At 42.5% G+C, this 72,089-nt stretch overlaps 2 protein-coding genes across 4 annotated transcripts; both read right to left on the bottom strand.

Annotated features, from left to right (window-relative positions):
• Positions 1-11,727: 11,727 nt before the first annotated feature.
• Positions 11,728-14,616, bottom strand: IL22 (interleukin 22). Its single transcript, XM_074984043.1, has 5 exons — positions 14,416-14,616; positions 13,753-13,818; positions 13,514-13,657; positions 13,150-13,215; positions 11,728-11,901 (listed from the first exon to the last, which is right to left on the bottom strand). Exons 1-5 carry the CDS (start codon positions 14,614-14,616, stop codon positions 11,773-11,775), a joined length of 606 nt encoding a protein of 201 aa, XP_074840144.1. The 3' UTR covers positions 11,728-11,772.
• Positions 14,617-25,829: 11,213 nt separating this feature from the next.
• Positions 25,830-60,871, bottom strand: MDM1 (Mdm1 nuclear protein). Of its 3 annotated transcripts, none has more exons than XM_075013319.1 (15): positions 60,803-60,871; positions 58,536-58,650; positions 53,841-54,214; positions 53,275-53,409; positions 51,429-51,608; positions 48,701-48,840; positions 46,830-46,929; positions 41,141-41,179; positions 40,583-40,758; positions 38,869-39,153; positions 37,395-37,462; positions 37,162-37,286; positions 32,543-32,795; positions 30,487-30,555; positions 25,830-27,011 (listed from the first exon to the last, which is right to left on the bottom strand). In XM_075013319.1, the coding sequence occupies exons 1-15, from the start codon at positions 60,818-60,820 to the stop codon at positions 26,902-26,904; spliced, it is 2,187 nt and encodes a 728-aa protein (XP_074869420.1). In that variant the 5' UTR covers positions 60,821-60,871; the 3' UTR covers positions 25,830-26,901. The 3 variants fall into 3 exon arrangements, with proteins under 3 accessions (XP_074869420.1, XP_074869427.1, XP_074869436.1); XM_075013326.1 differs by having other exon boundaries at positions 32,546-32,795; XM_075013335.1 differs by lacking the exon at positions 41,141-41,179.
• Positions 60,872-72,089: the final 11,218 nt, after the last annotated feature.

Genomic DNA, 72,089 nt, shown 5'->3' with positions numbered 1-72,089 from the left:
TCACATCCCTATAACCACACAGCAAAGATAGGGAGATAATTTATAAATCTGCAACTTTTCCCTTATCTTGGTTTAGATAATGACTATATATAATAAACCTTACAAGTCACAGGCAAAATATCAGATGACTTCTCTGCTTTTTAAAACTATGGAGGGGTGAATTACAAAAAAAAAACCCTTCATTAAAAGACTCTTTACTGGCTTTTCTCACATCAAATGCAGATTTTAAAACTGCTATTCATTTTCAGTATTACTAGGTCACCAAAATGAGCGGATGTTTGCAGAGAATGTCCTGTGACTAATTTTAAAATTGAAGTGGAAAATTTAAGAAATATCTAAAGGGGAAACATGAATTCACACTGTTGCTGCTAAGATGTTCTTAAAGTAAAATCAATAACAGCATGTAAAGCCTTTCACCAGCCGACACTTACACAAGTATGCAGTCCTACTGAAGTCAGTGGTCCTATTCATCCCCATACAGCTTAGCATCTGTGCCCATGCCTGCAGAAGCAAGACCTAAGTGACTGATTTTATTTAGGCTATACACTAGAGGGCTTACGGCCATACAGCTGTGCTGATGTAACTGCAGTTACGCCTCTGTACAGTCTCTTAGGTAGCCACCCTATGCCGGAGGGAAAGAGCTCTCCTGTCAACATAAGTAATCCACCTTCAAAGAGCAGCATCAGCAGTCACTGTGTCTGTGGGAGAAGCTCTCCTGATGAGTAGCACTGTGCACACTAGTGCTTACGCCTGCTTAACTTATGTCACTTGGAAGGGTGGAATGTTCACACCCGAAAGCAACATAAATTTTGCTAAAATAGGTTCTAGTGTAGACATATCCTCAGACTCACAGTTGAAGGGTCCAAAAGTCATTAGTCTATGACCAATGCATCACTGTATGATACAAAATGAATGGGCCATCTCAGACTGTTTCCTTCTAAGCAGGTCTCCACAGAGCAGGAGCTCCCTCACACCTCTAGCTGCCCCACCTGGGACATGTGCAAGTAAGCTTTGTGCTCCACCTGGATTTCAAGCGTACCACCTGCATGCACATGAACGATTACTACAGCGCCGTTGAGTTGCACAGCCGTGTTTTGTTTTGTTTTTTTACCACCATCTCAGCGCTACCACACCTAGTAAAATGTTGCATGGCACTTGCGTGAATGTTAAAGATAAACATCTTTATATTGTGTGGCAGACCGAAAGCAGTGGGCTGTAGGAGCCTTACAGAGGACAGATATACAGGAGGTGGGTAAATAGGTTTCTGTTCTTTGCATAAACAAGTACTAGAGGCTCATTGAGAGCTGGTCTGCAGCAGCAGACTAATTAGACACCTGCAGCCAATTAAGGCCGACAGATTCACCATTAAAAGGGTCCCCTGAGGTAAAGGAGGGAGCAGGAGATACAGTCTCCCACAACATTATTTCCCATAAGTTAAGGAAATATAGACTGGATCCTTGGACTATAAGATGGATAGAAAGCTGGCTTGACAGTTGGGCCTAACGGGTAGTGGTCAATGGCTCAGTATCTGGATGGCCGTCGGTTTCAAGCGAAGTGCCGCAAGGCTCAGTTCTGGGGTCGGTGTTGTTCAATATCTTTATGAATGTCCTAGATGAGGGACTGGATTGCACCCTCAGCAAGTTTGCAGATGACACAAAGATAGGAGGAGAGGCAGAGGCGTTGGAGGGTAGAGATTGGATCCAGAGTGACCTGGATAAATTGGAGCATTGGGCCAAAAGAAATCTGATGTGGTTCAGCAAGGAGAAGCGTAGAGTCCTGCACTTGGGAGGGAAGAATCCCAAGCATTGTTATAGGCTGGAGACCGACTGGCTAAGCAGCAGTACAACAGAAAAAGACATAGGGGTTATGGTGAATGAAAGGCTGGATATGAGTAAACAGTGTGCCCTTGTAGCCAAGAAGGCTAATTGCATAGTAGGGTGCATTAGGAGGAGCATTTCAAGCAGATCTAAAGAAGTAGTTATTCCCCTCTATTCGGCACTGGTGAGGCCACATCTGGAATATTGTGTCCAGTTTTGGGCCCCCCAGTATGAAAAGGATGTGGATGTGTTGGAGCAGGTTCAGCGGAGGGCAACAAAAATGATTAAGGGGCTGGAGCACAAGACCTATGAGGAGAAGCTCAGGGATTTGAGCTTGTTTAGTTTACAAAGAGAACACTGAGGGGTGATTTAATAGCAGCCTTCAATTTCCCGAAGGGGAGCTCTAAAGAGGATGGAGTGAGGCTGCATTAGTGGTGTCAGATGCAGAACAAGGAGTAATGATCTGATGTTGAAGAGGCAGAGGTGTAGGTTGGATATTAGGAAAAACGACTTCACCAGGAGGGTGGTGAAGTACTGGACTGCGTTGCCTAAAGAGGTGGTGGAGTCTCCATTCCTAGAGGTTTTTAAGTACCTGCTTGACAAGGTCCTGTGTGGGATGAGTTAGTTGGGGTTGATCCTGCTTGAAGCAGGGGACTAGACTAGATGACCTCCTGAGGTGACTTCCAGCCCCAGGATTCTATGATAAGGAGATGAGGAATAAACCAGGAAGTGATGCTAGAGAAGTGAGGTTTGGAGAAAAGTGGAGAGTGGGTCAGGTACCAGGGAAAAGGCACAAGAGGGAAGCAGTGGGAGAAGTGGACCAAGGAATGGCTGCTGTAATTGGGCAGAGGAAAGTACCCATCTACTGCTGCTATTTAGGGTCCCTGGACTAGAGCTCAGAATAGCGGGCAGACTTGGCCTCCACCCACCCTTCCCCTGGAGAGCTGACCAGCAGAAGGATGCAGAGCCAGGACCATTTGATTGGTTGTGCCCTGTGCTAGTGACTTGCTTATGGTGAGAGTGGCTCAGTAGCCGAGATCCTTGCCTTTGGGAAGGCCTGAGGCAGTGGAACTGTCATCCTGAGCTGCCAGAAAACACAGGATGGAAAGGACACAAAAGGAGCCCTGCCACAATTGTTGCACTTAATAAATGTTGCACTGAGTAAAGCAACGATTCTTCACTGGGAAAGAGCCACATGCTATGTGGGAATCCTCCGAGTTAGTCATTTTTGAGTTATCAGTGTGCAAAATGAAGCTGAGAAAGTACAATTACCTGACTCAGGGATTCACCACTTGGGATTAGCACCATGGTCTCTTTCTCTCAGACACAGAGAGAGGCCTGCCATTTTTTTTTCTCTTGTACTGTGAAGGAGTTCGCATTGTAGAAAGGTTTGAAAACCACTGACTTAGCTCCAGAATAACAGAAGAGATTTTACTCAGACTTGTAGAAAAATTCACCCAAGATGAAGGATGGAGAGTTTGAAAGTTAGGAACAAATGTCAAATGGGTGTTAATGGATGTCTGACTATAACCTTAACATTAGTGAAGTCTATAATCACTCTAGTTCCCCAGGGAACTGTCAGTGATGAGCGGTTTTTTGGAATACGGTTCCCATAATGCAGCACTGACTCTTCACATCAATTTTTACAAATGTATTAAAACATTAATAATATTGCAGTATAGGTCAGTCAGTAGGAATACAGATTAAGAACCTGAACTTGCAACCTTTGAAATCTGTGGGAATTTTGTCACTAATTTCAATGGGATGAGGAATGGGCTCTTGAGGACCTGGGTAGTTTGCGACAACTTATATATATCAATGAGCAAACAAAACCAAAGCCAGAAACCTCAAGAATGGACTTATTACAAAAAAAAACCTAATTTTCCTAATTCATCAAAAATACATAAGCGAGCTCCCTGCACGTTTTCAAGACTGGATAAGGTGTGTGCCCTTGCAGATAGGGAATTACTCCGTGTTAGAGAACTGAGATGAAATGATAGGTTTTTAATCAGTGCACCTTTGCAGTTCTCAGAAAACAACATCATCTTGCATTCAGTCATTGTGAAACTGGGGCTCAGATTTCTGCCAGTATTTAATCCTGCACCTTAAATTATGATGTTATGAATCTTCAGCATGTCTGGCTCATAAAAACCTTGCAACGCTTGCTAGAACAGTGCTATTTGAATGTGTGTTCTCACTTGCAAGTACAATGTAAACAAGAAGTGGGCAGCATTATCTCCTGCAAATGTAAACAAACTTGTTTGTTTCCAGATCTGAAGAAGTGGGTCTCAAAGCTTACCGCCTAATATATTATTTTGCTGGTCTTCAAAGTGCTACAGGGCCGCTTGTTTGTGTTGTGAAGATGCAGACTAACACAGCTACCTCCCTGTGATTGTTTGTCTGAGTGACTGGCTAAACGAGAAGTAGGCTGAATGGACATTGTAGACGCTAAAGTTTGACGTTTTATTTTGAATGCGGATTTTTTACATGCTTCTACATTTGTAAGTACAGCTTTTGTGATAAAGTGATTCCATGACAATACTTGTTATAGAGGATTTTAAAAATACCAACTCTTTTGGTTGTTGCCATACAAGCATTTGTAATAAGAATAAATAAAACAAGAGTACTGTATGCTGTATTGTGTGTTGTAATTGAAATCAATATATTTAAAATGTAGCAAATAACCAAATACATTTAAATAAATGGTATTCTATTCTTTAATAGTTCAGTTAATCACATGATTAATCACATTTAGTTATAATCACTTGATACCTCTATCAAAACAAAAAAGCAGTCCAGTAGAATTTAAAGACTAACAAAATAATTTATTAGGTGATGAGCTTTCATGGGACAGACCCACTTCTTCAGATCATAGCCTGTGCTGATATGGCTGTAATCTGAAGAAGTGGATCTGTCCCACAAAAGCTTATCACCTAATAAATTATTCTGTTAGACTTTAAAGTGCTACTGAGCTATTTTTTTGTTTTGATAGTATATAGACTAGCACAGCTATCTTTCTGTCACTTGATAGCTCTAGTTTTTATTGAAAGAAATTGACTAAAATAGAGTAGATAATGGCAGTAACACAGCATCTTTTCTACAGAGTAAGCAGATTTTTATTTGTCTCTACTAAAGGTAGTGCAAAAGTTCTAAATGCATATTTCTGATCTGATACCTCATGGTTTAGGATCGGGAATATCTTGCTGTGTTATTTCCTGATTGTTCTAGGGGTCACCAAATGAAATTCGTCTGAAGAAGGTGAAATATACAGGAGGCTTCCAAGGCACTGCTAAGAGACCCAAACCCAGGCAAATTGCTTAAAACCAGTATCAGAGAGATAGCTTTGTGAGTCTGTATCTTCAAGAACAATAAGTCCTGTGGCACCTTATAGACTAACAGATATTTTGGCGCATGAGCGTTCGTGGGCAAACACCCGCTTCATCAGATGCATTTGATGAAGTGGGTCTTTGCCCACGAAAGCTTATGCTCCAAAATATCTGTTAGTCTATAAGGTGCCACAAGACTTCTCGTTGTGTTTAAAACCAGGCCACTTACAGCCCAGACTGGGGTTTTCTCTTCAGTGAGGCAAACCAAAGCAGCCACAAATCACACGTTTGCTGCCTTCCTAGCCAGCAAGGGGTTACACCAGCAAATCCCACAGACCCTCTCGCAGCTTTTTGCCCAAACCAGTATCCCTCCTAACTCAGGTGAGAGGTTATGTAAACCAATTTTGTCAAATCCACACAGATTCTTCCAGCCCCCGAAGGGACCAGCTACATTCCCAGGTCAATATACACTTAGATCTTAGGTAAACAGCACACTGTGCCAATCCTTTAGACTCTAAGGCTGTGTCTACATGGGCACAAATCTTCAAAATAGCCATATTTCAAAGATTACTAATGAGGCGCTGAATTGAATATTCAGCACCTCATTAGCATTAGGACGCTTCCAGTCACAGCACTTTTGAAAGCGCGTGGCTCGGCGTGGCTACAAGGGGTTCCTTTTCTAAAGGACCCCGCACCTTTCGAAATCCCCTTATTCCAATCAGTGATCAGGATAAGGGGATTTTGAAACGTGCGGGGTCCTTTCGAAAAGGACCCCTGTGTAGCCACGCCGAGCCATGCACTTTCGAAAGCAGCGCTTTTGAAGCGCCATGACCAGAAGCGTCCTAATGCTAATGAGGCACTGAATATTCAATTCAGAGCCTCATTAGTAATCTTCGAAATGGCCATTATCATGGCTATTTCGAAGATTTGTGCCCATGTAGACACAGCCTAAAGGTTTATTAAGAAAGAAAGAAAGAATAGGTGAGAGAAAGATTGTTTTAAGTGGTTAAATTACATACTTCAATAAAAGCATTTGATGTAGGCTACAGCTGAGGGTAAAAGCTGCTATCTTGAAAGTCTCTGAAAGTACATCCATATAGGCTTAGTTCATAGCCTATATGATGCAAACTGCTCCCAAGATAGAGACTGAGAGCAGTGGTCTCAGGACTGAAGGGCTAAGGACAACTTCCAGAGTTCTTGTTATAGACTTGCCATGTGGAGGAAAAACCTCTGTTTTTTCACATAGGCAATGGGGTGTTACATGACCAGGTCATCTTTCCTTCCCCTTTTGGGGCACTCTTCCATTGACTGTTTCCCAGATTACATACCTCAGTCAAATTCTTGAACTGTAAACTGAAGTCAGAGTCTCTCTTTAACCCCTCTTCCTGGCTACGAGATGACCACACTTTCCATTGTGAATCCCGGCACTTAAACATTTTAAATGCAGGTACAGAGCCAATATTTATAAAACATAGTATTGACAAGTAAGCAGCATAAACAGATTCAGTGAATTGCCATCTTTCCTTAGATACTTCACTCGGCCCCCTTGGCACAAGATTTGGTGTAAATTTAATACAGCGGTTACAGAAATGGTTTTATACTTATTAGCTGTGTCTACACGTGCACGCTACTTCGAAGTAGTGGCACTAACTTCAAAATAGCGCCCGTCGCGGCTACACGCGTCGGGCGCTATTTCGAAGTTAACTTCGACGTTAGGCGGCGAGACGTCGAAGTCGCTAACCTCATGAGGAGATCGGAATAGCGCCCTACTTCGACGTTCAACATCGAAGTAGGGACCGTGTAGCCGATCCGCGTCCCGCAACGTCGAAATTGCCGGGTCCTCCATGGCGGCCATCAGCTGGGGGGTTGAGAGATGCTCTCTCTCCAGCCCCTGCGGGGCTCTATGGTCACCGTGGGCAGCAGCCCTTAGCCCAGGGCTTCTGGCTGCTGCTGCGGCAGCTGGGGATCCATGCTGCAGGCACAGGGTCTGCAACCAGTTGTCAGCTCTGTGTATCTTGTGTTGTTTAGTGCAACTGTGTCTGGGAGGGGCCCTTTAAGGGAGCGGCTTGCTGTTGAGTCCGCCCTGTGACCCTGTCTGCAGCTGTGCCTGGCACCCTTATTTCGATGTGTGCTACTTTGGTGTGTAGACGTACCCTCGCAGCGCCTATTTCGATGTGGTGCCGTGCAACGTCGAAGTTGAACATCGACGTTGCCAGCCCTGGAGGACGTGTAGACGTTATTCATCGAAATAGCCTATTTCGATGTTGCTACATCGAAATAAGCTATTTCGATGTTGGCTTCACGTCTAGACGTAGCCATTGTGAAAATACAGGAACATCATACAGGCTTAAAATAAACAAAGGGAAGTTTTTCTCCACACTGCACACAGTAGGCCTGTGGAACTCCTTGCCAAAGGACGTTGTGAGGATCAAGACTTTAACAGGGTTCAAAAAAGAACGAGATGTCCATCAATGGCTACTAGCTTTGTTGGGCAGGAATGGTGTTCCTCACCTCTGTCTGGCAGAGGCTAGAAATGGATGACAGGAGAGGGATCACTTGATGATTACCTGTTCTGTTCACTCCCTCTGGGGCACCTGGTCTTGGTCACTGTTGGAAGACAGGATACTGGGCTAGGTGGACCTTTGGTCTGACTCAGTATGGCTGCTCCCACGTACCTATAATCTTTAAATGTGGCTTTAAGTGGAGTTTGTATATATTTTTCTTTATTTATGTAGTAATTAGAGACAGTGTTCCTTTCAGTGAATTCTTAAGTTATTATCTGCAAAAGCTCTGGAGTTTTCAGGTGCCTAAGTAGTCCCTGTAATCACAGTTAAAGTTTCCTCCCACCCCACAAAATCTGAAACAACATCCCAGTGAGTCAGGAGTAGCCAAAGGATTGCAGAAGGACTTCTGGCAAGATTCAGACATCATGGGACAACATGGTGGCGCCAACAGCCACCATGGGCCCAGCGGAACAGTGGGAGGGGGGCCTGGCTCCCCAGTCTTGGAAGGGGTGAGGCCAACGGTGGAAGGGGCGGGACTTAGAACAGTCAACCCTGGCTGCCCCCATGCCACGCTCCCTCAAAGCTGTGCACAGAGCAGCACCACAGCACTCTGCAGCATTTCAAAGGGCCCAGAGCCCTGACAGCGACAGCAGCCAGAGCCCCAGGCCCCTTTGAAATGCCAGGCCTGGGGCAACTGCCCGTTTTGCGCCCCCACTGGTAGGCCTTTGACAGCACAAGATCTACCACCACATGCCAAGCGCCAGGCACTGCCAGACAGAGCAACAGCACAGAAATAAAGGTGGCAGTACATCACATACCATGCTACTCTCACTCCTATGCTGCTGCTGGCAATGGTGTGCCCTTCAGAGCTGGGTGCTCAGCCAGCACCCACCAATATGAGGCCACCCTACCAATGCATAATTTCTGCTGGAGATGAGTTCGGGCATTTCTCTCTGTATGAATTAAACACTAGGCAAGACAGCAGGGCCCAGATGTGATAGGGGAAAAGCCTGGGGAGTCTGTGGGGGTCAGGAGTGTTGGAAGGGCTTGGAACCAAACAACAGGGTACCGTTTTCCTGAAGGCCAGCCCTGCTTCTCTGCTGGCGTTTCAGCTCCTTAGGCTATAGAGTCGTTGGGAGAACTTCATCCCCCAACCTGGCTTTGGATCCAGGGGATCTGTGTCTTTTGTGTCTGGTGAAGGCCAGTGAGGAAGTACTGGGTCCCTGAAGTGTGGAGATTGTTAAAGCGTCTTATAAAGAGGGCAGCCTGCCTGCTGCTTGTCCAGTCCAAAAGAGCTCAAATGTGGTGGATGCTGCAACGACAGCTGTTTGAGAGGCTGTCTGCAGAAGGCCAAGGAGATGCCCCCCCGCCCACCCCCACAGTGATGCAGAGGATGAGTGGCTGGCCAACCAAGTTCCCATGAGATGACCTTCAGTTTTGTGGGGCTTAAAATAATTGTGTTTATTTCATGATTAATTACAGAAGAGTGCCTAGAGCCTGTGATAGGCATCTTTATTATTTTAAAGGTATATAAATAAATATTAGAATTAAGAGCAAAATTAGGTCCAAAGATTGAGCTCTACCTGAGTCACTCACAAAGGGTCATCTGCAAGCAACACAGAATGTTCCATGTCCTCCGGGGCATCCTGTCAGCTGAGGCAGTGAGCACCCAATCTCAGGAGCCTGGTTACCTCTCACTTCAACTAGTGTCCACAAGGAATAACCAAGACAGACAACAGCCATGGATCCCCTGGCAAGTGGGCATTCCTGGAGGGGGCATTCCTGGAGATATTCCTGAAAGAGGCAGGGCCTCTGGAGGAAGGAGCGGGGCTGGGGGCAGCCAGCCCTCACTGCCAGCCAGACTACAGTGCACCCCCCCAACTCGCAGCCTACAGCACTGTCTAGAGCAGCAGCTCCCGACCTTTTCAGCCCATGTTGACACTTCAGGAAGACTTGGTGACCCAAGGCAACACAAAAATGGGGAAAGGAGGAAGGGGGAGGAGCTGTGCCATAACTAGCTAATTTTGTGCCTAAGGCAAGAATATAAAATTGAGCCCCTCTGGTATATATATATATATATATTCATAGTAGTTATTTCGTAGAAAAAAGAAAAATGCATTAATAATAATAAAATAATAACACTGTGTTTATTATAGTTAATTATTATTTTATTGTTATGCCTGATCTGAGTTTTGATGGGGGAAAGACCCTCATGCCCAAACTGCTCCCCCCAGGTTTTCCAGCTTAAATCCCATACTCAGAGGCTGGAGGGGCTGGAGAGAGTCATACTGAGGAGCTGGGAGGAATCACACTCAGGGATGGAGGTGTTGGGGGCTGTGGGGTCATACACAGAGGCTGGGGGGAGTCACACTTGGGCTGGGGGAGCTGGGAGAGTCACACAGAATCTGAAGGGGCTGGGTGGGGTAACACTCAGGGGCTGGAGAGAATCACACTTGGGTATGGGGGTCCAGGAGGGTGACACTTAGAGGGTGGGGGGAGTCAGACTCAGAGGCTGAAGGGTCTGGGTGAATCACACTCAAGGGCTGGGGGGAAGATAAAAACAAAAAACTGAAAACTGACAAATCAGCTACATAGAACAGAAGTGGGGGTAAAAGGGGAAAAGGGTGGAGGTGGGCAAAAATTACTTACTGCAAGAATATCAAAGGTGGAGAAGCTGTCTTTGTAATGTGTAATTGCTTCTCTATTGACAGAAAGAGCCTCTGGATATGGCATTGTTAAGGAACTGCAAATGGCTCATTTAAGAGCCACATGCAGCTCCGAGCTACTGGTGACCCTTAACAAATCTAATTGTGACCCATGTTTGGGTCCCAACCCATAGGTTGGGAATCACGATGTGGGGGACTTGTTCCAGTAGTGACTTAAAGACCCTAGGGCTCTGGCAGCTGCCCAAGGCCCCTTTGAATCACCAAGCCTTGGGGCAACTGCCCACTTTACCCTCAACCCCACATTGGTGGACCTGGGAATAACTTCACAGAAGCTAATGTCCCTTCCCCAGTGTGAATCTATTACAAAACAACAGGGAGGAATTAATCTATGGGCTACAGCCAATTGAGCTGATAAGGTGGGGCAGATGGGGATGAATTGCATGTGGCACAAGGGAGTGCAGATTTAGCTACCCCAGCGCATCAGGACTCCCCAGCATCAAGCATTCTCTGACTCTATTGCTCATTGCTGCAAAGACTATCTGGGGCTGATCTGGTCCCACCTGCCTGGCCCTGCACAAGAAACATGCAAAACGAACCCTCTGAGGCCCTGCAGTGTTCAGCTGAATTCTCACTACTCAGGGAAAAACTTGTCCCAAGGCTTCACCTTGCCTGCCCCTTAAAACTGCACCCTGGGGCCAGCAGACCGTCAGCCATGCAGCATCTTCCCATGTGTGCAGGTCTTTGAGTTAGAAAGGAAAGCCTCATGGAACTCCAGTATTTGGAAAACCAAAGTATTTATTGTAATAAATAATGATGAAAGCGATATCAAATAAACAGGTCCTTCAAATGTATCTGTATAAATATTACAGTAACAGTGTAAATTACACCATATTCCATGTAAAAGCCTCTGGAACACATCTATAAATAAAGTCACACTATTAATTTACATAAATAAATGCACTGTATAATTATTGCCTTCAATAAATTAGCATTAAATATTAAAATATAGTCAATACCATTTTTCTAAAAGCACCTGAAATATATGTTTTCTAGACAATGATCAATTTAACAAAAGGACATTAAAATTTCCTAGAAAGATTTTCAGGTTAAAGGCTTTTGGACAGAGACAGGCAGGCACCACTGCATAGCTTTCAAAAGCTCCACTTGTGTTTGTGCACATACGCCCCAATCAGCAACACATTTAAGAACTTGCTAAAATCCCATCACCTTCAAAGGGACTTAACTTCGTTTTTAAACAGTGTTTCGTGGAACTGGAACCATAAGCATTGTAATGGAGTTTTCTTTTTCAAGCTAGGCAACAATACATGCCATGTAACATGTCCAAAGTTGAAATCTGACCTGTGATATTTGGCACTGTTAAATAACTACCCGTCCTATAGGTACGTCTTCTTTTGAAACAGATGGTTTGTATCATAGCAGTGGTTTCCTGAAGGTTCTTTTAGTTTTTCTTGTTGTTTCCACCCTTGTTAGAAACAATTCTCTTCGGTGCCTCGGTGCATGCATTTTCCATGTAATCAAAGAGCAAATCCAGTTCCCCAATTGCTTTGTTCTTTCCATTCACTCCCAACTATAACAGAAAAAACAAGAGAGAAAATTCTTTAGTATGTCATTATATCACCAAGGATTTACACTGGAATAGAATATTTTCATAGAACTTGTGTTTGATTTACTCTTTCAAATAATTCTGTTAACCTCAGCAGACTTCAAGATGAAAACTACCTATTCTAACCCATGCCAATATTTGATTGTTCCCTAAAGCCTGGATTCCATGATCTTGCCTGGTTCCATTTTAAATGACTCTAGAGATGTATCAAGTGAACACAGAAGTGACACAATATACAATAGCATCATAACTGTGCTGAGGTTTGGCTTATGGTGTTTTTAATATGACTTCTGAGGAAGCTGCCCCTAACAGCTCTGAGCCATCCAGCCTATAATCTCTTTCCAATAAAAGATCATGTTATGTACTAGATAAGACATGTCACAGCTGGTAGAGGACGTTCTTAAGTTCTAAACAAATGGCAATCACTTGTCCCTAACATTAAATAATTGCACATGGCAATTATCTGTTACAGTTTACATATCATTACAAGCTCAGTTGGGGCAATATGGAATGTCAGTCCAGGTCACCATTTCAGGGGTGTACTTTCATAGTGCCATTAACAAACAAAGGCTCCAATCCTGAAAGGGCTACACACACAGAAGTTATTTCAGTTTAGTTGGGGTTGATACTGCTTGAAGCAGGGGATGCGATTTGATGACCTCCTGAGGTCCCTTCCAGCCCTAGGAGTCTATGATTCTATGCAAGTATGTAATCTCTTCACTTCAGTGGAAACATTCATTTGTAGAATCAGGGCTACAGATAGGATATGATCACTGCCACAAATCTGACACTCTCAATAAAAAAGACAAAGGAGGAAGAGAAAAGGCCCTAGCTTTCCTATAACCACTGCAGCCGTCTTTCCTTAAACAACCTCTGCACACTTCAGAAGGTTAGCTTTTCAGCTATGGTTTTTTCTGTATTCAAATGATCATTTTGGACAAGAATCAACTGTAATGTTGTTTTTGGTTTTTTTCTTATCTTTAGTCACAGCTGATAATGGGCCTGATCCAAAGTCCTTTGGAGACAGCAAAAAGACCCCAGCTGACTTCAGTGGGCTTTGGATGAAGCTCAGCAGGGATATTGGAACAACAATGAAAAATAATGACCTGACATATCACAGCCATTTCATTAATTTATTGGCCTTAAATTCAGCAAGCTATTTGTGATAGCTGTTTGGGAGGCCTGGCATTGGTCTTGTTAAAACAAACATACCTGTTTCATTTTGTCTCTCATTTCTTCCAGGTTCCTTTCTATGTGTTCTCTGTGTCCTGAGAATTTCTGAAAAACAAAAGCCATGGTTTGATTGGTGAATGTGTTAGAATGCGGTTTTTCTGTTTCACACCTTTCTATTGAGGAACTTTATTTCACAACCTTAAATTTGGGTATCTTGATCTGAGGTTTCCTTTGATTTCAGCACCCAGTGAGTGGTCACCTTGCCACAAAGCATGCTGTCAAGGTTACACTTGAGATTCGTAAGCCCCGGGACAGCAGAAGGAAGGATGGTACAAGAGGAGAGAAGGCGAGGGAGAGGTAGGATGGGAAATAGCCAGGATTTATATAAGTGTCCCATACTTACACAGCCACTTAGCTCTGTGGTCAGTGATGTTAAGAACTCGGCCACCTCATTGACATGCGGATAACGATCCCTGGGCACAGTGAGAAGTACTTTGTCTACTATGATCTCTACTACTCTCTTCATCACGTAGCAGCGATTACTCTCCTGCAGAATACAAAGTATGAGGGTCACACCATGTAATAACAAACCAATAAATGCTGCTTAGGCTGCAGGCTCTGTGCAGTCTGTGTAAGGCTCACCTGGACTTTAATGTACAGCTGCGGTCCAACGAACCTGTTATCTGTGTCTTGGTCCGAAAGCCTTGCCTGAGAGGGAGAAAGGAAGCGTCACAGGGAGATCGGGGCCTGATTTTTTTTTAATTGACAGTATTCCACAACCATACTCAGGACACTACAAGTGACACCCTGCTTTGAGTGACAACTGCTGGCTTTGGGGATTATACCTCAGTGGAGACCATAGACAGTGGGGAAGGCTGAGCCGACTGGGGAGGAGGGAGAATGAGAAGTGCAGAGGATGTTACACTCTCACAAGGAGCATACTAGTTATAGCTAGAGACATGCCCAGGCCCAATTGTGAGTGGGGCTAAGGAAAGAGAAACAAAAACTCTTGTTTCAAAATTTGTCAGCCCCAGGGAAAGCAAAAGAAGGTTAGTAGCAGGCACAGCAGTTCATAACCGGCCCATTATCTCTCCAACGACTGCTACCGGACTTGCAGTGGGTTGCCGAAGCTATGTACTTCACCCACCAGTCATATACTCTACCCGCCTCTGAGAGCATCACTGCAGCCTGAGTACATGTCCACATAGGTTAGGGAAAGGGAGACAGAAAGAAAGCGGAATACAGGAGGGGAGGCCCTTAGCAATGGAAAGGAGAAAGTGCACCATAAGTGAAAGCATATTATACCAGTCTAGCCAACGTGTAGGTGCGATTCCTGATGTAGGACTGCTGGAAGTGCATCTTTCTGAGTCTGCAGGAGTGACTGGCAGGAGCAACTCCTGCTCCTTTTGGGGACATGGGGAAGGCCAGAAGAAGGAGAGGTAGGCAGCAGCAGCAGAAAAAGATCCATGCTGAGGAGCACCTTGTCCAGTTCTGGAGGGACGTCATGGCTCAAACTCCAAAGTAGTGAGTTCAGTTGGGCAGCAGCTACAGTACTCCGCACTGAGGAGAAAGTGAGACAGCCATTATCAGAGAGAGAGAGAGAGAGAGGCTATGTAAGACAAACCAAGAAGCCAAGGAGACTTCAGATCTTACCTTTGTCGGGATTCTCATTATGCTCTGCAGGAGTCTAGGTGAATCTTATATAGACCCACCAGCACCTTCTTCCTGGGTGTTGGGTGACGAATTAAAGATGAGATCAGCAAGTCTCTGACTTTCCAGCATCCTATTCTGAGAATAACCACCACCAAAACCCACACAGAATACAACCACAAGGGCTTCGCACTCTTCCGTTTCTTATAAAAGGTAACCCCATTTCCAATGTTGGGGTAGACAGGAGATTTTCCTGCCATATTGTTGAAGTTACACGGATGTGAACCCTGCATGTTTTTTGAAAAAAAGAAATATTTATTGTAAAGTTGACAGACTCTGTGACCTCTGTCTTGACCAAAATGCACCAGCTCACTCAGCAGTTTGATTTGAGACGCTGTTCAATTTTGAAAACACTTTCTACCTTTATAATTATTTATTATTTATATTACTGTAGCTCCAAGAGGCCCCCATTGTGCTAGGTGCTGTACAAATACATAGACGCTAGCCCTACCCGCGCCCCAAGAGCTGGGGTCCATGCACCTGCCTGGAACCCCATTGACAGTGGAGGAGTTCTGCCTTAGCTCCACACAGCTCTCTTTGAAAGATCAGGATCCAAATATAGTAGGGTCTCAACATTCGCAATGGTTCCATGGTGAGAACCCTCACAAATGTTGAATATGGCAGGCGCTCCCTGCTTGGAGCCCTGAGGGAAGCAGCAACTGCCGGGGCTCTGTGCCCCGGAGCCGCAGGGAAGTGGCCGCTCCTGGCCACTCGTGAATAATTGAATTCGCAAACCTTACGTTTGCGAATGTTGAGACCCTACTTTATGATCCATATGGTAAGATTTCATTTATTGGGCCCTTCCTTGTTCCCAAATCCCCATTTTCTGAAAAAGAAACCTATTACCACAGTGAGCATCATTCATTCCCACTGAACAGCCTCACATGTGTACAATGACTTATTTAAATGAACTCCATGTTCTTCATTCTGTTCAGATAAACCAGGTGCTTCAGAGCACAAGATGTACATTTTATGCTCAAAATAATGGGGGAAGGGAGGAAAGGGAAGGAAGCTGAGGAAGGATTTAACTTTTTGTCAAATACCTTACTCTAAACCAAATGTTAGACAGATGTATTGTTATTCTTTATTAAGCTCCAACAACATGCACAAGGAACAAATATCAAGATAGCTCATGGCTCAAGGTGCTTGCCAATTAAGGCCTCAGTCCTGCAGTTAACTGTGCAGGGGATCATCCCTACAACTGGGCTCAGGACAGGCATAGGGCTGCTCCTGAATCCAGTCAGTGGGGAGCTGAGATGTGAAAGACAGACACAGGTAAGCCATGGATAGCAAAAGAGAAGTTAACTTAGTTTATATTTTATTTTTAATATAACATCATGATGGGAAGGGCACTTAATATGGGCTAATTATAGTCCTAGGCTGGGGAAAGGAAGGAGGGGATTAGAAGATGGTAGGGCTCATGCGTGTTGGGACAATTTTTAGAATGGGGGTGCTGAGAGCTGTTGAACCCAACTGGAAACCCCATATTTAATGGAAACTATTTCAAGACATGGGGTACTGCAGCATCCCCCAAAACCTTAGTTCCAGCACCTATGGGCTTAAGGACTTGGCTACCCAATAGCTAAACCCAGAAGCCACAGCAGTGGCAGAGCTCGTGGACAATACCATCCTAGAACAGTAATGGCGCATTTCTTCTTTGGTGGTACAAAATGTGGGTTTGATGGTTTTACACTACAGCCACCGTGGGGCAGTCAAGACAACAGATAGGTGCTTGGAAGCCAAATTAGCAAGGAGCAGAAAGGCAGCGTACCTGCTGCCTGGCCATACTTGGAAGAGAGGTGCGAGATGATAACATATCAACCCTTAGAGCAAGAGTCACAGTAGTGGTCCACCAGGAGTGAGTGAAATTTGCCTCCCCATCAAGGGCTCCCCTGCCAGTAATGGCGGCCCCAAGATCCCAGACTTTCAAGAGACTACAATTACCCTCCCACTAAGGGCCAAGTGGAATGTTATAACTGTGGGCAACCTGGACACATACAACAGGAATGCCCTGTGATGGAATGTGACTATATACATGCCTCTTCCATCAAACTGTTGAGAATCCAAACCAATCCACAGAACTGACTCCAAGGTAATTGATGGTCCTGATAAAAATAGAGCCAAACACGAATGAAGAATTGATAGACTGGTGGGGAGCGGAGGGAGAGGACAGATTCTACTTCAACTGGTCTTAGCCCTACCGAAAGCTCTGGATCCAGAGCAATGCACCCAGTATTCTTGAATCCATGGAGAAATCAATACATACCCAAAGGGCTTCTGTCTTCTTATAGGAAACACACCAACTAAGGCACCTTTAGGTAGGAGTGGCAAATAGCCTAACCTGGCTGTGATCCTGGGATGCAACTGGGACCCTCCTGGGAGGAGACCTGTTCCCTGCCCAGACCCTCTTAGATGCAAGAAAACCCCCCAAAGATGCCTAGGACCTGATTCTCTATCATTCAGTCTGATCTTTTTCGAATCTCAAGGTCTCATGTCTCAGAAAAACAGCAAAAGAAGTATTGGGTGGAGCACAAGCCTGAGCCTGTGCTGGAAGCAATTCCATGGAGCCTAGAGAAGACCCTTTCCAAAGAGTAGACCCTGAAGAAGGAACATCCCAACTGTCTGTAGATTATCACTCATCCACAGGCACTACAGAGCCCCTTCACAACCTAGACTGCATCCTTGATGTTGTGGCAACTCAACATGACAACCAGACACTCCAGGAATCCTTCAACCAACTAGCCACAGCCAATGGGGTAGTCACTGCTCAACAGGCATCTTATTAGTTTTCCTGCTTTGAATTATGGGATGAGGATTTTTATACAAAGTAGAGAGACTTCCCCAAACTAATCTCTAGTCCCCAAACTCACCTGTCAGAAGCTCTTATGGCTATCCCATACTCTTCCCACTGGACACCTATGTAGGGTGAAAACCCAAGAAAGATTATTGGCCCGATTTGTTTGGCTGGGGATTTTTTAAGAGGTACCCATTTTCAGTTTATCAAGACTCAGGACTGGGCCCCCAGCAACTCCCTACTTTCATTGCAACCCCCTTTGGGGTGAACTGATATAATAGACTCTCAGGGGAAAAGCACCCATGGTCACAAATTTAATTTGGTACTTGTGAACTAAGGTGCCCCATACCTAGGGTCATTCATTTACAAAGCATCGTTGATTCACACTAATGTGAGAGCCATTCCAAGTGTTTTCCTTGGGTGGCTTTCCCTCAGAGTTCATCACTGATCAAGGGATGAATTTCATGTCCTGGGAGCTCCAACAAGCTTTGGCACTATTGTACATAGTATGAAGCATTGCATGATTGCTCTGGACCTCAATCCACTTTCCCTAGACAGATGAACTGGTGAAGTGGTTCAATAAGCCCCTCAAAATATGCTAAATACATTCCTGGGAACAGATACCAAAGACAGATGCTCCTCTGTCATTTCTTTGGAACCCAAGAGGTACCATAGTCCTCCAAGGGCTTCTCCTCCTTCAGACTTTATTGTGGGAGGCACATTTGAGAAAAATTAAACTTGGTTTGGGGGTTTCAGGAAGCTCACCCCCAGCCCCATTGTCTTCTAATAGATCATTCAAAGAGGGAAACATTAGAAAGCTTGGGCCAGTTGGCCCAAACTAACCTCTCTCCCTCTAATGTCAAATATATCCAGATGTGAGAATGTAATTGCAGGGAACTCAAGTCCCCCTACTACTTCTGCATTTATACAGCAAGCTCCTGCGAAATGGTAGGGTCTGTATGACGTGCATTATGGGGGTGGGACCAATAGATTAAAAAATTAGTGCCCAGACCAGCACAAACAAAGGCAGGTGTATCACATAAATGCATTAAAACAAACAACATCCTGATGATAAGGAGGTGTTCTCCTCACTCTGGGGACGTATCTTGCTGGTGACTTACTACATCCACAGAGGGCTATGGCCGTGCCCAGTAAGCAGATATCAAATCCAAGAAGGTGTAAAACTCTTATTAGTTCAGGAAGTCCAGGAAATGTAAAGATCAAGCATAAATGAGGAGTTTCACTGTCCTGCTATAGGCTGATGGTTTTGGTACCAATGCCAGATGGAGCTGCCTGATTTTGTGTTTCTATCAGATGAACACCATTTCTGACTTTGATGCACATGTAATGCCCTAAGTCAACCATCTGCAGGATCATTTCAGTCAAGCCTGCTTTAGCACATTATCTCTAACTACTGAAAAATTCCCCTTACTCCCCAAGCCCTGAAAAAACCATCTTTTCTGCCCCAGTGGACCTCTGCCAATTTGTTATTATTCCTTTGGGTTGCATGTGATTCTGGGCACCTTTCAAATGCAGATGTTATGGTTGTTATGGCTACTCTATTGCTATTCTGTAACCTAATTAGATAATGTGGTCATTTATGCATGTCTCCAAAACTAACAGCCATCCTTCAAGCTCCACAGGAGGCCCAGCTAACAGCAAACCCAACGGTGCAAGATGGGATAATGTGAAAAGAAATATTGGGGGTATTTAGGAGAGAACAGTAATGTTCCTTGCAAAACACACCATATAAGAAGACTAAAGAGCAAGTCTAGGCCTTTCTCGGCCTAGCAAGGTACTGCAGCAAATTTGTGCCTAACTCTGCTTATTGGCCATATCTTTTACTGACTTTATTAAAAAATCAGCCCCTCAACAAGTTATGTGGTCCCTGTGTGTAATCAAGCACTTGAAGTAGTACGGATTCTCTGCAGCAAGCAGCCCTGCACATTCCTGATTTCTAAGAATTCAGTCTACACAGGGACAACCAAAGTGCTGTGCTACGCCAAATTTTCCAGGGAAGAGGAGCACCCATACCTTTACACAAGTATTAAACTCTTCAACTGGAAAACCCCGTACTCTGTCCGCAAGAAGGTACATCTGGCCTTACATGGGGCCATAAAGGCACTGAGATACGTCCTGGCAAAGGGGTGCTCCGTGGTGAGTGTTCTCACATGGCCACTCAAATGGTAGAGGGAAGGAGGAGTTATACTAAGGGAATACTATTGCCCTGGGCCAGAAGACTGTCACTTGCTGGCTTACTGACTAACCTGACCTGCTACACCAGAGAGAAGAGCTGAAAATGAATTAACTGATCCCTATAAAAGAGAGCAGCAAGAAACAGAAAGGGGGAGACTGAAACTTTGTCCAAAAGGCTGAAGGCCAGAGGGGCACCCTTCCAATGGAGTGCTACTAGAACTGCTAGTACTGCTGCTGCTGCTGCTGTTGAAAGGAATTGCTCCAGAGGCCTAATGGACAGAAGGGATGCTGTGTGATGTCTTTGTTGCTGAGACTCTGATGTAAGAGCCAGGACATTTTGGGTTACTGTAGTTACTGGTGTAAGGAATAGACTTGGCAGTTGAACTGACTGGACTGCATGGGTTTTTGAGGGAAGACTCTGCAAGGTTTTGATTTGTTTTGTTAAGAAGGCTTAAAATAAAACTAACCCCCCTATAAACTACTTCCCTGGGTTCCTGGAGTAAGCTCTGGCACAATTGCCCCATGGACTGAGCTGGCTGGAGTCAAAGCAAATGCAAAACCTGGTCGAGTGAGAGGAAGGTGCTGTAAGACAGCTAGCATGTGAAGCAGCAGGTAAGACAGTGGGAGAAGTTACCTAGGGAGAGCTTGGGTATGAGGCTCAAGTTAGTTTCCTTCTTAGACTACTCCTCAGTTGCTAATTTCTGTCCTGTAGCCAACTCCCTTTACCTAGTAAGGCTCTGGTGGTCTTTTCTGACCTTTCAAATCACCACTGACAAAAGTGTGGGGGCCAGCCAAAGAGGATTCAGACATGCTCATTGTGGAAGTATAACATTGTATAAGTATAACGTTGTATAAGGGGACATGCTGGATACATTGTATATGAGAGGGCATGCCAAAATATGTTACAAAGTATCTGAGGGAGCACACGTAGGGACAGTTAGCTTTTGAATGGAGAAGCAATTAAGATGGAGCCAGCGCGTCTAAGAAGCAGGCATCAGAATGGAAGGTGTGAAGGGCAATTAGTTAAATTAACTGGAAGCTGTTAAAGGAGATTGTTAAGGGTGGCAGGTAATTGAAGATACATGACTGGTCTCAGGGATCTCGAAGGGTGGTGACTAAACTCTTTTTCTTCTTTGTCTGTAACTTGTCTATAACTTGTTCTCCAAAAAACTGTATAAATTAAGAGACACAAGCCCCACTCGGGGGGCTCACTTCTAAATGTATTAGCAGAGCGGCTTTGCTAATAAAACAGAGTGGTCTGATAAATTGTGAGTCTGAGTCTAACTTTGACATCACATTATAGTAGTTAACTACTGACCCCTTGGCTTGGCATCTGTCTCCCCTGACCTCACCCTAGGTGTCTGTTAGGTCCATCAGCCACCCTTTCCATGAGCCTGCTCAACAAGGACCCTGAGACAAGTGTAAATGGTGATATGAGGTCCAAGTTAATGAAAAATTGGGCCCTGAATCTTCCCTTCATCCCTGCTTCTGTATAGCGATTGAAGGCTTAACCTTCATCCTTTGCTCCATCTGTCTTCTCTTGTATAGCTAATTGCAAATTTGGACATACAATTTTCATGAGCCTCTCTCTTCCATCTGTATAATAAATGCCCTTCTCATTCACATAATTCCATGGCTACACCATAAAGTGTTACTGATGAGTCCTCCAAAGAATGAATCTCCTCCTGGTTGAAAGTTTTTTTGCACAGGATTCCATAGTCATCCTCCTTTAATCTTCAGATCAGAAATCTTGGGAGCATCTAAATCAACTAAGTGGACAAAGGGAAACTCTGTTGAAACTTAAAAAACAAAAACAAAAACAAAAAAAAAGCCTTAGGTCTTAGTAAAATGTTAACAGTTTTTGAAAAGAAATCAGCCAAACTAAGAGAACGACAAGAAGTCTTGTGGCACCTTATAGACTAACATATTTTGGAGCATAAGCTTTGGTGGGCGAAGACCCGCTTCATCAGATTCATGAGTGGGGGGGTGGTTTCAGAGGGGTATTTAAAGAGTGGGGTCCCAGTAAAGCGGGAGGGCCAGAGCTGACAAGGTCTATTCAGCAATGCGGAAATGGCCCAGTATCAACAGCACTTATCAAAAGAGGGAAAAACAAGTCAGATCAGACAGGGGGATGTCAGCCTTTGTCAGAGTCTGATGGGGAGATACTAGCACCCAGAGCAGAGAAACTGCCTTTGTAAGCTACGAGCCACTCCCAGTTGTTCTTGAAGCTACTAACACGGCTACCCCTCTGACACAGCCAAAGTAAGTATATTAAAACTGCACCAGGTGAGCTTTTTCTCAGAGATTAGCCATACTCCCCATGACCGACCACCAAAGATAATCCTTGAAGTGTACCTACTTATGGAGTTTCCCTAATTCACTGGGAAACCTTTGTGGTTTCACATTCTCGACAATGACTTACTGACCCATATATCATTTTGGGGGAAGACTAGAAGTTTGCATCACTTCAGCCCCTAAAACCACAAGAGCTTCCTCACTTTTTCATCAACCCACAGGTAAACAACCAACACTGTACTTTCATGTTCAGCCATCAAGTATATCATCACGACTATTGTGTAAGAACTGGTTTGTAGCTGACTAAGCATAAGGTAGGGAGATTCAGTCCTCCCCAGTTCCTGGCCTGGTTCTTGGCACGAAGCCTGCGTACACCCACACTGCATGGACATAAGTTTCAACAATTTCCCATGGTTAGAACACGTCTAGCTTCTTTTGTACTACTGGGGCTCTTCTAAAAGTTGACTTTTCTCTGACTTTAAATTGGGAGCTGTTCTATAATTTCTAGGTAGATTAAAGAAGAGGTGCTACTCGATTGCAATAATCTAAAGTATTTCTTCTTTGAATGGGTCATGCTGTGATGCTTCTTTTTTAATAATAAACTGAATAGAGAAAGAACTATGAGCTAATTGTGGGCTAAATCTTTAAACAGCCTTGCAGGGTGGGTTTGTTAAATATTCTTAAGTCTTCTATCAAAAACACTGAGATGAACGTGGGCTCAATAGACAACAACACTGAACCAGTTCTACAAATCCGTATATGAATGCTACATGTATTTTTCTGCTAGTTATAGTCACAATTTCCATTGTAGTGATGTGAAAATACAATACTATTTGCAAGCGAATAAAATTTGAATTGGTTTATTTCAATGGTGCTACAATAGGCATGAATCTAGCCCATTATCTGGTGACAATCATCCACAGATGTATTGCTGTGCAACGGTAATGCATAAATAAGAGTAGTTAGTAAGACCTGTCGTCGTAGGAGCCATCCTTCTGCAGATGTAGAGGTTTGCAAAGAGAAACCAGAATATCTCATTGTACTTGTTTATTATTTAATGATAGATAAGTTCTAACCATTATTAGCTATTCCACCACATGGAAGACTCCTTTGATTATTACAAATTAAAATAAAATGCTAGCATGCTAATTATGAAAGACTGCTGATCTATTTAATGACCTACATATATTCAACTCTATAGAAGTTAGGTTAGGTGTACTGAAATTTCAGTATTTCCTGTTGTGTGGTGGTGGTGGTTGCTCTAACGGCAAGACAGTGACTCAGTGACTTGGCAAAGTGGAATTACTGACATAGTATGCAAAAAAAACCATTATTGATGGGAGCAGAATTTTTCAAAGCTATATTAAAATTTGAAGATCAAGGATGCCTTAACACCCTCATTGAGTTTATTCAGTTGAATAGGTCTTCTTATATAATCATCCAATGTACCTGAAACAATAGTAATTAAAAAAACTCGGGACACATACATCCGAGGAAAAGGTGCAACGGAAACATACAGAACAGTCATTTAGCCCAGAGGTGGGGAACGTCTGGTCCACGGTCTGGAACCAAATCTGCGACTTCCTGGATCCAAACCGTGAAGCTCGGGACTACTTCATGCCCCCCCACCCTGCTGAAGGCCAGATGCTGGGGGAGCCCTAAGCCTGTCCAGCTGGATTCAGCCCACAGGCTCTGACACGGTACATCATGGGTAGGAAGCGGCTTCTCTGCCATCAGTCCTCCCCATTGCCCCAGCCTGCTCCCACCACCCCCCCCACGCCCAGACCCTTACCCCGCTCCTGCACCCCCTTCTGCGCAGACTCCAACCCTCAGCTTTTTCCTGCACCCTCCCTCCTGAACTCCCCCACTGCTGCCACCAGACCACTTAGGCATCTTACCTCCCTCCCAGATCCTCCAACACCAGCCCACTCCTGCACCCTCTTTCCAACCCAGACTGCCCACCCTTAGACTGTTCCTACACGCTGCATCCCACCCAGACCCCAAACAGCCACCCACAGCCCACTCCTGCACCATCCCTCCCGCCCAAACCCCACACCTGTTCCCCAGTCACCCCCTCCCACACACTGAACCCCCCCCCATTTTTGGTCACACCCTGTGCCTGGGGCCCCAGAAGCATTAATCTGGCCTGGGGAAGCCCTGAACTTCAGTCCCCTCCTTGTCCACCCTCCTGCCCATGGTGATGGAGCATGATGGGTGTGAAGTGTCTCAGCCAGGGGCCACATCAGTAAGGGTTTTGTGGGTTGTCGGGTTGTTTTTTTTTAATCTTGTCCCCAACTGACTTTTCCATAGGTCAGTAGCCCCCCCACCCATAAAAAGGTTCCCCACCCCAACAGGACATCGTTGGTGTCCTCTTTTGTCTACACTGCCATAGACTTACATCTAACCAAGAAGTAGTTAACAAAATCTTTAGTGGACTTGTGTATTTTTATAAATATTTAATATGAAACTTCAAATAATTCTTTCATACCATACTGGTTAATCGATCAGAGTCAGAGCCAAAAAGCTTAGATGTATGCAGTATGCCTATGTCCTTAGTAGCAGTTGTCTCAAGGCAGCAAAGGAAACTTTTCCTAGCTCTCCCAAGAGCTGCCATGCCTTGCACTCTTATTGTATGCTTTTATGTTAACAGAAAGCATTTGAAATAGTGCTTTCCCCAGTAGGGCTATGTCTACACGAGCACCCCCCCACCCTCCAAAAGGGGGATGCTAATGAGACATGTTGGGATATGCGAATGAGGTACTGCATATTCATTGAAGCACCTCATTAGCATATCCCAAAATGTCCCATTAGCATCTGCCTTTTGGGAGGGAAAGGGCTAGTGTAGACATAGCCTAGATATGCTGAAGAGCAAAACATCACCTGCATGTAGGAGACTGCACTGTATTACAAAAAATCTTAAACTTACAAAGAGTCCTTAGCTTCTGATACTGAGATTCATTTCTGTTAGCGTTAGAATAATTGTATGGAATCAGGATGCTAATTTAGGGCACTTCTATTGAAATACTTCCTGCAAGAAACATTAGCCTGTGAAAATCAACACAAATGTCAGAGCAACTGAAATCCCAATTAAGACTTTCCTATATTAGTCATTTGTATTTTAGTGGAATTATTTTGTTCCAGTCTAACTCTGACTGACTAACTTAACAGCAAAACTTCCGTTTATGTCAGTGAATGATGGCTCGGACTCTCTGACTATATTTTATTACATGCTACAAACAGCGGAGACAGTAGAATGGCGGGCATGAAACACATCTGGGGATTTATGTAACTCACAATTTGAAGTCAAGCAACAAAATTCACACTACCAGTTTTCAAAAGAGGCCATATTATCAGATCTCCTTTCAAGTAGCTTGGTTTCCTAGTGATCATAGACAGGATTATGGAATTACAGGTCCAACACAAAGGGTGGATGGAACCATTTAACACTTTTCCTACCCAGGTTGCCCACCTATCTGTCAGGAAGTAGTAATTCCAAAGCCATGCCTTAGAAGACAATGTGGGACTGGGTCTTTATTAATAACTGAAAAAAATCCAGTGACTGTCAAGTAGCTTGGTTTTCTTGATCATCCATCTTCTTCCAACTTTAATACAAACACACTGACTATGTTGCCTGAACTCCTTCCACTGTCTGTTAGAAGTCTCTCAGTAGCCTTGAGAAAGGGCAAGCTACTGACCACGCTGGGCATAATAAGCTGAATGGAAACAAGGTAAACTTTTTTTTTAATGTTTAAATATATACAAAATTCAAGTTCTTCTTTGTACAAATATATTTTAAAAAACAGCAAATATTAACTTAATTTTTATACAAACATCTAAACAATTATTTTCACCTACTTCATGTTAACGTGCTTTTGTCAATTAAAAAGAAATAGGCCATCAGCATAAATTACAATCCATTTTAGCTGTGACCATCATTACAGTAGTTCACTCACCCAGAAATAGACAACTAGGAGTATGAAGAGGTAACCAAGGAGTACTGCGAGGTAATTCAAATCTGTGATTGAAATGAAGAATACCAGCATTTTATGGGCTTTTTCCCTAGTATCTACAACCAACATTAAAAACTGGTCTTGACAGCAGTATAGCCATCCATACTCCAGACATGGCTAACAGTGGTCACATACAGTAAGCTGTCAAAGTCGTCTAGGCAAGAAATGAGTGTTTGATTTTTTTTTAAAAATTATTTTTAACTAGAAAAATCCTGGAGTCCAAACCAAAACCTCAACACTTGTTGCATATTTCACATCACATCACATCTGCTGATATATTAAATGTGTGGGTTTTGGTAGTAGAGTCAGATACCACTAAATGACTTTGTGACAACATAGCCTGTACATATTCAGGATTCATACAGGATTATTAACAAACACCTAACATAACTAGCTCCTAACTCAGCCATGCTTGAATCAAATGTATGAGGTACAGTATTAGGTGATGGATGGTATTGTCCCATAACACTGTTTTTGGTGTACAATATTCTTGCAGTAAAACATCTTCAGAAATTATATACAAGTTGTAGAAAAATAATTATTTTCCATTTCAAAAGATGGTATGGATGAGAGATTAGAAAAGGTGGTTGTAAAACAGTAGATACTATGTACCCAGAGCTCCCACCTCTTTCAACTGAAGTGTCAAGTGCCTGACCCCTCTCTCAAGGTCAGGCCATCTTACCAGTACACAAAAGGCCAAAAATATAAAATTTGCCAAAAGATGTACACAACTGTGCAATAAAAATATATCTTTGTACAAAACAGTGACTCCTTTGGGGGAACCTACTACGACTTGCCCCAGAAATTTTCTTTCCTCTTCTGAGCTCGTTCCAGAATCTGAGATGCTAGTGAGCTAGAGGCTGCAGAGCGAGCCGAGATCTGGGACAATCTGTCATCTGTAAGTGCAAGCAAGAGGGAAAACATATCTATAACTAATGCACCAATCAGAGGTAAGTTTTAAACAACTGAAGCAGCTGTAGCTGATGTGTCAAAAGCCAAAGGCTTTAAGCCATTTATGACAATGGATGCTAGAAAATCAAATACAAACAAATTTCTACATTGCTTGCATTACTGTTGCAAGGGAAGCTAATTAGAAAACTATAAGGATATGGAGTAGGATTTTTAAATTTGGGGCTCAGTTCTTAATTAATGTAGTGGGAATTGGGCATTAATCTCTCCTTTGAAAGCTAGGTCCATTGTGCTTATCTTCACAGGCTTAAATGATCCTCCAGAAATACAGAATTGGCACAGTAACTTCTATGATTTTCCCCTTTTCCAGAATTTTAGTGTGGGTTTGGTTTGTGTGTTTTAGTAATCCCTTGGTACTGTATTGGTATGTCATGCTGCAGTAGCCCACCCCAGCAGGGAGAGGAATACAAACTGGCCAGAGGGAGCCTGCACAAGCTGGGCCAATTTAGGTGAGGAGCAGTCAGCCAATCAGGGCCAGGCTTGGCCCTGTAAGACTGCAGAGCAGAGGGGAGCTCATTCTCACCACAGCCAGCAAGGGAGAAGAAGTTGGGTCCCAGTGGGGAGAGGAGGGAAGCCAGCCAGTGGCATCTTGCACAGAGCTGTGCTGGGCAGGGTCATGGGAACTACAGGGACACACCAGCCTGATACCTGGCAGACTGTGGGCCTTGATACAAGGGCTGAGAAGACTGCCACCGTCACAGTGAAGTGGCCCAGAGAACAGCATAAACAGTCACAGGGAATGAAGAGAGATAGGACATGGCTGCCATCAGAGAGTCTCTGGGTTGGGACTCAGCAGAGTGAATGGTTCTGGGTCTCCCATATCCTCTTTGCACTGCGCCTAGCTACACTAATGCGTGGCCTATACAGACTGCAGCTTGCCTCTGAGGCAAAGGGATAGAATTTGGGGCCACAGCTGGCCAAAATGGTGGGTGTAAGGACCGAGGAATGCTGATACCGCTCCCCTCCCCCTGCTTGCCGCTCAGGAAGGGGGCAAGAACGGAGAGGTGGGCACTGTTGGAGGGCAGCATCCTGAAGCAGCAGCTGCAGTCCAGGGACTGACACAGGTCTCAAACCAGACAGTGGAGACAGCAGAACAGAGTGATGATGGGCAGGACAGCAACCAGAAGGCAGCACATAACACTCCAACAAAGTGAGCCAGTTCCTGGTCTGACCAGTAGGAGGTGCTGCAGCAGTGACTTGACAATGCTACAAGACCCCCTGGGGCTTACGGCAGCCAGTATAAATTACAGCTGTCCTCAAAAGATGCTCTCAGTTACTCCAGGGTATCAGCTGGAAGAGAGTCCAGAATTGGGAGCACAAGGGCAGCTTAAAGCTCCTTTGTACACCCACACCCCCACACCCTACCCTGAGATGCACTATGTGCTCCCTAGTTGTAGCAGAGGATCAGAGCAATTCAGTGTACAACACCACTGTTGTTGCTAAATAAAGTACTCTGCATACATTTTTGTTTGTTTCTTAATATCTAATCTTGATTTTCTTTAGTCTTATGCATTGTTACGTATAACTCTCTATTATCCAGAACAGTTGCGTATTCAGCAAACTCCCAGTCCCCAGGCTGCTGGATACGATAGAGTTTACTGTATATGTCTACATAAAGCACATGAAATTCAACAGTCCTCTGCAGCATGTCACAGCTTCACCACACCTTTTAGATAATAGCACTGTTCACCAGACTGTATCTTTGCTGCTAAAAACAATAAGTGACCAAGTATGAGCTGTCAGAAATATACTCAATCATGTCCAAATGGTGGTAGCTTGAGTGGAAAAATTTGTCAGGCATACAAGCGGACTGAAACCCAACTACACACTTACATACACAAACGCATGTAGTATTGTGCTCATAAAGGGGATTTTTTTTTGTGTGTGCAAATTAGGAACCTATTTAAGAATGTTTGGACCAAAGTCTTTCAAATATGTAAGGCAAGTTTTAGAGATGGTGTTGATGTTAAAAAAAAAATATGATTTCAAATACAGCACATTGTAAGGTATAGCACCACATTCTGTCTTGATTTTTGAAAAGTCACAGTACTATTTTTTATAATTGTCCAGATAATTGATAATTTACGACAGTTACTGATAGTGACCATCTTGCAAGAGGAATGACAAAATCTGTAATAATATTATGGATGTACCACAGTGCATCAGGTCAGAGAGGCAGTCTCCTGGCACAGATGCCCAATTTTGGAAGTTCCTTGCAGAATACATACAGCCCGTATTCAAATTCTCACGAGAACAGGATTTCTAATAGATTACAGATACACTCATCCCTCGTTACCTGAGTACTTATGAGCACTCGCTTAAAAGGAGGGACACATATACTTACCTTTGTTCACTAGACAAGTGAACTCCCCCGCCCCGCCACTAATACAAGTCTAACCCCTCTCCCCACAGCTTCAACCCACTGGAGTCTGACCCAGCCCCACAGCCCCAACCTGCTGCAGCCTGACCCTCCCCCACCAGCCCCAACCTGCCGCAGCCTGACTCCCCCGCCCCCACTGGTCCCAAACCACAGAAGACTGACCTCCCACTGGCCCCGCATCTCCAATCCACCACAGCCTGAAACCCCTGCTGCCTGCCCCGCACACCCAACCCACCGCAACCTGAACCACTCCTGCCAGCCCTGCACACCAAACCCACCACAACCTGACCTCCCCTCACCTGCTCCACAGACCCAACCTGCAGCAGCCTGAACCCCCCCGCCCATCTGCCCCACAGACCCAACTCATCACCAAGTTTTAACCCTCTCCCCCACTCATGGCCCCAAACTGCCTCCAACCTTTAACTCTCCCCAACCCCCAAGCCCAAGGTTCTCTTACCTTTCAAAAGCAGCGCCACATGCTGCCACCTCTTTGGTTCCTAGTGCCCCAACTCAGCAATCAAAGACTTTTACATGTATTTTAATGGTAATTTAGCGTCCCTCTCATGAGTTTTTGCCTATGAGCCAAAAGTTGGGAACCAATTGCACTCATATAGTGAGGGATGAGTGTACTCCTATATTCTGTCTAGTTGGATTAAAAACACCAGAGCACCCTCAGGCATAGTACTTTTGCACTTTGCTTGTAATTGAAGCTGGAGCCAGAACGCAAGAAAAGCTTGTGGAAATGAGGGGGTAGTTAAAATTGATTTTGGAACAAATGGTTATATTAGCCATCCTGAACCACAGTTAATCAGTTTCAGTTTTAACCACATTTCATAGTCTATTCCTGGTGGGTGATACTTAACTTTTCAGATTACTGGGCACAAAAAAATATTTTGCTTTCTTTTGATCGTATGCGTAAAGGTTTCGTTGGCCTACATTTGGGATGGCTGCATTATGTCCTGCATGCACCCAGCTTCTGCTGAGGTGCAGATGAAGTCAGAATTCATCTGTATGAAACATACCTTCATCATTATAGTTTTTTTCCTGCAGCGGTAACTGGAAATTGCTCTTCTTTGGGCTCGCAATATTCCCTAGAAGAAGAGGCCACAGGTTTTATTTCAATACCATTGGAAAGAGTTGTTCTGCATCAGAAGTCAATATGGGATGACACTTCATGTCAAAAACAATATAGAACAGTACTCCTAAAAATGTAACGCTCAGTTAGGATACTGCATATTTGCTAGTTACAGGACTGAGACTCCCTTACTTATCCCCATTATAACAACTCCCACTGTAATAATTTTCCTATAACATAGTACCCTGAAAAGAGTGTTGAGACGAGGATGGAGCAAGTGCATTGTGCTCCATTCTTTTCCAGGCAGCATCCTTGGAGGCTGTTACCACACTTATACAGTGAAGTAAGAGCTAATGGCTTGAACTCAAGATGGAGGTAGGATATGGGTCTAGTTCTAATCCCAGCTCAAACAGTGACTTTTTCCTACATTTAGGCAACTCACTGAACCTGTTTACCACTTGTTCCATTGTAAAATGGAACTACTGCCTTACTTCAGCCATCTCTGAAATGCAAGGACTTAAGTTCTTTTCAAGAGTAGAATCTCAAGCAGGTGGGTAAAGTCTTTTCTGAACTAGGACTTAAGCATATAAATTTTACTTTGACATCTAAGCAATTGGGAAGTTCCGTTATTTATCACGGATGCCATCACAGTATGGTTAATAGTGTCATTTAAAACTACTCCGAGCCATGGTGGCCCAAATCGCTCCTATAATAAAGGGCTCATATGGGGTATGCATACACTACACTGTACATTTTAGTAAGTGGAAACCAGACTTAATACACTTGGTGTTTTCAGCCCCATGCTTGAGTGTTCGTATTGCATGGTAAGCCTTGGTTTATAAGTGCTGGATCCATGTCTCCAAGTCCCGCCCAGCATATCCATACTGTAATATATAGACTTTCTGACTTTGGCCTTTGGCTTCAGATGCGTCCACACTACAACATGACAAGGACTGGACCCAAGCCATGGCAGGCAGGGAGACTCTGACCCACCCTATTAGTAGGATCCTAGGACCTGGGTCCTGAGTGCTTGCTGACTTGATTGAGACTGACTTGTCTCAGGCTCGCGCTCAAACCTGAGTCAGAGCATAAACTTCCTGTGCAGTGTAGACATACATATGGGGACCAAGAAACATTGCTAAGATTCCAACAGACCTTTTAAAGACACAGAAAGCTGAACGGTCCCCTTTTTACTCCCTCCTTACACAAAGGCCCTCAAAAACGTACAGCTCTCTCAAAATCCACATAGATGTCTGGTGATCCTGTAGACACCAGGAACACCCTCAGAGACCCTGGACCTCTCCACCACCCCTTTTAACATAGCTGAGATGGGACCATGACGACAGATTTTTTCCTTTGCCAATAACTCTCTCATGAACATCTCAGCCCCACAAAGAGGGGTGCTCCTCAGCACATGAAAGGGCACATAAACATCACAGGCTTAAGCTGTGTTAGCTTTTCATCTGATTCCCCCTGGAAAGCTATGGAGAAAGGGGGGGAAATAAGTGTTGTACCACTTAGCCTAATGTCCTTGCTCTTCTCCCCACAGAGAGTGCACTACAGAAGTGTTGTGTTGTTAGTGAGATGTTCAATTAGTCATCTGTGTGGGTGACCCTATCGGAAATGCACCAGGTTTTCCCCTGCTGCCTACAGAAAACATACCAAAACTGTTCACACAGAGCCAATTATTTGCGGTATCTAGTAATTCCTTACTATAATCAAGAAAGCTCTATTAGACGAATATGAGAACCTAAGCATTAAGGAAAGGCCAAATCATCCCATTGCAGGCTAACTCAAAGGGACTCAGTTAGATGGAGAATAGTACAGTTGTTCTAACAGGCTCAACCAGCCTAGTAGAAAAGAGCTTCTCTGCAATAAGCACACAGTTTTTCTTTTTTGAGGTCAAACAACTTTGGGCCCTGTATATCTGCAAAGTAGCAATTACTGCATTCTGAAACACAAATTCAGTTGATGGAAGAATCCTATTAAAAAAAAAAACACACCACCATTATGCTGGAATTCTGGATCCCTGAGACTCCCTTGAATGCGACAGGATGGAATCCAGCATGGAGGCGTAGAGTTCCTGACTGATTTCTGTACAGGAGCTATAGTTGGACGTGCTGAGGTGGGAGAAGCTCTTTCTTCAGAAGCATTGATAGTAGGCCAAGAATTCTTCCTCAGAGGCAAAGGATCCAAAGTTTTCAATCCAGCAGCTGGGGAGGTAAGTAGTGATACAGCTTCTGCTTCCCCTTCAAACTGAAATACCATAGAAAAAAAATTACTGTTAGTTTATACACACAACTGCAAATTTGTTTGAGATATATCAAACATCAAGTGCAGAGATATGTGCAGCTGTTAAGTGTTGGCTGGGTTGTCCTGGAGCTTCCAGGCCAGGTGAACAATTTAAGGCTTGGGGACAGTGCTAAAAAAGGTGTATATTACTGGGCATATTCTAAACAGCACTCAAAAAAGGCTTTACACTCATGTAAAAAGACTAGACTGCATTCTTGATTTCAGTGCAGACCTGGATCAGATATTTGGCCACATGCACATTCACATGCAATACCAGGCCAGATTCTCTCCTTAGGAAAACAAACCCCTTCCTAGCTTCCATGACTATCTCTAGGAGCAGGGAAAACATGGAGACAAATATAAACTAAAACTGAGCTAAAGCCTGGAAATCGGATTCCTAAATTTCTAATCCTACCTCTAGCAATAACTTTGTGCTCACAACCTTTGTTCTTTGATTCCCCATCTTCAAAACTGGACTATGAGTTTAATACAGGGATTAATACGCACCTACCGCAGAAGATCTTTGTGAAGGTGTATGTTTATAAATTGCTCCGTATTATTAGCACTGAAGGCGAATATGTGATTTAACTAGGCAGAAACTTTTATGACAATAAAACATACGTAACTTCGTCACAAGACCCCTAAGATATTTAAAAGTCTGTTAAAAACCAGCAACTAAAAATTTTTTGAAACACTTGGGAACCCAGGAACGTTTGTTAGTGACAGGATCCCAGGTATCCCAACCAGGAAACAGAGACAGGATCCAAAAATTATCTATGGCATTATGAAAAAATACCAAGTATTAGATATTGAGGAAAACCCCGAATAAAGGGAATAAAATATTTTGCTGTTATTGTCCCTTTAAGATCATGATGAGTTCATATTTTATTTTCCATGAGGGAAAACAGTGAAGAATATAGAAAGAGAAGGAATTATGATTACAAATAATAGGAAAGCTAAAGATATGGAATAGTTGTTGCCGTCTTGTCATTTCTGACCTCAGGCTTTTTACCAGGGCAAAAGTTGAACTTCGAGTATTTCCAAAAACTGCAAGTATCAGAGGGGTAGCTGAGTTAGACTGTATCTTCAAGAACAAGAAGTCGTCCTGTGGCACCTTATAGACTAACAGATATTTTGGAGCATAAGCTTTCGTGAGCAAAAACCCACTTCATAAGATGCATCAGCTGGGGGAGGGGGTTCCAGAGGAGGGTTTAAATATATGGACTTATGAAAAAGAGGGAATCCCAGTCAAGAGGAGGGCCAGAGCTAACAAGGTCTGTTCAGTCACAGAGGATGTGGCCCATTAGCAGCAGTTAATCTGGAGTTGTGAACATCAAGAGAGTAGAAACCAGGTCAGTTCAGTCAGGGAGGATGTGGCCCATTATCAGTAGCTAATACGGAAAAACTGCTTTCGAAACTGGCCAGCCACTCCCAGTCTCTGGTCAATCCTTGGTTGACAGTGTCAAATTTGCAAATGAACTGCAGCTCTGCAGCTTCTCTTTGGAGTCTGTTTTTGAAGGGGCTTTTTTGTTGTTGTTTTTAAATCTGCTACCCACGAAAGCTTATGCTCCAAAATATTTGTTAATCTATAAGTTGCCACAGGACTTCTTGTTGTTCACAAAAAATGAACAGTTACTATATATACTATCACACTATATATACTACAGTTACTATATATCCTATCACACCAAGGGCTTGTCTACATAAACCACCTTCCTTAGAAGGAAGGATGGTAACTAGGGTGTTGGGAGTTTACTAATGAAGTGCTGCCGTGCATAGGCAGCACTTCATTAAGCAAATTCCGCCCCCACGGCAACTTCAAAGTCCTGGCAAGCGTCTAGCCGCAGCTCACCCACTGGTACTTCGAAGTGCCAGGGCAACTTCAAAGTCCCTGTAGCCAGACAGAGTCCCCCTGCTCTACTCCATCTTGCCCCTTTTAGGTGCCTCAGAGCACAAGAGCAAAGAAACACCACAGTCTTAGAATGTTTGAAAGCACAGATGCACTTACCTCAAGCACAGTTTTGATGCTTCAAAACACAGATGTGCTGTGTCAGCACGACCCTGGACTGAAGAATACAGATAAGGGGGCTAACAGGCTAGCTGTTGACCACAGGGCCTCTAACTGCCCTTGGCTGGTACAGATAATTGATACACCCACATTTTCGTCCCAGAAGGGGAATCTCCCACCCATATGAAAAGAATGTCCTGTTTTAATGATTTAGTTATCTCTATCTTACAAGTGTAAATTAAATTGCAACTGCCTTGTGAGAACTAGCGTCACAAAGACGGACCAGCACAATTGGTACCTTTAGATAAGGAAGAATGTGCGTGACCCAAGGGGTATAAAGAAGGGCCCGGCAGACCACTCTAACTGAGCTCCAATTACCTATACCTGCCAGTCGGGTAAGGTCTTTGCCTCCCAAGGTCCCCAGGGACAGCCTCCTCATACTGTTCTTTCCAAGGGATTCAGTGAATGACGCTGGCTACGCCGGAGTCGAAGGATGCAGGGGTGAGAATTATACCTGCAATGTACTTTTGTGCACGTTTAATAGTGAGAGCTCTGTAGTCTGAGGCATCTGGTCCTCAAACGGGTAACTTTTCACTTGTAATCTAATTGGTATACCATATGTATCATCCTACTAGTAGTTAAGAAGATAGAACAATAACCTTGTAACTGTTAAGATTTTATTTCTGCTTCTAATAAACAGTAACCATTTAAGCTTTCAGCCTGTCTCCTCCTAGTTACTGTAACTCGACCAAACACAAACAAAGAACCTCAGCCGTTTGGCTATACCAGCCTGGTCAGTGGTAAGGTGCAGTAAAAGCTGAGCACTGAGTCGTGCTGCCTCCACGGACCAGACTCTTGGGGCATCCGTCAGCCTCCCTGGCTGCCCGCTGCGAAGGGACAGTTTGTCCTGGCAGTTAAAGACTTGGGTGGAATAAGCGCTGTGCACCAACCTTTGGGGCACCTGTCAGCCACATTGGCTGCCCGCTGTGAAGGGACTGTCTGTCCTAGCAGTCAAAGACTCGGGTAGATCTCTGGGGCACCTGTCAGCCACTTTGGCTGCCCGCTGCGAAAGGACTGCTGGTCCTAGCAGTTAAAGACTTGAATGTGATAAAGCTCACAGACCACTCATTACCCAGCCATCAGCTAACAGTCCCCTTACTCCTCAAAATTTAGCCCCGGCACTTCGAAATACCGGCTGGTGAGCCGTGGCTGGACGCGTGTCCGTACTTTGAAGTTTAAAACTTGGAAGTTGCCATGGGCGAGGTGGGGGCGGAATTTGCTTAATGAAGTGCTGTCTATGCATGGTAACACTTCATTAGTAAACTCCCAACACCCTAATTACCATTCTTCCTTCGAAGGAAGGTGGTAGTGTAGACAAGCCCCAAGAGAAATCTGCAGTGTAATCCTATGCATATCTAGAAATTGAGTCCACACACCTGTTTATGAAGTGAAGTGACTATGTAATGAGAGAGGTTTTGGAACACCAGGAGCTCAATCTGTTTAGCTTAACAAACAGAAAGCTAAAGGGTGAATTCATCCGCGTTAAAAAGTATTTACATGGGGTACAAAATATAATGGGCTCTAGAATAAAAAATGTATAATAAAAGGGAAGCTAGATCAACTCACATTGGCAATGAAATGTATGTTTTTAACAGTAAAGGTAGGTAACCACTGGAAAAATTTACCAAGGGTTGTAATGGATTCTCCATCACTGGTAGTTTTAAAATCAAGACTGAATGTTTCTCTAAAAGATTTGCTCTTGTTCAAACAGGATTTAAGTCAGAGAAATTCTGTGGCCTGGTATGCAGGAGGCCACACTAGATGACCACAGTGGTCCTTCCTGGCCTCAGGATCAATAACCCTTGAAGACCCATGAAAATAAGCACAGTCATAAACCCATTTGATCCTTACCTGAGGTAAAATAAAACAGAAAATCTGAAAAACAGTGATACCAACACGGCACGCTTCCCTACCCAAACCACAGAGTTTGGAGCTCTGCATGGACTTCAGGAATGACCTGGGATAAGGGTAACAGGGAGATCAAGGGTTCTTGCAGCAGGATTTCCTCTGGACTCCTCACACTTTTACCCAGAAATATATATAGGAGATAATGCAGCATTCCCTTCCCACAGTCCTTCAGTTTCCATTGTTTTACAAAAATATGCAATTACCAGCTTCTCTATCACAGGTAACATTGAAAAATTTAGACTGGAACATGTCAATCCTTAGACAGGGTTAGAACAATTGTTCTAGAGGACAAAAAAGAATGTCATATCTTTATCTTTCTACCCCACATATTGACAAATGCTTGTTTTTTCTCACCTCTTTGGATTTTCTTTCTCTTGAGGCTTCTTTAGATGCAGAATAGTGTGTTTCTAAAGACTTTTTCTCTTTCTGTTGTGGGGATGAAGACTTTGTTTTAGGTGGGGACACTAAAACCGCACCTCCTAGAGTAACAGAAGATAAAATATTTTGTTACATTAAAAATCTTTTCATAAATTCATTAATTCTTTTATTTTAATTTTTTTTTTTTTTTTTTTTTTTTTTTTTTTTACCAACAGCTGGCATAAGATCACGATGAGTTCTTTGAGCTTCACCATGATTCAGTAGGGAGGCATTTTTTCTGCAAAAATGAGGAAGGATGGTTTAGCGATTAGGGCTCTGGCATCAGTCCCTGTTCTAGCACAGACTTATTGTGTGACCTTGGGTACATCCTTTAGTCTCTCTGTCCAAGGTCATAGAATGGGCACTTCTTTACCTCAAAAAGGGTGGTAAGTGTGAGGTGAGGGTAAGCATGCTCAGGACACAGATGTTCAGATACTACAGTGATGGAAGGTCATAAAAGTATCTTCTAAGACAGAAAATATGTGATGTTCAGATACTACAGTGATGGAAGGTCATAAAAGTATCTTCTAAGACAGAAAATATGACCAAATAGACTAATGCAGTTTGCAATACATGTATAAAAGACCTAGAATTTTCTGTGATTAAAGGAATCAAGGGCAAGTGAACTGCCAAATACTATACTCAAATTGATATTTCTAAATATTTTCCTACTTTTTTTTCACCCTTCACCCAGGTGTTATCTGAACTCCAATGTCATTTCTTGACTAGGAGGGAATGTCGTGGCAGCCTTCAAGGGGATGAGGCCATAGCTTCCAGGAAAACCCATCAACCCTATTCAAGTTTGCTAAAAAAGTCAAGGGGTAAGTTTACACAGCAGCTGAGAAGGTGTTTCCCAGCATACATAGACAGACATACTAACTCTGGTCAAGAAAGCAAGCTCCAGACAGCAAGTTAAAAACAGCAGTGTGGGTGCAGCAGCATGGGTAGTGACTTGGGATAGCCCCTGGCATACAATCCGGCCTGAGCATCTGGATACATATTCTTGGCTGCCAATTCATGCAGTTACCTGCACTGCCATTTTTAATGCACTAGCGCATGTCTGTCTTCCCACATTGGGAGGCACTCTCGTCTGCAGTGTACACTCTTAAGCCCTATATTATGTACTTCATTCAAGAGTGACAGACTGGACTATGCTTTCAGTTCTACTAATCCTTCAAAATTGAGTCTGCAGCACACACATGAATTTTAACTTTCCCCATGGCTGCATGTTGTGCTACGACTTGCTTACTCTTAGGGGCCTTCTATACAACTTTTAACATATTTAATGTTGAGCATTAAATTTACTCATATTAATAAAAATAGTATTTTGTGTTTAATTTCTACAAATTACATTTAAAAATATTTTTTCAGTACTAAAATCTAATCTTCTTTGATGGAAATTATTTGCTGAGCTAAATCTGTAAAGCAGGGTCTAATTCTTCCTCCATTTTCCTCTTCACCTCTGAAGGGAACTGGTGTAAAAAACAAATCTGCTCTTATTCTCACATGTAACATGCTAATTGCTAATTATTAACATATATACTCTTGCCCAAACTAATGTCCTACCAAGTGAAATGAACTAACACGTAAAGTCCAGTTTATTTTTAAATCACCCGATAAAGCATGGAAATTTTACAAAGGTACCCTTTCATTTTGTTGTCCACAGTGAGATTCTTAGAATTTTCTTCCAATTTTGGAGTCTCTGCTGACTTTTGTTTATTTTCTTTTTCTTCATCTTCCTCTAATTCTGCTGGTTGATTTTCTACTTGTTCAGTATTGTCTTGTTCACCCCAAGCTAGACGTCTTCTGACTGGTACAGTGGGGGCATCTGACATGCTCAGCTTCTCTGTATTGTTCTGCTGTGATTGTTCTGTTGAGTCAGGTTGCTGCAGTATGTTCTGGCTTGCAGACATTTGTTTCTCAGAAACTCTGTAAAACAAAAGGAAAAAAGCAGTGTTTTGCAGCAAATATTCTCCCCATTCCCAATTTACTATGTATGTACGTGTCTCGATAAACTGCATACACTCAATTCAAGAGTCTGTCAGGAATTAAGAATTTAGTTATTAAAATAAATGTAGATTAATCAGTCATTTTAACAAAGCAAGCTTACAGTATCAGAGAGGTAGCCAAGTAGACAAGCTTACAGTAGCCTTCTAATTCCATATTTCAGCACTTATTCGATTTTCAGAACTGCTGAACACAGAGCAGATTTCACTCAATGGGAATTATTTAACAGTGAACACTTTTAAAAATTTAGCTGGTATTAGGTGCCTTTGGGCCTATATCAAAGCTCCATCATTTGAAAATCTTTGTTCTTTACACTGAAGACGTGCATATGTGCTTACATATGAAATTAAGCATACAAGGATCCATTCTGAACAAAAACAAACCAGCCAACTTTGAAAATCTAGCTTTGTATTTGACATCAGACATTATGCTGTGATAAACATTCTTAATTTTCATTTTGATTTTATTATAACTACAATTACACAAATGGTCAATTACTCTCCCTCTTCCTCTCCTCCCACCGCCATCCTGTACTGCTAATTTTAGAAAGTGGACTGTATACATAGTATTTCATGCACTGTTTTGGAACAATCAGATTTAAGGTGAGGTGACCAAAATGCTTTTGCTGCTGTTGTTGAGGAATAATTACCAATACAACATTACTAATAGAAGAGTTCTAAAAAGATTTTGTATCTGCTCAATCCATCTTTATGGTCCCCAGAGGGCAGAGACAAAAAAAAAAAAAAAAAAAAGTGATCGTGCAATAGTGTTTTCTTCATTTTAGAAAGAGAAGAGCAGTGGGATTACAGTGGGAAGTAACTGATTAAGGAATAGATGATTAATCAGCTAACAAGAGAATTCAGTCAGTCAATCAGATGCGGGGAGTGGGGTGGTGACAGAAAGAAAGAGGGAAAAGGAAAGGCAAAGTAACCCAGGATCACAGACAGAGGAGATCTTTTCCCTTCACTCCCAACCTACCTAGAGGTTAGGGTGAAACTTGGGGAAAGTCTTATACTGCAAAGATACAACTGTACATGATAAGTCAAACACCAGTGAACCTGCACAGGCGTGTGTGAGGAGAGCCTGCCATCTGAGACACAAGGTGTGGGGCATGTATCCTATCTTTTTCTTTCTGTAAATATAAAACAACTTCTTTGGGTTCTCAACAAATTTCAACAAAATTTTAGTAGGAATGTATTTGCCTTTCCATCTGCTCTAAAAACATTTATGCAAAATCTAGTAAGTATTACAGATGTTAAAGATGTGTTAAATCTCAATTTATTTAATAAAAAAAATCAATTTCTACAGCTATAGTATTGCATTCCCTTCATGTCCAGAATAAGCACCTTACCCAGCAAGATCTAGTGCTCTGATGGTGCTGCTAACAGTTTCTTCTGAACTGGAATTTGATGACACTTCCCAAAGTCTGTTGTTATCTGAGAGAATCTGATTCAGATGATAGCGAGAGAAGTGTGTTCCCTGTACTCGTTGCCTGTAAGCCTTCGCTCTCTCCCTCAGTTCTTTCACCTGCACATACAAAAGTCACAGGACACATGTTTGGTATTTTAATATTTAGTTTTTTATGAAGTGTTATTTATGCAAGCTAATGATATTCACAACTGAAAGGCATGTTACACGCAGCACAAGACCAGTCACAGCAAAAATACCATAAGGTGCAATAAAAGCAACAAAACAAAAAGTTAAGCCAAAATAGCAAATGTATTTATTTAGAAAGCATGTGTCTGAGCAGCCAAGCTAATGCACAGTTACCGATCACTTAGTCAATAAGCATGAAAGAAATTATGCAGCATCTACGAACAAATTTAGTGCTGGATTCTATTTCTTCTTCAATGTTCGGAAACCATATAATTGTTCCAAGCATTAAAACAAGAATTTAGGTGCAACCAACCTCCATATACCACATGTAATTTAGGATGTTTTGAGAATCCTAGGGGGAGGAAGTACAAAAACAGTCTTAATATTTCTTTTCCACAATATCACATTTTAACATAAATGCTTGTGACCCTTTCTAAGACTATCACAATAGCTCTATGCTGCCTCCTAGAGATTAGGAACAAAAATTTTGTGATCTCTCAGATTTTAGCTATATTTTGCGTTGCAAATCTAACAGTCAAAAAAGGCTATCAGTTTTAAATCAGTAACTTCAGAAAACTTCAAGATGGATGTTTAAGTCAATGAACCTACTCAGACATACAGAACTTAAGCATGTCAAAACATGTTTGCAGGATCAGGACCTTGGACTGTGAGTTCAATACTGCAATAGTCACCTGCTATATTTCTGTAAGGAACCTAGCACAATGGAGTACTGATTGTGCATCCGGCTTCTACATGCTGCCATAATATAAACAGCTACAGTATTCATGCTAAGATACCACCTAATGTAACATCTAGGCATGAGATGTAAAACATACATTTTAAGAATGGTAAGAATTTACTTTGGGTCTAAAAATATAAATATTTCAACTCCTTAGTTTTAGGCATTATACCTTCACAATATTATTGTTAAAAATATTTTCACAAAATTAAAGAAATGAGATTTGAGAGCTCCCCTATCACAAATAGTCTCATGCTCCACCCAAATATTCTTTGCTAATAGCTACTGCCAAAACATCTTGCTTATATTTTTATATTCTTAAGAATTAAAAAGTCCCTGAAAGCAGCATTATTGTTCTAAGGACACCAGGCTCATCGAAAAAGACGAATGGAAATGCAGTAGGATAATATAATGGCTGACAGTAGGCATGCTTTTGTATTAAATCTCAACTATTTTTTTTAATCCTTCATTCATATATTAGATTTCTCTGTCTATCTGCTAGAAAAATTCTACTAAGGGATCAAATTCTGCCTTCTGTCACACCTATATATCAAAGTAAAGAAAACCACTTAGAGGAGTGAAAGTTTACTGGGGGCTGTGCTGATAGAACCGCAGTCTTTTGTTCACTGAGCCCTTCAGTTGAAAATTAAAACAAAAATATTCTCAAGAAGTTTGTCATTTAAGACTGCAGCTCTCTTGATAATACAATTAAATTTGTAAGAATTGTTCTGTTTAAGCAGAAGAATTAAAGTTAACGATAGATGATAGCCTGAACTATAAGAGGCAGAATATAAATTTAGAGCAACAGAACTCTGCAGGGGGAGGAAAGGCATACTGAGTATGTTCTGCCTCCAGTGAATTGTGAAGAACTACAAAGAACACCCAAGCTCTTTCAATGACCTAGGAGGTAGCATTACCCCAGCAGGACACAGATCCTAGACAGTGCAACAGTGATTATGAATTACCGCAAATTAATTTTTAAAAGGATAATTCAAAGTGGTTATTTTTCAGCGGTAGACCAACAATCATTACTAATACATATTAGAACAGTTTCCTGGAAGCAATCGCTATAACTAAGGCTGTACTGAGATATTCATTATAACCCATGTTTTTGCATGTTTGGAACTCTCCTTTGGAGCTGAAATTTTTTGTGTGGTCTCAGCTCATAAGGGAACATTTCTGCAAAAATCTGAGAACAGCTTCAGCTTTCTGAATTACTAAATAGTCGGGGGGGGAGGGGGACGACGACAAAACTTTAGTCTACAAGGGTCAAGGATGTGATTAGATCCAGACTCACATACGTGTGCTTGGAAAGTGTAGTGTAGATACAGTTACACTAGCAGAACCACACTTTTGCCCAGGAGAAGCTTGCATAAGCTATGTGGGAGATTGCCAATATCCTAAACAAATCATATAGAACTGAGAAGCATTTTTGAATTAGGTTAAAGCTTATTGAATCGGGTTAGCACCTTTGGGGTATATTATATTAAAAATGCAGTCGTATATGTGTTATTGTGATGTTCCCTCTCTAGCAGGAAGGGAAATGCTAATGTACTTCCTCCATTATCAGCTCTTTAAGGTGACCCCCTCCTCAGATATACATAGATTCTCTACAGAACAAGAGATAATGAAAAGATTTCTAGATAAACACCCTGGTTTTAAACTGGCTTATTGCCTCCTTGCTGGTCCAGTAAATAGATAGAACTCTTGGTCCATGGACAGTTCTTATAACTTGGGAAGACCTGAGTCTACTGAGGCCTCATAAACCTGGGAGCTTGTTCTTAGCTAAAGCTGTGATGAATTTGTAACCATAAACAATCCCCTTGAGTAAGGGGTTGAAGACCTACTCCTACCAAAATCCATGTTAGAGTGAACTAGGGTAACTTATATGCGTGCTAGTATGCTTATTTTATTTATAATATACTTTTCTCTCTAATGTTTTTTGACTTAAGAATGAAGTAGGCTTGCATAGGAAATACTCTGTGGTACCTCAAACCTATAACAATTATTCTTCTCTGAAGAGAAAGCAAGCATGTGTCCTTGAGCAACTCATCTGTGCTGGGGATAACACAGTGAAGACAGGGAACTGAAGTACCCCGTTGATAGAGAGAGAGATGCAGATCGTCACTCCAAAAGGCAAAAACTGGGGATCTGGAAGCCTGAAAGAGGGTGCCCTTAAGAGGCAGTTGCCATGACTATACCAGTAAAATGCAGTGTTGTTATATATTCTGCATCTGCTGTAGGAGCACATTGCCAGAATAGTATCAGAGGGGTAGCCGTGTTAGTCTGGATCTGTAACAGCAATGAAGGGAAAACTTTTCTGTTAGTCTATAAGGTGCCACAGGACCCTTCACTGCTATTGCCAGAATAGAATACTGATATAGCTATATAGGAAAAACCTTCAGAATGCGAGTTTGACCAAAGGACTAGGAATAGGGATAAAACACAAGCAAATAAATACAGGAGATAAATGGCACAGTTTTGTTACAACTTTTAAACTGGAGGTAGATGTAAAACAAGACGAATAGCAGGAATGCGGGAATCAATTAGATTAGAAAACAAAGAAAGGTGAATAGGAACAGTCACAACTGATCACCTATCTAGCAATGATCAGCAGGCAATGTCTTGCAGATGTCAGAGCAGACAGCCAGTCCTAAAGAAAGATCTGAAAGTAGTAAGGTGGTGGTTGTATAAATCCTTTCATGAAACTTTTCTCCACATACACATGGTGGACTGGAGAATGCAGGATGGTGGCTGAAGGGGGAAGCTGACAGGGCTGGCAGTGAAAGCTAGTGATGTCAAAGTGAAGATGGTAGATTACAATGTGATAAGCGACAAGATCAAGTACACAGAAGAGGACCAAGTTGTTAAGAGCCATATCACTTTTGTGTCACTTGTTTTGTTTTATTGTTTTATTTTAGGAAAGGGAGACATGACTGTGTGTGTTTTTAAACTGATCATACTTTCACTTCTTAATTTTTAAATCTTAAGGATTTATACTTGTCTCACTGATTTGCAAAAATCTACTTCTCAGATGGTAGAATGCTTTTAAACTGCAAATGTATCTAAAACACATTATTCAGTTCTATTCGTTATTTGTCACAAAGAGCCTGAACTTACTTTAACTCAGGAAAAGTTAGCAATGAAGCAAGGATCAAGTCTGTAAGTTTTAACTTGTTTTAAATTAAATCCTCTAGGAGTTAATTTAGTTCTTCTTGTACCTTCTCCTGAAGGTTGGTAAATTGCCATCTTTAACTTTCTTTTCAGCCTGTAGTGCTTCAACTCGTTTTTAATTAAAAGATAAAATTAAAATGACTGCAAGCCTCCCAAGTGAAACTATTTCAGAGACAAAGGGCTATACTGTATTCTCATTTTGTGTGGACACTATTCATACACATAGGCAGTAATAAGAGCCATAGAGTTAAATCCCTCAAAACAAAATGAGAACACCCCATTTAAGATAGCGATGTTGGAACAATTTTTACAGTGGAAGTGCAGAATGCTACTGAACCAAACTGTAAACCGTGTATATGATGGAAACCAGTTCAAGTCACGGAGTGCTGCTGTACCCCTGCCATCCCTAGTTCCAGCTCTTAGAGCAGCAGTATTGTATTGTGCTCTCTATTAATTAAAAGAGAAACTGGTAGACAGAAAACAGTGTGTGTTACTTTAGAGAGATCAGTAAACAGCGTTTTAATATTAAAAAGCCCTTTAGTATTAAAAGGCCCTAGTTCTTTCAGCCATTGAACCAAACCTTTAGTTAGTATGCAGTTAGAGGGAAAAAAATCATGTTTTGGTTTTAATACTTTATCATGGAACCTCTTCATTCCCATATGGCTTCCAACTAGCTTCCCCAAGTCTATTTTCCTAGGCTGTGTCTACACTAGCAAGTTATTTCGACAAAAACAGGCTTTTTCCAAAAGAGCCCACAGAGCATCTATGCACAAAATGCACTCTTTCATTCTGAAACTGAAAGAACGCAGCACTTTTTCAGAGGCCTTCTTCCTTCCCCAGACAAGGAAGAGCGCCTTTTTTGGAGGATTCTTTCAAAAAAACGTGTGCAGATGCCCAGGTGGTCCCTTTTTCAAAACAGCAGTACTCATGGCATTGGATTTTTTCGATCCCCAACCTGTTCTTTCGAAAGAGCAGGGGCTTTGTGGACACACTCTACTAAAAGAGCGGATCAATGTTTGGGGTCACTTTTCTGTGTGTGGACGTGTGCTTTCGAAAGAAGCTTTTTTTGGAAGAGATCTTCTGGAAGAACTTCTTTTGAAAGATCGTTGTAGTGTAGACACAACCCCAGAGTAGGAATATGTTGTTCTCGCTTACTCTCTAATGAAAGGCCACACACATTTATCACCACTTTACCCCAACTAGGATCATTACTGACAGGAAAAATATTTTGTGTCTTATCAATAACAGAATCCTCATCTTTGACTTTGATAAGAATTACAGTAACTAGTTTATAAATTAGTAGGAAAAAAAGATTCCCCTCATAACCAGTGTGGATTACTTTGCAGCCACACATTCTGTCTCAAACTAGCTCCTTGGAGTTTTTGATTGTTACTGCCACAATATCTAAAATCCTTCAGGCATAAGAAGTCATCATTTGACAAAATGGAATTTCACTTTAAAAGCAAAGTATTTCCCTTTGCATTCACTGCTCAAATTAGAAATTCCTAAAACATTAACTGTACTAAGATTAGGTTTAATACATACCATAGTTCCTCCCAAGTTTGGTTTCACCATAATTATTATGAGGTTCAGCAATTCTAAAAATCTTGCAATGACATTGCCCAACAAACTATAAAAACAGTTCCCCTCATGTTATACTACATATGCATTTAGGCAAAACAAAGCAAAGTAAAATTGCTAGGTATAGCAAAGGGATGGGAATACAATTCCTTTTCACTCTCTCTGACTTAGTTTCTCTGGACAATAAACCTGCAAAAACTCCAGACACCTCTCTCACAGACCACTTGAATTACATTTCTGCTCTGGTTTGGTAACAGCTGCTTAGAACCTGCCTTCTCAGAACATCACAGGCAAAGAGGTCCTCCTGTGGGGTCACAATGCCTGCCCCAGAAACCACTCAAGGATATGGTAAGGATTTGACAGAACTGGGTGCCTTTGGGGGTTGATTCCTGTACAAAAGGGGTGAATCCTGACTTCACACAATGGGAGTTGAGGCCCCTCAGCACCTTGCTCTGTGGTGCCCTACAAGAATATTTATATGCTTAGAAAATTTTATATAGATACTCACTTGATCTGGTATGTTCTTTCTGATACGTGTCCAAGCACCATCTTTGTATAAATACTGAGCTGGGGACAAAAATTTCGATCTATATTCAGTGTTCACCTTCCTAGAACATTAAGAGAAGAGGGGGAAAAAAAAAGTAACAGATTTTTTTTTGGTTGCTCATCTGGCAGATTATGAATGTTTAAATAATCACATATTTCATAATTACATAAATATAATGTACTGTGCTCTTGCACAGAAACAGCTGTATGACAAAGACGAATTTGAAAGACAAAAGTTTAAAAATATGTGCCTCAAGTGAGGCTCATTCATATTTAGGTACCTAAAAAATAGCATGATTTTCAAAAGTGCATAGCACTTAACTAAAATTAGTTAGCTTTCACACACTCCCCCTCTTTCAAAACATACATAAATATATATAAATAAATAAATTATATATACAGAAATTAGCGCTGTCTACCTAAAAAAGTCCTGAGCATTTCAATCACCCTCTTTTAATCATGGCCCAAAATACAATTCATTTTCAGAATAAACTTGAAATAACCCAGTTATCCAACACCTCTTTGGGAATACAGACTATAAGAGGCAAAAATTAAAAAGTAAAATTAAACTTAGTACATATTAATATGGAGGAAATATTTATAGCTGACATCTCTCCTAACTTTGGACCTGAGTCTAGTTTTTCCATTCCTGAGACTGACATAAGTTGGTCCCTTGCATTCTACTTATGATGGTGCAAATGACCCCAGCTCAAGAGGTAACACTGCAGTGCATCCACACTACTCATTCCTTTTCAGGAGTATATACTGCAAAGTATAGAAAGAATCTGCATCTGACGGGTGTTAATCAATAGATGAGTGCTATGTGTTTGCATGGTGTTCACGATTTGGGTTTACTCTAGTGACTGCTTTGAATGTTTCTGTCCTGCACAAATCTCTCCCTGTCCTCCTCCCCTCAGTAGGATCATGAGGGACAGGGGCTACAGCCTTGCAACAGCAAACACCATGGCAGAGGATCACCAGCCTTCTCTCAAAAGCCACTGCCAATCTGACTCTGAGACCAAAGGCTGAAACATTAATGACCAAAGAATTAAGGAAACTAATCTCATTATTTTCAGGGTTTTTTCCCCAATGAATAGATGCATCTGTTGCATTTGTGATTTTTCTTGATTTGTAGCTTAACAAACTGATCTCTCTAGGGCTGACCATGCCTGTCTCTGGACCTTGGGAGAAGACACAGCCACCTCCACACCAGTAAAACCTCAAAAAAGACAAGTGGGTGAAGCAGAGCAATGGGGAGGCACATGGATCTACTAGAGTTTTACGGTGGCAGGGGTGCACTGTACAATTTTGATGAATGTCGGTTTTCTCTCTCTTTTTTCAAATCTCAGAAGCACAGGAGCACCTGCTTAAAAATAAGCATACAGCCTGCCAAAGCTAAGGGGCAGAAGATGAATGTAATACCCATAGAACAAACAAGTGCCTTCAAGGCCTGCACACAACCAATAACTGAGCAACCTTACAGGAGACTCAATCAGCAGTCTAAATTTTCAAAGCAGTCACTGAAAGATAAACAGCTGCAATGGGGAACTGCACTGGGAAAATTAACCGACTTCCCACTTTTACTTCCAGCACTGCAGTCATCCAGAGTGAGCTGGTGGAGGATGCTACGATGTTTTGATTTATCCACAGCAAGCACAAACACAATGCTAGCATAAAGCTGAAAAAAAAAGATGTATGTGGACATTAGGTGTCTTACAGATATAGGAGGTAATGCACTTGATTCCAATGTCAAAAAGATGAATGCCCCTGCCCACCAATATTAGGGTGCTAAATACCCTAAGTTCTAAGTTTGGTTTTCCTGTATATACATACCTAAAACTTGTATGTAAAGACAGGGGCTTTTGAGTAATATGTTGTTTATTTTTTTGTTTGGGTTGTTTCTGTTCTGTTTCTGATTTCCCTTGTTTTGATGAATCTCCCGTTGGCTTTAGGAATGTTTCTTCCCTTTCATTCTAAGGCAAAGATAATTTTAGAAATACCATATTAGCTAACAACCTAAAAAACTGCAAATTCAAATTCTATATGACACTAGCCTTTTACTTTGACATTTAAAAAGATAGACTCATAGAAATACAGGGCTGGAAGGGACCTCAAGAAGTCATCAAGTCCAGCACACTGCATTGAGGCAGGACCATGTAAACCTAAGCCAACCCTAGCAAATGTTTGTCCGATCTGTTTTAAAAACACCTCCAATGACTGTAATTCCACAACCTCCCTTGGAAGCAAGCCTATTCCAGACTGTAACTACCCTTATAGTCAGATTTTTTTCCCTAATAGCTAACTTAAATCTCACTTGCTGCAAATTAAGTCCATTATATTGTGTCCTACCTTCAGCTGACATGATCTTTTTAACACCCCTTCATATATTTGATGACTGTTCTGAGGTCCCTCCTCAGCCTCCTGTTCTCCAGACTAAACATATCCAACTTTTTAGCCTTTCTTCACAGATCAATGTTGCTAAACCTTTTGTAATTTTTATTGCTCTCTTCTGGACTATCTCCAATTTGTCCACACCTTTCTTAAAAAGTGGAACCCAAAACTGGACAGTCTCCAACTGATGCCTCACCAATGCCCAGTAAAGTGAAACAATTACCTCTTGTGGTTTAAACATGATATTCCTAACAATACATCCCAGAATTATATTAGCTTTTCTTGCTGCATTGTGTTGTTGGTTTACATTTAATTTGTGATCCACTACAGCCCCCCCAATCCATTTCTGCAATACTACTGTCTAGCCAGCTATTCAGTGAATCCTGCGGGGAACTTAATGTATGTTAGCAGTGTTCACATGGCCAGTTAGTACACACCAGCATATTGCACAATAGGGCACACGTAGATAAGCTCTCCTACACACACTTAATGCAAATGCTACAAGAATACAACATTAAGCCCATTTGTTTTGAAAAAAACTCAAAGCCAGGAAATACCAATATTCAGGATCCTACTGCAACATGCACTGAGCCAGATCATATACCCTACACATTTTATTAAATACATGTAATATAAAACTACAGGTTGGACCACCTGTGGTTCAGCACCCTCAGAATCTGACAAGTCCCAAACCAGGGAGTTTGCTGGACCAGAGGTCAATGCTGGCACCTCTGCTGCCAGCCTCCAGGCTGCACGCCTAACCACCAGGCTCCACCTGCAGATATGGCCAATCTCCAGCTCCCACCGCTGGCCCCAGTCTCCAGCCCCCAGACACCTATGCTAGTCACCAGGCTCTTGCCCCTCAACCACTGCTCCCAGCTGCTGACCTGGCTCCCTTGTCCAGAAACATCTGTGGTTTTGGTCTGACGTTTTTTTCTCCTGTGAGTGCTCCAAACCTGGAGCACACACCGAGTCCTAGACAAAGCCAGACCACAGATGTTGCCAGAATAGTGTGTCACACTAGAAATGTTCAACCTGTACACATAAGAAACCATGGGAATAAAATAGCACTAAACCTGTGCAAGGTGGCGAAGTAAATACTGCTATATAAATTTTAACTCTGCGTTTCTGACATTTAAAAATATGTCTTTAATGTTGCATTAAAGTACAGGGTATTTTATTTTTTATGATTTTGTGAGAAAGACCCTAAAAGTGATTGAGAAGAATTTTCGGATTTTTTTTTTTAATAGAAAAACCAGGATTATGCCCTTTTTTGATGTGTTCACATTTTGCATTTTTCCTGCTTGTTTTTACCTTAATGCTAAACTTTGTCAGTGTGGTTGTCTGGTTTTGCTAGAGGCCCTCAGATGTATAATGCGAGAGCACGTTGTAATTGAAGGTGCAGGTGTGCTGAATCTTTAGAAACACACTGTTCTCCAAAATATGCATTCATTGTACAACATCTAAGAGATAGCTGTCTGTGTTTTACAAAAGATAGCCTAATATTTGAACTAGAAACTGGAATCTGTCTACTGTGTGCTGTCCTAATACTTCATTTACTTATCAACTTAAATAGTTGAATAAAAATTACAATTCCTACACTGTTCATTCTTAAAGTATAACTGCAATCTGAAAATTAACAGTAAAACTGGTATCTTTATGTACAAAGTTTATTCCTTGTCCATGTTCAAATGCATAGCTCTGGACTTTTGTGATTACAAAATAATTTTTTTTTCATGTTAGACTTAAAGGACTCACATACTCATTGGAAAATGAACTCAATTCTACTCATTCTTTGGCCCTCCAGAGACTGCACAGGTGCCAAGCAGAGCATAACCTTTTTGGCAGAATCCTTATTTCTGGCCACAATACACAGAAAGGAAAGAATCTCAGACCCAAGCTAAGGATTTGGATTGGTAGTTAGCAAAACAAAACAAAAATCTTTTTAAAATCTTTTCACTTGTAAACTGAATGTACTTGACACAGAAATCAGAGACAAACATGGAGTTGATGTATTCAGCACTAGGCCACAAGTCCCTCCCAGGGTGAGCCCCTCTTTAGAGCAGAACCATACCCAATGATGTCATATGTAATAAACTATAAAACCTATCAGAAAAACCACAGAAAACAGACTGAAATACCATTCAAAGACATTGAAGTATATGAATACCTTTCTTTCCAGGGATATATTTACTGAGTCCTGTACAGGAAATTCTCTCCCTTCCAAATCTTCCCTCAATTTTGGTTCCTTCGCTGAAGGAGAAACTTTAAAACTTCTCTTATATTCAGTTTCAGGGATAATTACCGGAGACTTAAATGGGGGAATAGATTTACTTGTATTGTGAATAACCTTTGAATTAAGAAAACAATGTTAATTTGCTAATCTTCAAGTCAAGTTGTCAAAAATCAGTTACCTTAGTGATGCTTCACTATTCGTACTGAGAGCAAAGGGTGAACAAATACTACATGTGGAAAAGTTAACTATTAGATGCATAAGATAAATGGGGAACTTTCTTAGCAGGGATATAATTCAGAGACTTTTCTAAGTCCAAAACCAACTGCTCTTCCTTATTTGTGACCTTCTAATTTTTTTTTTAAACTGCTTATTTTCTGTGAATGGGGAGAAGATGGTTGACAAATCTTTGCAATTCACCTTTAGATTTGCACTCAGCACTACACATTTTTTGAAATAATACACTGTAAAACCTACATTTCAACCTGTCACCAAGTGTTGATGGACTCTTCATGATTTCAAATAAAGCTTCTATGGCACCGTAATTTGATCCAGTCCCTTTTCTGCAATTAATTCTGTATTATAAACTACAGTAAACTCTTTCATATCTGGCTTTCTGTTATCCAGAACTCTCAACTAACCAGTCATTTTAACCATAACTAAATGTTAGTTACGTTTTCCATAAGTACAGTATAGTGCAAATAAATACAGTGTAAGTTTACAGTGTACAATACTATTGTTGTTGATAAAAAGTACTCCACTTACATTTTTGTTTGTTTCTTAATATCTACTCCTGTTTTTCTTTAGAGTTATGCATTGCTAGGTATAACTCTCTATTATCCAGAGTATTTGACTATCCAGCAACCTGCTGGTCCTGGGGCTGCCAGATATGAAAGAGTTTACTGTAAGATGTACAATGTGCTTGACTGTTATAAATGGCCATACTTGATCTTCCCGCAGACTAATGAGACTTAAAAGACATGCCATATGCCATACAGATAAATTTTCCTCGGCTCTGTTATTTAGGCTTGGATTAGAACAATTATCTCAATGTCAAGATAATTTGGGGCATTCTTAACACATCTGTTCAAGGATCAGGTATCTCTACCACTGTAATATTCAGACATATTTTATCAGGTTTTTTATAGCTAGAGTTCAGAAAGTCAAGATCCAATACCTTTAATAACAGTAGAATCTCATAAAAATTAAACCTTAAACCCTGACACTGTTAACACTTTACATGTGTACATCTTTATTACTCTAAATAATGCCACTGATCTCAAATTTGTAGTAAAGGGTAGTAAATTTAAGCACACGTCAGCATTTGCAAGACAAAGGCCTTTAGACTGTATGTTTTTGGTGCAAACTGAATAAAAGAAATAGCTGTTTTCACAAGCACCAATTAGGAGAGCATCATACAAATTGTTACAGAATCTCAACAAAAAGGAGCACTCTATGAATATTTTCACAATTGAAACATTGTGGTATTACAACAGCTACCTATTACTAAACTGATCCTGCAGAGGCTACACAAGCAAAATTCCCATTGAAGTAAAAGAAACTGCAATGCAAGTTTTGCTTGCAAAAGAGGATGTAAGATCAAATCTTTTAATAAGGGGCCTTTTGTGAATTAATTCATTTTTTTATATATTAGAAAACAAAAGTGGCACTGTAAACATCATACCAGTCCACTACAACAAAATATAAAGAAATTAAGGCTACTAAAAGATTTCCTTGACTGACACTAAATCATATATTTACTTTTCAGATGCTTTAAAATTACCTGGTCAGCTGCAAGTATTGGAGAATTTTTCGGGGGCGTCTTCCACACAAACTGCCTTTGATATTCAGAATTTCTGGGGAAACTATTTGAAGGTGAAATATTCATGCCTGATTTTTTTTGAAGGACTCTGTCAAACTGGTCAATATAAAACAAATTAGAAAACTTCTATTGTTCTCTGATACTTTCTGTTGCTGTAATTTTCTTTTAACTAAGCTGTCATGACCTACATCCTTTGATAAGGCCAAGTAAACAAATGAAAGATATACTACCTCATTCTCTACAATATCTTTCAAGACTACAAATTATGAACTAAATTCTCTTGCAACTGAAAAACTTCCATAGATTTAAGAAGAATCAAAATCTGGCCCCATTCTTCCAACATAATAGTGTTTTAACATAGATTAACATCAAAATACAGCATCGTACAGAGACAAAGTTATACCAAGAAGAACAAATAGTTTAAGAATGAAAGCTGGCTTAAACTGTATTTAATTTACTGTAACAGTCACATTATTAACTTTACCCAGCGACTATAAGAAAGGGAGAAAGTCTTTCATGATCCCTACCCCATTGTGCATTTTTTCTAAGTGCTTTTTTGGAGGTTCAAATACTTCTTTTTGGTTGTCTGGAGTTGCAAGTGGCATCTTCATCCTATTATTTTCTGCAGATATGATGGCTGAGTCAATTCTAGAATCTGCAGAGTGGGACCGAATTTTTTTAGGAAGCCTGGGAGCTTCAGGTGTTTCAGTGGCTTCCAGATTTTTATCATTATTGTGGTTATGTTTGTTTGATTCTGCCAGCTCAGCTTCTTCAGCTTCTGGTACAACATCCAAAGATCCCTCCAAATCACTGTCTCCTTTCCATTCAAAGGACTTGGAAATTTGCGGGTTGAAGTAAGGCACCCTCCTCTTGGAAATGAAGTTTGGCTCTCTTGTGATTCCTACAAAACATGCATTAAGCTTAAGCACAATAAAATATGTGTATTAGGATTTTAAGACACTGGAACACAAGATTAGAATGTTAACGTACTGGAATGAAAACCACAGTATATAACAGAAGACTGTTTGTTTTTTTTTAAATATCTTTGAGCAAGGACAATTTACAAACTATGGGCCTGTGAAATGCTCAGGTCTTTTACATACATGCTAAGCACCTGTAAATTCACATCTGAGTCAGTGGGAGATGTACAGCTTGACCCTGTGTCAGGCAAAGCACACACAAGCCATATTTTGTTCCTTTTGCTACTCTGAGGCTGTGTCTAAACTAGCCCCCAATTTCAAAGGGAACATGGTAAGTAGGGTGTCAGAAGATTACTAATGAAGTGCTGCAGTGCATATGCAGCACTTCATTATGCTAATTCTCCCCCGCAGCAGCTTTGAAGTGGCATACTTTGAAGTGCCGGCTTACATGTAGCCGTAGCTAACCCACCAGTACTTCTAAGTACTGAGGAGCAAAGGGACTTTGAAGTACCGGCGGGTTAGTTGAAGCGACACACAAGCTGGCACTTCTAAGTTGCCGCGAGGGAGAATTAGTTTAATGAAGTGCTGCATATGTACCGCAGCACTTCATTAGCAATCTGCCAACACTCCACTTAACCATGCTCCCTTTGAAGTTGGGCGCTAGGGTAGACATAGTCTGAATGTAAGTCAATGGGAGTCAGTGAGCATAGCTGAGGGCAGAAATTTAACTTGCAGGCACTAAGAAGATTAATGTAGGTAGAATTATCACCTCATGATCAACCTGTACAGGCCAAGTGTGGCATGAAACTTCCTAAACTACTTATGCATGTTGAATAGGTGCACTGCTAAATAAATTCTCACTTTACAGTCACAGGAGACCAGTGACCTGTCATCATATGCATATCGACATTCCACACAGACACTTTTGCAATTTTCTTGCAATTTTTTTCCTTAAAAAAAAAAAAAAAAAAGCCTTCCAGAATAGTTTTTAAAATAACTTGCAATCTTTAATACATTAGACAATATTTTTAAAGTTTAGGAAAAATCTTATATTTACACTAGAAGGAGACGCTGACTATGTGAGTTAGTTTTAAATAACAAAAAAGAGCTGATTCATGTATAACAATCAGAACAAAATTACCATGTCATTTTAAGAGGGAGATGGGTGGGTATCCATACAGTTGTTAAATAAAGCATGACAACAGAATCCTGATGGAGTATGTTAAACTAACAAAAGAATCTATTTGGCTGAGATGAATAGTTGCAGAGTATATAAAATAGTCTATGAAGAACTAGGGTGCAGCTGGAAAGAGAATAAACCATCTTTCAAGTAGAAGGCAGCATACAAAATGTCAGATATACCAAATCTTTGTGCTACAAAACATAAATGACATAAGCAGTAACTTAACCTTTGAAGAAACACTGGGAACATACCAGAAGAAAATTTTCAGCACTCAAGCCTACCTGTTTGTCTGCACAAGTGTTATATAAGCAATTCTTAAATTGACACAATTTGTTAAGAGAAACTGTGAAAGATGAATTTCAACAGGAAGAGACAAACACTAAGGCTATGTCTACACTAGAGAGTTTTGCCGACAAAACCGATGTTTTGCCGACAAGACCTGAGGAGCCTCCTGATTTCCAAGGCGTTCTGTCAACAGTAAATTGACAGAATGCAGCACTTCTGTCAACAGCCATAGCCCACTCCCCCCGACGTATAATGCCTCTGTCAACAGAGCTCTATAAAAAGAAAAAAGCCCATCTGGACATTCTGGGGGGTCCTCTGTTAACAAACAGCGATTCCTGGACACTGAGCAGCCCTGTCTGCTATGCTTCTGGTTGGCCATTTACCGATAGAGTAACCGGACAGTCAAGCCGCTCTCTGTTAACTACACAGATCACTCTTGAGATCCACTTGGCAGTTTGTCCAAGACCTGTCAGCAGAAGTTTGTCGGATGATATCTCCCAATAAAAACTTCTGCTGACAAATCACTGTAATCTAGACATAGCCTAGCAGTGTGTGGAGACATCAATCTGTGTCTGTGAGCAGTACTGCAAGGACGTGTGTGATTACATATGACCAAAAAAGAAGTGAGCATAAAAAAAATGGAAGCAAAGGTCAGGGAGAAAACTTAAGCACAATAAAAATTAAAACAAAAGATTGCTTTTTTGCCAACCCATGATTCTGAGTCCTGTGATATCTGAGATTCAAGTTAAATCCCTAGCTCCCAGAGATTAAATGACAATCTCAGTTTAAAGTTTCTAGCCCTCACAGTTATGGGAAAAAGATTGAAAATGTGACAAGTTCACAAAGAGTCAAATCAGAAGGCAAACAAAAATTACCCAGATTTTTAATTGAGATTTCAGTCAATTTTGTAACTTTGGAGTAAAGATTTTTTTTTTGTTGAATGTTTGGCGTTAACAATAGTGGAGTCAAACACAAAGAAATGCTGGCAGCTTGCTTGAAGTTAATCTCAGAGTCTTGCTGTTGCTGGCCACCTGACGACCATTTTGGTTTGAGAGAACAAAAGAGAACCAGCAAAGACAACATAGGTCCATCCTCTTAGTTTGTGTCCTGAGAAATGCACACAAAAGATTCTGATGGCTGCTCTATTTCTAAATGCTACCTGCAAAACTCCATCTAAGGATTTTCATAAAGCGGGTAGATGGCCTTTTTAAACACAAAAGTCAAAACCCCTGACTTCATTCAAAGTTAAACTGAACTCCATTTTGTGCAAAGACTCAAGCAAAAGGAATGAGAAAGTAATTTCTAAAAGTATCACTGTAATTTTTAAAATCTTCATTTTGGAAATAATTTGACTAAATGTAAATATATGGACACTGCATTATAAACCATTAAAATGCAAGTACTAGTTTAAGATACAAATGTTATTAAAATGTACCATTCCTATGAAACAATGGATAGAAATATTTAATTTTGTTAACAAGGAAAGGAAAGTGCAAATGTGCAATTGTACAACAATGGCTAACAAGAACTGTAATTCATTTTGAGCTCAAGAGAAAAAAAAAATTCCCATTTCCCTAAAGTAGGTAGTTACCTATTCTCCAATTTGTTCTTTTGTCATCTTAAAAAACCTAAACTGAGATTACTTACAGTCGAATATTTTAAAAAGACCCAGGGCCAAGAAGGGTTAGAATAATTATCCAAGCCTGGGCCTTGATTGTGCATATAGCTGAACACAGTGCTCTCACTTTGGAGTGAAATATGCTCAGTGCCCCCTGTGATACTCTGGATCCAAGAGAAATTGACCCTTTGGTCTTGATAGAGAAGGTACATGAAATCTCACAGTAGCTAAGTTACATTCCATTCCTGCAGTGTGCAAACCCCCAACACATGTGCCATCAACCCTGACCTTCGTGCCCCATGCAGCATGGGAGGGGTCAGGAGCCAGGGCCCTTGGCCAGAGCCCACGCCGTGGGGTGGAGTCAGAACCAGGGGCTGGAACACCTGCTGTGGACACCCCTCCCACTGCAGTTTGGGGTTGGAGCCCTGCAGCACAGTCTACACGGCTTTTTTGTCAACTGAAACTGTTGACAAAAGGCATTATTCCTCATTGCATTATTCATTACCACAGAGAGGCAGATTGCTGTTGGCAGAAGTGCCAAGTTGACAAAATGCATTGTGTGTGCAGATGCTCCACAAGTTTTGTCGACAAAACCCCAGTTTTGTCGACAAAAACTCTCTAGTGTTTACGCAGTTGTAATGTTTAACTGTCAAGCTCAAACAATGCAACCAGTCTTATTCTAATATGTACATTCTGCAGACTAATTCATTATCTATTCCCCTCCTTTAGTTACATTTGCCTATACGCTAGCTCAAACTTTTCCTTCTCCTTTGCCTTCCAGCCAATGTGTTGGGGTCCTGTGCCACATCTTCCCATTCCTGCCTGGTCTTCCTTCACAAAAACTGTAATAGAGCCTAATTATTGCACTATGACGCTAAAGCCTGCGCTTTTCTTTACGTGCATGCTGAAAACCCATCTTCCAGCAAATCTCTCAATGATAAAACTTTATCACAATCTTGTTATGCTGTACTAGTATGAGCCTAAGATTGCAACATGTCAAAGAAACAATTTGGTTTATTACTTCCACCCTGTGCTCCTGTAATAGAACTCATCTTATTATAACTCTGTGTCTATCTTTAGAGTTGGACATACACTGGTAAATGACATGCACATTCCTGGGTTTAGATAAATAATGCAAACAAGTTCACCTTTCGCAAAACTTGGTCTCTGTGCAAAAATGGTGTATGAATTATGGCAGTTATTTTTAATAGCTTACCTAGTTGATCAGATCGAAGCCCAGCCCTTGAGGATTTTTGCTCTTGTGAAAGGTTACAGAACTCTGACAGATCTGATTTTTTCCACTTGAAGTTCCTCTTATATTCACTCAATCCCTAAAGCAAATGGGCATACACTTGTGAGCAGTGCTGTTTTCCCACTTAACTCCCAACAGCAACACATCTCCCCGTATTTCAACATCCACAAGCCTGTTGTGAACTATGGGCACTCAGATAAGCAGGTAACTCACTCTTCATCTTCTAAAACAATCTTTGATGAAAGCAAAAACTTTTTGCTGTGTTTTAGTAATGTCAGAAACACTGCAAATACAGTGCCATTTCACATGCCAAAGATATTACCTGGAATCAGCATATTTTTAACTATGTTTTTAAAGAAAAACAGTCCATTCCAAACTTTTCATTCCAAAACCAGTTCCAGTTCATTGCAAACTTGTTCCTTGGATATTTGTCTAGATCAGTAAGGGAGAACCTAGGATAGTGAGTGGGCCACAAGTGACACTCCTTCATCTCAGTGGGCCTCAAGACCATCATATCCAAGACAGTCTCCTAGGATAGGATTGTTTTGCTAAATACGAAAAAGTTTCAGGGTGTGCCTATTAAACCATAGCAGCACTTCAACTGGAAGCAGAAGGTATGCATGGCTCTCACAATGTTGTATGCCAACCGCATGCAGCTCCTTCATATGCCCTTGCTTTAAGTGCATGTCATTTTTGTAATATTGCTAGGAAAAAACTATGCAGGCTAAATTAAATACAATCTGGCAACCCTGTGCATGGTCTCATGGGCCACACACAGAATCCCCATGGGCTGCACAGCCCACCACTGGTTTCAATCAATCTTTTGAGCAAAACAGAAAAGCAGTAATGGAACACTTTAAAGACTAACAAAATAATTCATCAGGGCTGTGTCTACACGAGCACACCCCCCCCTTTAGAAAGGGGGATGCTAATTAGACACTGCACATTCATTGCAGCACCTCATTAACATATCCTGGAGTATCTCATTAGCATCCCCCTTTCGAAAGGGGGGTGGCTAGTGTAGACATAGCCTAGGTGATGAGCTTTCATGGGACAGACCCACTTCTTCAGATCAAACTTATCAGAACAAACTCAATATATAACGCACAGAAGCTCAAAAATTGTTATCAGGGTTGACAAATCAGAAAATTGTTATCAAAGATGGCATATCAGAAGAGCAGAGGGACGGCGGGGGAAGGGGAGAAGTTATGTTAGATAAAACATCAAAGTATGTAAAAGATCCTTTATAATGGGTCAGGTAATTGCTGTCCCTGTTCAAACCATGTGTTAATGTGTTGAATTTGAATATGAATGTTAGTTCTGAGCATTTCCTCTGTAGCAGATTGTTAAAGTGGACTGTCCCATGAAAGCTCATCACCTAGTAAATTAATTTTGTTAGTCTTTAAAGTGCTACATGACTGCTTTTCTGTTTTGGTAGAATACAGACTAACATGGCCACCTCTCTGTCACTATTCTTTTGAGCAAGAAACTTATTTTTCTATGTATTCTGCTAAACGGCCTGTACATCTCTTATACCTTATAAACAGTTCAGAGACCTGTTTCTTGATGTGCACCCACGTCACCCCCATCCTATCCCTCATGGTAGCTGTACAGCATGCAGTTCCCATCCTGGCTCTCCCCACATATGAGTCTATGCCAATAAGATTATATATATATATATATATATATATATATATAAAATTGGAAATGTGTCTCCTAGGACTGGAGGGGACCTTAGGAGGTCACCTAGTCCACTCCCCCACCCTCTTGGCAGGAACAAGCACCATCCCTGACATCTATTTGCCCCAATCCCCAAACTGCTTCCTCCAGGATTGAGCTCACAACCCTGGGTTTAGAAGGGCAACGTGCAAACCGCTGAGCTATTCCTCCCCCACGATAGGCTCCACATAACCCACATTCCAGGCAAGCCCAGCCCCCCAACCTGGGCAGGATCAGGCCCCCACAGGTCCTGAACTACCCCCCCCCCCCGCCCCCAGGCCATCCCAGAGTCCCCACAGCTCCTTCCACATCCCCCACCCCAGGCTTGCCAGTGCCTCCACAGCTCCTGCCGCCCACCCCAGTGCCCATACAGGTCCTCGTTGCCCGGCCCAGGCCCGGCCCAGCCCGCAAGGGGGAAGGGACTGGGCCACGCCCGAGACGAGCACGGAGGGCAAGTCCCGAGGCTGCGCTGCCGCCGCGGCTCGGGGACGCCAGCCGGGGCCCCGCCTCACCTTGAAGCGCACCGGCATGGCGGCTGCAGAGGCTCCCAGGCAGGCGGCTGTAAACACTCCCGTTTCCCTGACGAAGCCCCCGGCCTGGCTTCCCTCCCGGCGCCTGCGCGGCCAGCCACCCAATCAGGCCCGAGCGCCGCCGGGGGCGGGGAAGAGGATGGAGCGAGCCCCGTTCCCGCCTCGTTGAGGCTGCTGGAGCCGCCCCTGTTTGGAGAGGGCACTCGGCCCCGGGCTGGCTCCTCGCGGGGCCTTCTGCTGCCGCCCTCCCCCCGGCTGAGGGGCTCCAACTGCGGGCCAGCGCCCTGGAGGCCGGGGCTCGCTGGGAAGGGCGCGCACACGCCCGCCGGCTGCCCGGCCACGCCTCTGCCCGGGGTGGGCGGGGAGCAGAGGGAGCCCCAAAGCTGCACGTGCGCCGGAGAGGGGAACAGGCCGGCCCGCGGCCCCTGAGACTAGCGCCGGCCCGCGTTGGGTAAGGGGCTCGGCGCGACCCCACGCCGCGCGCGAGGCTGCAAAGAGCTACAGGGCTGCTCCTTCCGTGCGACGCTACAGACCGACAGGGACGCGAGTTAGTGGTGCTGGTACCAAATCCAGCAAGTCCTCCGTTTAACCCCCTGACGGCGGGGGACTGTTGAGCCCGTTAAATCCGAAGGTTTACTGCCCGCCCAGCGCCCCCGCCCCCGCCCCCGCCCCCGAAGCCGGGAACTCACCAGACTGCGGCCGCTGGGGCTGGAATTGCTGGAGCTGCCCGTCGGACCGCAGCTGGTGGGGCGCGCCCTCTGGCCGTGTGCGCTCCCCACCCGTGGTGACGGGGGCACGTGGCATCTCCGGCGGCGGCGGTAGCTCCTCCAGGCGGCAGCAGTAAGTCCCATAACTTTTTGGAAGGGGATGCGGTGGGCGCGGGGATTAGGATTTGACGGACTCCAGTGGACTTCGGGAACAATGGGGTTGTCCCTTGTTCCTGAAGTCCGCTAAATGGGGGTCCCTAAAATCGAGGGTTTCCTGTATACTAGGGTAGTGCTTCCCAAACTAATTTGTCCATGGAACACTTTGGGGCTTGGAATATATTGAGGGAACACATACATTCTGGTCGGGGCGGAGGGTTTCATAGCGAAAAATTGCCACACATTGGCTTCGCCTACACTAGAGGAAAACTTCGAAATGGCCATGCTGTGGCCAAGTCGGAGAATACTAATGAGGCACTGAAATGAATATTCAGTGCCTCATTAGCATGCTGCTGGCAGCACCACTTCAAAAGTGCTGTGTTTTGCTCACATACAGCTCATCTACACAGAGGTCCTTTTCGAAAAGACCCTGCAAACGTAGAAATCCACTTATTCCTACCCCTGTGTAGACGGGCCGTGTCGAAGTGCCGCAGCCAGCAGCGTGCTAATGAGATGCTGAATATTCATTTCAGTGCTTTATTAGTACTCTCTGATTTGGCCATTAGTATGGCCATTTCGAAGTTTTCCCCTGGTGTCGACACAGCCATTTTGTGAGTAAGGGAACTTTTGAAGCACCCAGGGCTAGACTGCTTGCTGGTGCTTTGAAGTCATCAACTTCGAAGTTCACACAGCGAGAATTAGACTAATGAGGTGCTGTATATGCAGTGCAGCACCTCATTGCTGTTCACTGAGCAGGCTTCTTTATATGCCCAAGGAGAGTGCTAATGCAGATGAGCCCCATATGTCTTTACTTTGAATAAGATAAGGCACAATAAGTTATCATTTGGGAGTGAAGAACGTATTTGTACGAAGACATTAATCACGTTTGAATCATGGGAGTAAAACTTATTCCTCTGCAGCTGTGTGTGAGGAACAACTAATGAGGAGGAAGTCCTGTTGCAATAAGTCCAACACTGAACCTTTAGAGTCCCCATGTTTGTTCTGTTAATGCTGTTAACTAGGCAACTGTGTCACTTTGCATCTGCCTCTGAATAACCCATAAACATTAGTGAATCATAAAACATTTATACAAGGTAATGTAAGGCAGTAGTGTTGCTACACTCAGAGTAGCCAGATATTTTTACATGCATGCTTTAAATGCACATATGGTTTATGGTCTTACTGGATCCAAATGTTTACAACAGTAATATACATCCCAAAACTTACAGAATTGTGCTGCTGAAAACATGGAGTACATTATGCTTATAATAAACAATGCATCAGTGTGTGTGTGTTACAGAAAAATAGCCTGACACGTAAAGGGCAATATATGAAATGCACAAGTGGTTTGTTTGTATGACTATTCCCCTGCTACCTTGTTACCGGACAAAATTAGGTGGTTTTTGACTTGCTAGATCTGCTAATACAAGACATTTCTGTTTTCTAAGCATTCTTCAAATCACAGCTTTCCTTTATATCTTATGATATATGCATAAGCATCTTATTTTGTTTGGACAATATTTATTATACAGTCTGATAGGTTTTTTTTTTTTCTCCCACAGAATCAACATGTTCAGCTTCTATGACTGAGTCACATGTAAAGCACTATTTTTATTTGTTCTGATGGAGTGTCTCAAATCCTTATAATGGATATATTTCTGGTCTAAATTCTTTTCCCGTGACACTGATCCATTTGCCTGTTGGCATCACTGGTTCCTGTTGCATACCTCCAACACTTGACTTGGTTCTGTTCTGGCCTGTCTTCTGACCTTTATCCTGCCTTCAGAGCACTGACTTCAATAACCTTGGAAATATTCAAAGCCTCTGGGCATTTGGCCCATTACTAATGCAGTCATGATTGTAATAAACTAAGTTGATCTGCCATTTGCTCGCTTGGTAGATTTCTGATTACAAAATGCTCATTACTCTTTATTAGGAGCATCAGGACCCCTTCAAAACTCTATTAACCTCTGTTGGTTATAAATTACAGATAGCCTTTAAAGAGAAATTCACAGATCAGTGACAGAATTATTATTTTACAAGGTGGTCCCTCTTTGTTGTCATTCAAAGTTGCTGTGTCTCTGAAATCCTCCAGCTGAAGAGGGCTAGACACAGCTTGCTCTGTAACCTGTCAGTTCCACTCCATGGCTCTGTCTACACTAGCCCCACCCTTTCAAAAGGGGATGCTAATGAGATGGTGTAATAAATATGCAGCACCTCATTTGCATAATGGTGGCCACAGCACTTTGAAAGTGGCACTTTCAAAGTGCCATCTTTATGCTAATAAGGTACTGCATATTCATTTTGAAAGCAAGGGCTAGTGTAGACATAGCCTATTTGTGTCAGCCTCAGGGGATCAACTCTTCCTCCAGCCTTCAGTGCTTGCTGTTATAAGAGCGAAGCTGTCCTAAGTCCCTTAACCCATTTCCACGCTACTGCAGAAGATCGAGCTGCCCAGGGTTGATCTTCTGTAGTTTCGGTTCATACATGCACAAAATGGTGCTTTCAAGGGTTGACGTCAACCCTGTGACTCCTCTCAAGGATTAAGGAAGATCAATGGGAGAAGTGCTCCCATTGACCTTTCGTGAGGATAGCCATAGCAGTTTTGGGGGCGCCTGTTACCCCATCTTTCTGGGCTTCAAATAAGGGTGTCCTGGATCTATTCTCAACTCATCCACTGACATTTGTGTAATGTGAGCAAGTAATTTGGGCCACATTTTTGAAAGTAACTACAGGTTGAACCTCTATAATCTGGAATTCTCTCATCCAGTAATTTAGTATGATTTTAGTTAGATGGACAAGCACTTATCATGAGTATGATCTAGTTTCTTGCAGTCCCATAAAGTTTGCTTACAGCCCGCAGTCCTGGCTCTCAGTGCTCTGTGCTGTTATTTATCTTTACTTTACCTGTACATGCCTTCTTAAAGCCCGATAAGCGCAGGACGTGCTGGTAATGTGCTAGACAACATTGATCTCCCCTCGTCTGGCAAATTCTCTCATCCAGCACTGATCAGGTCCCGAGGTGGCCAATTTGTACTATTTTTGGGTGGCCAACTTGAGAGAGCTTGTTTCCGGTGTGTCAGTGCTGAACGTGCACAACAATTCGGAGGCTACCTCATCACAATACGCTACTTCATTGTGTAGCATCTACACACCTGCCAGGGCCAGCACCTTCTATGTGCAGTGCTGAAGTAGCAATGTCGTACGTCAAAAGGGGCCATCCCGAGCATGGAAAGGGAGTGTCTACGCCCACAAGCGGCCCCTTTTGAATTAAAGGGGCTAGGAAAGCCCATGGACGGGGTCACAGGGCAGACTAGCCCTTCTGAGGCAACAGTAAGCATCTCCTTTAAAGGGTGTGGGGGTCGATGGCCGCTTGTGCCTGGCCCTGGCAGGGGTGGGCCAGTCCCAGTGCTGGTGGTTGGCCCGGTGGGCTGGTGTGGTCTAATGTCCCTGGGGGGGCTGTCAGGCACCATGGATGCGGCAAGACTGTCCTGACCCACGGATGGTGTGGCTGTGGAAACAAGGGAGAAGAGGAAGGAGGGCTGTGAGTACCAAGCGCAGCTCCATGGCCCACGCTCCCCGTCTCCCCCATGGGCACCAGGTCCCCCTCCCCTGTCCCACGTCTGTGGCTGTAGCATCCCGGGGGGGGGGGCTCCTTTGTGTGTTCTACCCCCTCCCCTCCTACCTCCCAGGGGCCAGACTAGATGGTCACAGTGGTCCCTGCTGGCCTTGGAATCTTGTACCAACTCCTGTGTGTTTTAGTGCGAAATGAAGAATAGCCTCTTGAGCATGCAGCTGTGAAAGGCTTTTACATGTATGTGGGGTAAGCACCTCTGGAACAACCAGTCATAATCTGGTACTACACAAAGGCCGTGTGTATACTAGCAAGTTCTCAGAAAACCCGGCCCTTTTTTGAAAGAGCGCCCACAGCATCCACACACAAAAGGCACTCTTTCGATCCGAGATCAAAAGAATGTGGCTCTTCTTCCAGAAGCCCTCTTCCGCTCCTGAATCAGGGAGAGTGCCTCCTTTCAAAAGGTTTTTGTGTGTGGATGCTGTGTGCGTTCTTTCGAAAAAGGGCCGGGTTTTTGAAAAGGACCTCTGTGTCGATGAGCCAGAGATCAAAACATCTGGCACCTTTTTTTGGAAAAACAGTCCTTCTGGTGCCAGATTTTTTGATCCCTGGCTCATTCTTTCGAAAGAGCGGGGACTATGTGGATGCCCTCTAAGGAAAAGTGGATCGATCTTTCAATCTGCTTTTTTGTGTGTGGACACGCTCTTTTAAAAGATCTTCTTGAAGAGATCTTCCGGAAGATCATCTTTCGAAAGATTGCTGTAGCGTAGGCGCAGCCAGAGAGAAACAGCATGTGGTGATAAACACAGAAAGGCGCTGGACAGGTGGGCTGAGACAAGGCTGAAGACATTAAGATCACATGGTTGCTAAGAAGAGCACTGCGTTCCTCTTAAGGTTTGCAGGGATTTTTGTTATATAACAAAATACATCCTGCGCTCTGGGGGGGCTGACAGAAATGAGTCTTTCCTAAGAGAATCTCTCTCTTTCGCTGCTTTGTAGAAGTGATGTCCAGAAAAGAGCCACAGTTGGCTTCATTCCAGACTAGCTAGCGGATCTGCAAGAGAGGCAAGTAGGCTCCGGTTTCCCTCAGATGGTAGTTCTGTTCATGTAACCATGGTTATTAATTATCTCACACATTCTGGCTGCACATACATGTGAATACAAAGAAATCTAATATTAAGCAGCAGGACTGTTTCCTAGCATCTTCTCTGCAAACTCCCAGAACACTGCTCTGATATAATACAGGATAAACAGAAGATACACCAAGTCATGCACTTGTTACTAAGGTAAACCCATCATCACCGTACCACAAATACCAAACTTTCAAATACAGCTTCAGGAGAAAGTCATTGGATGGAGGCGAGGTAGTTCCTTGGTGGTCTGATGCAGTATCCATTAAAAATACTATGAATGTTTCAGTCAGCTTCAGTTGGATTTGGGAGTGGGAATTAGCCTTCACAGTTGTGCGGTCAGCTTTCCTCATCCCTAGTGGACCTGTGCAAATGCTAGAACAGCCACTGCTGATGCACATAAAGAGCAGGAAACTAGATACCTCACTGCGTCTAGGACCCCCTCAGAGCATTGTAAGTGTGCTGCCACCATCCGGTTTCTTCCCCTCTTCCCCCCACTCCCACGTTCCATAGCAGCTAGCGGAGCTAGGCCAACAGAGGAGGTGTATATAGGGAGAGGGGTTATTTTACAGTCTTTTAGAGGCTGTTGTGTACTCTTTCACATCACTTGCAGAGGTATTCTATATGTCTTGGGCACGTTCCCTCAGAACTACTGCTGGCGTACAATCCTTCCTCCCCCTGAATGTGCATGGTGGCTTCCGCTAGCTCTCTAGATCTCTGTCTTCCATGGAAGGTTTCCTTCAGGAAAAGTACAGCAGGAGTTGTTCCTTTTGCAGTCTGGCACATATGACCTCAGAGTCAGTTGAAAGAGGTGAGTGGGTAGGGAATGGATTTTACCTACGTTGGTGTTCTCTTTCTGCAGATGTGATCTTCTCTGCTGTCTTTTTTTACATGTACAGCAAAACCTATTTTGGGAAATGAAAGTGCTACCTTGCCAGCAGTCTGGTCCACATCGCAACTGTACAGTCTCTCAAAGCCCCAAAATCAAGTTTCACTTAGCTTTTATCCTGGGTATATTTTTAATTTCCATTCAATTTACCACTAACTTTTCATAGTTTTGACAAAATATATGCAATTAAATATGATGATGTGGAGTCATTTCATAATTTACTTCTATTTAATCAGCAGTTTAAGTCTCAGGTGTTTTTATGTGTAACAATAACGCAGGCAATTCTTCCAAATTTTATTCTTATACGGAATCCCCATTGAAATCAGTGGGGCTGATCACATGACTATGGTTTCTGAGATCTTTGGTCTTATTACAGACAAATTACTGACAAATTTCCAACACTCCCCTGTGCATGTACATGTGTTATCTCTCAAATTTAGCAATATAGAAGGGGCAAAGGTGGTCCAGACACATTGTGATACAGATACACCTTGGCAAAGGGTCCCCTGTTGTTTGCAAACAACCCCCATCTCTTTGTCAAACTCACTATGAGAAATGATTAGTACAATATTCATTCATAAGGAGTATCTACCAAAAGTTCATAACTCAGTATGATTCATAATGATTGCAAGATGCATGTCTGGGTAATATTTAAGAAATAATGTAACTACACTGAAAAATATGGTTTATGAACTTGGAGTAAATGTAAGTCAGTGGGGTAATATGTCTTCGTGACAGCCGTTCAGGCAGGAAGGAGCAGTTGACCCACTTTGTTTATCTGGAGATGCAATGCAAGATTCAATGGTTTAGCCTTACCCAGGATTTTCTCTGGCAAACCATCAGAGGCAGCTGCAAACAATCAAAATGTATTGAAGGTTAAACAAAAGGAACATTGTGATAAAACAGGGATTTGTCTTGCCTATGGATAGAAACAAAAAGCTATTTCAGTCTAACAGAGAGGAGGGTAAGGCACTGTGAAGCCTTTCCCTGAAAAGACATCTTAAGAAGCCACATGTTCTTATAGGAAAACTTGGATTCTGGTTCCTCTGAAGCCAGCCAGGCCTGCAGCAGAATGAATTGGGGCAGGGGGAAACTATTTTAATAGTTACCTTTCCTAGCGAATAACATAGTGTAGATAAAAGTTCGTTTTTCAGGATTTTGTATTGTAGCCACTCATTTCCATTACTTCCTTTTGTTTCTGGTAGAATCTCTCTAATTTTTTAAAACAAGCTTTATGTTATCAATGTGATCTTTGCAAGAGCGGTTATTTAAGGTAAACTGGTAACGTGGAATAAGTTGCACCATTAGGAGCAGAGTATCTAGGATTTCCATGAGTAGCTAGTTTCAGGGGCTGCATATCACAGGGAACAACTTAAAGGGACTTGGGAATGGAGGTGCATCTACTGTTAACTTAAAAAGCCAAGACAGAGTTGGCCTATTCTTGTGGCGAGTGCCTGAGTCACTGGAAAACTGATGCTGTTAGGAAGATAGCATCCAGCTGCATACCAGCAAGACTCCTTCATGCTGGAGGTAGGGAGTAACATGATGATTGATAGTTCTGGAAGCCTGAGAACCTTCACACCCGCTAATACATGTTTGGACTGACACTAGATAGAGAACCCACATCTCAGCCCACCCCTGGAGAAAAATCCACAAAGCAAAGCAACGTTGTTCAGAGGTGTAGTCAGCAATGGCAGAGTAATCCATAAGGAGAAAACTGTTTGCATGTTTTCTGAGATTAAATAAGCAAGTCAGAACTTTGCCACTGGACCCAATGAACTGTGGCATTATAGGGTAAAAGTGGCACTGCACTAGCATTGTGCATAACAAACCCTTCTGCTTGCTTCATACATGAAGTCCAGACTTTTGTTTCAACAGACATAGAAGAGAAGCTGCTGAGGAAATAGTACAGAGGCGTGCACCAATGGACTTATCTTCAGCAAAGTTCACAACTCTCACAGCATCAAGTACCTTCTTCTGCTTCCAGAGTTTCTGAGGAGTGGTGCCCAGTGGCAGGTGTAGCTTGGCTGCCTCAAACCCCCATTCTCATTGGGTGGAGGCTCCTCTCTAGCTGTAATATGCCAGCCATGTCATACCATGCCATTTCTCCCATGATGCACTGCAGCAATTCAACCAAAAAGGGTGTCTTGGTGCATCATGGGATGCTGCTCAGTCCATAGAAGTGAATCGGCACATTGGGCATCTGAACTTACAATTCCAGTTGAGATTATGGCAACCCAGGCAAACACAGAACAATGTCAGACTGACCTGAAGATAAATATTTCACATAGACTGCACTCCATGGAGAATCAAAAAGAATTCCTGAAAAACAAATGCATTTTTTCCTTACAGAAATTCTTGGGATTTTGTATATTTGTGTGGGGTAAATAAAGCACTGGTGGTCCACCAGGGCTGATCCTTGTGAGCCACACCTGGCTACTTACTGCCCACCTATGCTATAGAATCATAATCTATCTCACACATGTTCTCTCTTGCTTTCTCTCTCTGAGCTGGTTAATGTTTACATAGTTCAGTTGGAACAGTCTCAGCAAGAGAAACTGTCCTTTTTAACATGAGAGGCTAACAACCCAACTGCATCATCACATCCCATCTCTTAGAGCTAGAGCGGACCTTGTCTAGTCCACTCCGCTGCTCTCTTGGCAGGTCCAAGCACCATCCCTGACATCTATTTGCCCCAGTCCCTAAATGACCTCCTTCAGGATTAGAGCTCACAACCCTGGGTTTAGCAAGCTAATACACAAACTACTGAGCTATCCCTCCCCCTTTTCTGATAGACCTGTGAGCAGTGAAGTTGTAGAAGCTGACATACATACTATTACTAGGATCTTTGGTTTCTCTCAGCTGGGTTTAGCCTTACCTATGTTCTATCACATCTTTTTTCTTTAAAGATGTGTGAGCCCATACATGGCCCTGATTTCAGCACACTGCACTCCGTTGGCCACACTGTTATAAAAATGATTAACAGTGATGGCATGTAAGTGGTCACAATTTTAATTCAGAATTAACAATTCTTCAAAGTAACAGGAAATATTCACACTTCCCTAGTCTCATAAGACAAGTGTAGCTGGATCGTGGATGTAAATGCAGATAATGGTGCGTTTGTTCACACTTTTAAAACCCAGCTGCATATTACGCAGGGCTTTTTGTATCTAAACAAAGAGATTCTGCTGTGAAATCTCTGTACTCCAGCAAAAGTTGTCAGTGGGAGAGGTGTTCTCTGGACTTCTCTCTCTTGGCAGTCACTCAATGAGTAGGGCATCTTCATGTCACCCACCTATTTGTGAGTTTTTTGATGGCTGACTGATCAGCCCAATTCTGGAGCCACGAGACTTATCACAGAAGGGGCAGGTGTTGGTAGCTGTTGGAGGGGGCAGCTTTTGCTGCTCTTTTCTTCTCCACCTCTCCTATTTGCACTGCAGCGGGGCCTCTGAAATTGTGCCACTCCCTCATGTCACCACTGGGGACAGTTTGAGCCACACTAAATGTGATGTTTAAGAAAATATGAGAATTGCTTTGTGTCGACCCAAATTCATACCATCTTCAAAACAAATCTGACTTGGTTCCATTGGCATCATTACTGTATTAGACTAACACCAGGAAGCTACATAGCCAATATTCCTGATGTCTCTCTATCTCTACTTTGTACAGACACTGTGGCAGGTTCTGTGCCTCTGCCCTTTGAAGCTTAGCAAAGCACTTTCGTAGTTAGTGTTTGGTCTTGAGAACAACAAGAAGTCTTGTGGCACTTTATGGACTAAGATATTTTGGAGCATAAGCTTTCGTGGGCAAAGACCTGCTTCATCAGATGCATGAGTGGGGGGGTGGTTTCAGAGGGGTATTTAAAGAGTGGGGTCCCGGTAAGAGGGAGGCCCAGAGCTGACAAGGTCTATTCAGCAAGGTGGGAAATGGCCCAGTATCAACAGCACTTATCAAAAGAGTAAAAAACAAGTTAGATCAGACAGGGGGATGTGAGCCTTTGTCAGAGTCTGATGGGGAGCTATTAGCACCCAGAGCAGAGAAACTGCCTTTGTAAGCTGCGAGTAGTTGGTCTTGTTTTTCTTCACTCACAGCAGCATCTTGTGGTCATCCCCCCACCTCACCCCACCCTCAGTCACCCAGAGATATGGGGACATACAGTTTGTTAAGTTCCAAGAGACTCAACTCTGCCAAAACAAATGGTGCCTCTAGTTCTTGTAGCTAATGTCCTGCCTCTATTCTGAACATAACACAAAAAGAGACTGATAAAAACCAAACACACAGAGGCTAATACAACAGCTCTTTTACAGTCACTTTTTGCAGTTCCTGTCTTTCTAGTTGTACTTGTTTTTACCACTTTCTGTAAATGTCAGGGATGCAGTACTCTTTATATTAGGACTGTCAATCACAGTTATTGAATGTGATTAACTCAAAACAAATTAATTAGATTTTTTAAAAATCACAGTTAATCAATTTTAATAGCTCCCTTAAACAATAGCAGAATGCCCATTTCAATTTATTATCAATTTTTTTGGATTTTTTTCTCGATTTTCAAATATATTGATTTCAATTAGAACACAGAATACACAGTATATAGCGCTCATTTTATTTTTATTATAAACATTTGCACTGGAAAGAAAAGATAAAAGAAAAAGCATTTTTCAGTTCACCTATACAAATCCACTTAGTCCTACTTCTTGTTCAGCAAATTGCCAAGATAAACAAGTTAATTTACACTTCTTCTTCGAGTGACTGCTCATGTGCATTCCAATTTGGGTGTGCGCTGAGCACATGCCCAGTTGCCAGAAGCTTTTTG

The sequence above is a fragment of the Carettochelys insculpta genome, chromosome 1 (genome assembly GCF_033958435.1).
Source record: "Carettochelys insculpta isolate YL-2023 chromosome 1, ASM3395843v1, whole genome shotgun sequence".
NCBI lineage: Eukaryota > Metazoa > Chordata > Testudines > Carettochelyidae > Carettochelys > Carettochelys insculpta.
Note: the sequence above shows the minus strand (reverse complement) of the source record. Positions and strands in the feature narration are given on the sequence as shown.

Excerpts from the sequence above, each read along its gene's own strand:
- IL22 (XM_074984043.1), bottom strand. The coding sequence starts at position 14,616 with ATGACGTCCCTCCAGAACTGGACAAGGTGCTCCTCAGCATGGATCTTT. Across the intron at positions 13,819-14,415 it reads CCTACACGTTGGCTAGACTG|GCAAGGCTTTCGGACCAAGA; the intron begins GTATAATATGCT and ends TCTCCCTCTCAG. Across the intron at positions 13,658-13,752 it reads AGCTGTACATTAAAGTCCAG|GAGAGTAATCGCTGCTACGT; the intron begins GTGAGCCTTACA and ends TGTATTCTGCAG.
- MDM1 (XM_075013319.1), bottom strand. Across the intron at positions 48,841-51,428 it reads ATATATCCCTGGAAAGAAAG|AATGAAAGGGAAGAAACATT; the intron begins GTATTCATATAC and ends TCTTTGCCTTAG. Across the intron at positions 37,463-38,868 it reads GTGGACAACAAAATGAAAGG|AAAAAATGCCTCCCTACTGA; the intron begins GTACCTTTGTAA and ends TCATTTTTGCAG.